Source organism: Rhododendron vialii, chromosome 3a (genome assembly GCF_030253575.1).
Source record: "Rhododendron vialii isolate Sample 1 chromosome 3a, ASM3025357v1".
NCBI lineage: Eukaryota > Viridiplantae > Streptophyta > Magnoliopsida > Ericales > Ericaceae > Rhododendron > Rhododendron vialii.
In genome coordinates, this window is record NC_080559.1 from 25,161,627 (window position 1) to 25,222,580 (window position 60,954).

Genomic DNA, 60,954 nt, shown 5'->3' on the forward strand with positions numbered 1-60,954 from the left:
AGATTTTTGTCCATGTCAATAAGTGATCGACTGAGCAGAATGGCGTCTCGGATCCCTATTTGCTTCCACAGATCACCCTTGGCCTCAAGCATTCGATCAAGCCATTCTACGTACTTGCGTTAGGTTTGTGCCAAAGGCGATTGGGAATATCAGAGTTGAAACGATTCGAGTCAAGGGACGGAGATTCTAAGGGAAGTACTTCCTCAGCCAATGGGTACATCGGTGCAAGCTGGGGAGGAAACCATAATTGAAACGCAGGCCCCAACCCAACTCGATTAGCGTTGGCAATGACCAGGACGTCGTTGGTAATCGCTATGTGTTCTTCGTCAACAATCTTGCGGATTTGGATGGCGAGGCTGTTGGGATTTGGAGGAGGAGCATTAGCTTTGTGGGTCGCCATCTCTGGTGCAGATCAGAAGACTTGAGTGAAAGAATGGCGGTTTAGGGCTTTTTTCTGGACTTCGTTTGTGCAAGAAGAGGGGAAACAGAGAAGATGTAGAAAGAGAATGAAAAGCAAGAATGGGGCTTTGTAGATGGCGGCACAATTGATGCCGTTGTTTTTTCTTTTCTCTCTCTATCTCTTTGATCGAGATTGAAGAAGCAATTCAAGGGTTGGACTCTTGAGTGACGCAAAGAGTTCTGATGGCTTGGAAAGCTGCATGGCAGCCAATGCAAGGCTTGGGATGATGACACGTGTCCCTTAGGCCTAAAATTGTGATAATTGTTGCCGCCAGTAGGACTCCTTAGGGGGGTTGTTTATCTCGGAAACTGTTGAGATTCAAAATGAAGAGTTCAAACCCAATTAAGAGAAGGGCTTTGGAACTTAAAAAGTAGTTAGGCCTAATTATGGCCTGATTATCTTTTTAAGTGTAAACATTTGAACTTTTGAAAAATTCTTAGGCTAAATAAGCCTGATTATTTTCAAATCTAGCGATAAGGACTCGTTTGGTTATGCCAAAAATTGTACTTTGTCCTAATTCACAAGCCTAGATTTTGAACAAGATTAAGGCATGGGGGGGCATTGTTTACACCCGTTTTTGGCACCCAGTCCTGAGCAAGCGTTGGAAGGCCATTTAATTATCTTTTAAATGAATTGGGCCAAAAAATAGAGATGTATTGGGTTAAAATTAATGGGCCAAGACAATATTTATTGGGCCCGATTAATTTTAATTTAATTCGGCCATGGGCTTAGTGTTTCTGGGCCTATTTGCAAGAAAGAATTACTTGGCCCATGACCCATGAAAGTTAATTAGGTGTTTTTGTGGGTTAAACACATAATAGGCCATTTAATTTAATTAAAATAGCTCATTACCCGTGAATTCCATGAAAAGTGGAAAGTGGGTAAGTATTTATTATCTTGCAAAGAGCCATTTGACCTAATGGCTTATGTCATCCCATGAAAAGAGGAAATGGAGGAGGCTCATGATCTTCCTTTTACTTCCTGTAACTTCCCATGGTAAAAGAAAACATGTGGGTTTTCTTTTAAACCTCCAATAACCACCCATGATCCCACTAAATATGTTAGTGGGTAGTTATTTCGGACACTTGGCAAAATCTGGAAGCTACGCGGGACACATGTCAGCTTGTGGCGAAGGCGGGAAACTCGGCCCAGATCTGGACCAGTGCACTATTTGCCCATGATCTTTTGTAACTTTCAATAACTACCCATTACCCCATAATCTCATGAAGGGAAAGTTACAAAAGACACATGGCGCCATGAGAAGAGGACAACAAGCCCTTTACATGCAAAAAATCAAAGACCCCTGGCCTATAAATACTAGAAGACAAGAAGAAAAAAGGGTTCCCACACCAATCAAGCTCAACGCTTAAAACCAAAGCCTTCCCAGCGAAGCAACTATCTCTATTTTCTCACCCTCACTCAATTACTTCACTAAGTAATTCGGGTTTCTATCTCTCTTGTACCCCAACTTTATTATTACGAAACATAATAAAGTTATTCATATCTCTCTTCACCCCTTACTTTATTATTACGATATAGTAAAGTAATTTTACGTTGTTACTTTCTTTCCTACACGGTTAGGAAATTATTAAGTCCTCGCACGAAGAGGCAAAACCACGGACCTTCACTGCAATCCAGCCCTTAGGTTGCAGCACTATCGCCCTCTCAGATCTAGAAGTCAGAACAGGGACGCTCAGCCCTTTACGTTAGACGCGACAAGTCTTGGCATGCCCGCTCAACCCTTGAGCCACCTCGCGCGCGAACAGGAACAAAATGGGAAAGCTTTTCACTCTGTTTGGTTGTCAATTACTTTTTTAGAAAATTAGTCTTAGGTCTATTATGTGAACTTCATAAGGCCACAAGTCTACCTATTAATTTTGTAAGGCCTCAAGTCCATTTTAGAGTACCCTAAAGTAGGGTAGGGTACTTTAGGGTTTAGACACTTTCATAAGATTTTATGGTGCATTTTTTTTATTATAGAATAAGGTATCCTAGGGTAGGGTAAATTATCTAGGGTAAGGTATCCTAGGTAAGGTACCCTAGGATTTAGGCACTTTTATAGGATTTTAGGGTGCACTTTCCTATATATTATAGGGTTTTAGTAGTTTAGGCACTTTCATAGAGCTTAGGGTTTTAGGCACTTTCATAGGGTACCCTAGAGTTTAGGTTGTGTGGACTTGTAACTTTACAAAATTATTAGGTGGACTTGTAGGCTTATAAAATATCTATAATGAACCTATCGCTAAATCTCCCTTAATTTTTCGCTTTGTCTCAAAATTGACAACCAAACAAAGTGAAAAGCTTTCCCATTTTTGTTTGTGGGCCTCAGCAATGTATTGCAATAAGCCCACTACTCTGCTGAGGCAATAAGCCGAGGAGTTTCGGGCTTCCCTAAAAAGGGCCAAAACTAGATAAAAATTAAGAGTGTCAAATGGGCGGATTTGGATCAAATTATGTAAGTTATTAGTAGGTTAGATCTTTAATAGGTCATTGACCCATTTAGACCCAATTAGTTATGAGCCTAATTACTCATACCCAACCCAACCCAACCCAACCCATTTATTTGAAATCAAACTCGACCCGCCCATTAACCCAATTACATATATATTATAATTTAAAATGACTAAAATACCCATATAAACTAAAATATCCATATTATCCTTATACTTTTAAATGACCAAATCACCCTTTATACTAAAATTACCATAATACCCCTATATACTAAAATGACCAAATTACCCATGTATACTAAAATTACTAAACCAAATGAAGATTCTGCTGAAATTTTAGCATCCAATAAAAAATTATTCGAATAGTTGACTATTGACTAAATAAAATAAAAATAGAAATGACTATTGCCAACTCCAAAAGTTTCCGTCAAAGACCAAAAAAAAAAAAAACTTTCCAAAAACGAACCGAATTGAGCAACTCATGGCTTGGCTCGACTCTTTAGTAACCGAGCCGAGCTTAAGCACGATTTTTTGGCTCGTTTACTAAACAAGTTGAGATCGACACTCCAAAACTCGGCTCAGCTCGCAAAAGTTCGGCTCTTTTTGTATAGGCTTGATTCGTTTGAGCTTAAGCTTAAGCACGATTTTTTGCAAGGTTTGATCTATCAAATAAGATCCATATTGCATTTTTTTATTTCAGTAAACCTATTATTGTTAAGCTTGAAAATTGTGAATACGTACTTATTTTTCGGAAAAAAAAAAAATCGGTGCCAGGTGGGTATATCCTACGTGGTACCCACCAAATTTTTGCCAAATTGAAGGGATAGAGAGAGATCGGAAGATCTGGAAAGTTGGTTTGTTCTGTACTATTGGAAGAGAGAGAACGCAAGAATTGGATGCTTGTGTAGTTTGATTTGTTCTACAGTATGAGATAGAGAATTGGAAAGTAGAGAGAGAGAGAGAGAGAGAGAGAGAGAGGAGCAGATGACAAGAGGAAAGTCCTCAACGCACATTAATACTCGATCAGGAGATCAACTAATCGACCAAGAAGGGTTCAAATTAGTTGGGTCATGTTCATGACTTATTGGGTCATTTAAGTTAACCTAATTAAGACCCAATTAATAAATGGGTTAGATGGGTTAGACCCATTCTAACCCAATTAATAAATGGGCTGTGTTGGGTTTATTTTCTAGTAGGTGGGTCTGAATTGATTAATGGGTTTGGGTTCAATTTGTCACCCCTACTAAAAATACTCCTTGCTATGATTTTGGGCTGGTTCAAAAAGATAGCCCGTTTTGCCTTAATAATTCTGCCGGATTATTTTTGGGAAAATGACGGTCAATGACATGTTTTGATAATTAATACATTTTCAGCATTAACAAATGTTCTCAGCATGTCCTTAGCGGGTATTAATTATCAAAACACGTCCTAGGCCGTCATTTTCCCAAAAAATTACATCTTTATTCAAACCTTTTTGGTTTTTTGCGTCAGAATTCGTAAATTATTGGTACGCCTCGACGAGAATAATCATATAAAGTTCATCAAATTCAAAACAAATCCAAAACAGGTTGTTTTATATTATTTTTGAAAAAATAGTTCGATTCATATGTTTTTATTTTTTTATTCCTTTTGTCGAGACGAGTCAATAATCCTCAGAATTTGACTCGAAACAAACAAACAAACACACAAAAAAGAACAGAGACAGAAAGATAATCCAACTTAATTATTAAGCAAAAACACCCTTAACTCGATAAGGATTTATATTAGTGCTTTTATTAGCAAACCGGCAGATTACAAAGGATAGAGAAAGAGACTGGGAACATTATGAGATGATTAAAAATTGTAATAGATTGCAATTTGAGAAAGAAATTTGAGTAATGAGGTAAAAGCAAGATATCAATCCAGATGAATCATCATGGCTTTTAATTGTAAATAAAAGCTGTAATCAGAGTGGCTGATATCGATTTGATCCGAGCTCTTTTTTTCATTGTCAACAAGTAAGATTATATTGATATAAGCTCAATAATACTTACATAATGGAATTCATAACAAAATATTTAGACAAAACCAAATTAATCATATACTAAGAAAGAAAAAAGACAAAAGTACAAGGCAATTAATGTCTTTCAATCAAACCCAAATATACTGACATGACACACATTCGCCAAAGATTCAAAAGAGAGAAAATATTGTAGTAGTCAAAGATAAGAGACAACAAGTACTCAGACGATCAAATGGTTGCTAACAAAGTAAGAACGCATCAATGAACTCCCAACTCCAGATTTAAAAAGCCACCACGAGTTTTCCCACCAAAGGCATAATATATACAATGTTACAACACTGTTGGCACAGATATCAGTGTGAAACATCACATGAAAGAACCTGATCTGTAGTCGAAATATTAATTCCAAAGATGAAACTAACTACTCTTGAGAATATATAAGAGACAAAAGTCTCACAAATCAGAAATCGTTGATCTGAAGAAACGAAAGCAAAACAAAACAATTACTAAACTAAAATATAGAAGATGTGTAGAATTAGTACCACTTGTCCGAGTAATTTGATCCGAGCTCAAAGGATAGAAAAATCAATACTTGGGTCAGTGCCTCATCTAGAGCAGGTTATTTATGTTTGTTAGCTATTTAGAATTGGTCGCCTCTAATATTTATCCGAGTGGTATATGATTTTTCATAAATTGTCTCTGTTGTGTAAAAACAGGAAGCCTAAGCACACACTTCTAAAATACAGTTCTGAACAAGTGACACTAGTGGAAGAAAAAAAAAACAAAGACACGTCCATTTATATCAACTGGTAGAATAATACAATTGTTCGCAAAAACTAACTAAAATGACTTGAGAAAGAGGGGAGAAAATAATAAAAACAGGAAACAAACGAATTTAGCATTTATAGCCTTTAAATCAGAAGATGAAATTTTTTAGCGGCCCGTTTGGAACTTGGGGGGGAAAGAAAGAAAGGAGTAGGAAACTTTGAAGAAAGCGTGGAGGAAAATTTATTGTGCATGAGGTTTTGTTATTTTCTTCCATATTTCTTCTCAAACCAAATAGGGAAAATAACTTTTCCTTTCTTTCTTTCTTTTTTCAATGTACTCTAATGCTGTGTTTGGAACTTAAGAAAAATAGGAGAAAAGAAAAGAAAAAAAGTTGGAGGAAAATGAGAAGGAAATGGAAGTGAAATGGTCTTATCAATTGTGCACAACTTTGTAGAGTAAAATTTTCTCTTTTCTCTTCTCATTCTCTCCAACCAATCAATAAACCAAACCAAACCAAGTCTTACGTTCCAATCACTTAAGGTCGATAATTGTACTATTGACAACCCACTAGATTATCAATTATCAATAAGATAAGAAAACACAAAAAAATAACTGTTTTCGATGTACTTTTAATACATTTCAAAGGACTTTTAACACATTATTTTTTATTTTTTATTTATATCTTTTTCCTGTATTACAATCCAGTGAATTGTTATTAGCATTTTACAATTTTTAAAAAATTTGTCTTTTCTTTCTCTTCTTTTTCACAAGTTACAAACAAACCTAAAAAGACATAACCATGCTTCCAAACGTGATCTTACTTTAGACCCCCCAATGAGGTTAATTTAGGGTGGGTTCTAGTATCTTCTTTTTTTTTCCCAGTGTTTTGTACGTTTTTTTAAATTTTTATTTCATTTGCGTTATATTTTTTAAATTAATCATCAATTCCGATGAGAGTAGTCTAAAATGTAAAAATGTGAGCAATATCATAAAAAAATTACAAAACTTTTTTTTTTTTTTTTGTGTCTGAAATGTTGTTTTATATAAATTTTTTGCAACACTTGTCAACATTTCATACTTTTTTGATTCATCGAGACAAGACGATTAAATCTAAAAATTACGACAAAAATTATAAGTAAAAATTAGGGAAAAAGTTCCAGATAAGTTTACAAGAGCCCTACTCTGTAAAAAATTCGTCAATCTGCAATTTGAAATCCGCAGACTTCTCCTTCGTTCCTTTTACAGCAGCACATGCAAAACATTCATCTCTCAGAGATGTCACTGAGAGAGCAGATTGAAAGCGGAGAGAGAGATTTTCGCGTGAAAGAGCTACAAAATTGAAGCTTTTTTTGAATATCTTGCGAATTTCGGGAAGGGGCTTAAACACAACCCCCCCTCCCTTTTTTGCGTGTTCGGAGATTTAGGGTTTATGCGGCAACAAATTGAAGCCAAGATCGTGTTTTTCTGGAGTTGTATTCCGTGCGAATCGACGCTGATACACACGTTTATGCAGATACGGTGAGTGTATTGGGGGGTTTAAGTCTTTCGGTGAAATATTGAGGTGTGAAATGGAGGGTCGGAGAATTAGCGCGAGTCCTCGGCCGTGCTGCGGCCGCCGGGTGGTGGCGAAGAAACGGCCTCGTAGCGGCGGCGTAGACGGGTTCGTAAACAGCGTCAGGAAGCTCCAGCGGAGGGAGATTTGCTCGAAGCGCGACCGGGCATTCAGTATGAGCGACGCCCAAGAGAGGTTTCGGAACATTCGATTGCAGGTATAAGCTTAGTTTCTGTTATAAGCTGCGTTACCAAGTTAGAAAAGTAAATTGTCAGGAATTTAGCTTTCTTTCATAATCTTTCCCAATGTTAAGCTAACACTTTATAAAACGTATATGGTTTATTGCAACTTATAGGCGATTGATACTGTGTTTTCGGTGCGTGACGCAAGGTTGTAAGTGGGAAATTAGGGTTTCGATGGTTAACAGTTGGAACCCTTTATAATGTTAGTCCTGATATACTCCAAAGCGACTTATGAATGACTGAATATGCACACATTGTGTTTTCTAGTCAGCTGGGTCGGTCTTACGGGATAAGTTCTTGTCGAATATTGGGACAAGGTTTCTTATCCCACCTGAAACTGAAAATATTTTGGTGTAACCTAGTGTACTGAATATCTAGTGGTGTAACCTAGGTTTAGAATCTGGAATATTATCAAGTATACTGAAGAATGAAAGTCTTGTGGTGTCTCCCACCAAAAAATAGCAACTAGGTTTATCGATTGGTATGACTTTGGTCCCACGGCCCTCTAGTGGGAAAACATTACTTTTGATCTTGAGCCGAATGAACATTTTTCTTCAGCTCACTAACTCAAGCTACAGGTTATGTTTTTTCTACTGATTCCGGTGAATCCGTTGAATAGAAGAAGCAAATCAGTCTGCATTGATGGACATTTAATATAGCAGTAATAGCGCCTTTTTTTTGTTTCAGTTTGAGTTGAGGGTTGAATGTATAGTAGCCTAGAGGCGAAGGTTATACCTCGGGAAGTCAGCGAAGATAATGCTGGGATTCGCCCCTATCATAGCTGTCTGAAAATTGAAAGGACTTTCTGTATCTCCTCCTTCAATAGAAATGATACACTTTGGTCTATAAAGCCATCAAAACTAACATCCATTACTCTCCTTCTGAAGTGCTTGGGCCACATGCTTCAGACACTCCACCTAAATACATTTGGACTCCACCATTCGTGGTGTATGAAAATCCTGTCACCTGTTCTTATTTTTTGGTTTTGCTGAGGTCTTTCTACCACGGAAAGTGGTGGATTGTTACGTAGGGCAAGTTCATGATTTCATCCTCTCGGTATTGTGGGAATCATTCTGCAATCTACAGAAAGGTGATATCACATCATCATATATGAGGTGATGGAAATGTGATAAAGCAGTGCATCTTACCTGCTGTCTGGTTGTGTGAGGAAAATTTAGGCCATGGTCAAATTATGCGACTGGCTATATCTATTCGGCACTCGGTAGTAATACTGTACCTTTGAGACTTTGCATACATCTTGCCTCAATTTTTCTCAGGTAATGGAGTTTGTACTCTATTAGTATTTGTCTAATTATTTGTTTGGTTATTATATAAGGTTTTGATCTTTCATTTCTGTATGTCTCTTCCTGTAATGACTTCTTTGAACGCTTGTATCAGGTGGAATATGATACCCATGATCCAAAAGGGCATTGCAGCATGGTATTGTCCTTTCTCAAAAAGAGGTCAAAAATTATTGAAATAGTCGCTGCCCATGACATTGTCTTTGCTCTTGCGCAGTCCGGTGTTTGCGCAGCATTTAGTCGAGGTAGAGCCATAATGAATAATCATTTATCTGTTTATGCGAAGCCCGTAGAATGTGTGGTCATACTCCATATCTGTTATCGAATATTGCAGAAAGGAGCCTTATAACTAGTCTATTGTTGGATGCAGAGACTAACCAGAGGATATGCTTTTTGAATGTCAGTCCCGATGAAGTTATTAGAAGCTTGTTTTACAATAAAAACAATGATTCTCTTATCACAGTCTCTGTTTATGCTTCAGACAACTTTAGTTCTTTGAAATGCAGAACCACGAGAATTGAGTATGTGAGCTATACTTTTTTAATTGCTGGTTCCTATGTTCGTGTGTTTCTCTTAGTGAAAGATCTCATTGCTAAATGTTCCCAGGTACATAAAGAGGGGTAAGCCAGATGCAGGTTTTCCTCTTTTTGAGTCTGAGTCACTGAAATGGCCTGGTTTTGTGGAGTTTGATGACGTAAATGGGAAAGTACTCACTCATTCTGCTCAAGATAGGTAAATTTTCGGCAATGTTGGCATGCATGCATGGTCATGAATGATTTTTGCACATTTTTTCGTTGTAGTTCTGATGTATGTACATGTTTCCATTATTTGTCAGTATATACAAGGTGTTTGATTTGAAAAACTATACGATGCTGTACTCCATATCAGACAAGAATGTTCAAGAGATCAAGATCAGGTAATCATTCTTTTATGCGCCTGCATAGACACCTCAATGCATGGTTGTATAAACGGTTTGAAGATTTATACATGCAGAAGAGGGTCTTCTTGTAGTCATTTACTTGTATTTTCACATTGCATGCTATCCCTATCTCATATGTGGTCGAACCTTCCTCTCTCTCTTTCTTCCTACTGAGATTTGTGAATAAATAGAGTCACTATGTATTCGTGGTATAGCCATTTGCATGTGTTGCTAAGTTGTTTACCTTATTCTTGGTCTCAAAAACAGTCCTGGCATCATGCTGTTGATCTTTACCAAAGCTTGTGGTCACGTTCCTCTTAAAATTCTCTCAATTGAGGATGGTACAGTGCTCAAAACTTTCAATCATCTCCTTCATCGGAATAAGAAGGTGGATTTCATTGAACAATTCAATGAGAAGCTTCTCGTCAAGCAAGAAAATGAGAATCTGCAGATTCTTGATGTAAGGATCTTTCTAGCGGTCTTTCAATATTAGTTTAATTCAAATCTAATGCCTGATTTTGTTTATCTGTAGGTCCGCAATTCTGAGCTAACAGAAGTTAGTAGAACTGAGTTTATGACTCCATCAGCATTTATATTTCTGTATGAGAACCAGTTGTTCCTAACGTTTAGGAACAGAACAGTGGCTGTTTGGAACTTTCGTGGGGAGCTGGTAACTTCTTTTGAGGATCACCTCTTGTGGCATCCCGACTGCAACACAAACAACATATATATAACAAGTGATCAAGATCTTATTATATCTTACTGCAAAGCCGATTCAGATGATTCATTGTCAGAAGGAAACGGTAAATCAAATTACAGAAGAATGAGTTCATCCTTTACTATGTTCCACTGCTATGAACTCCCCCTTTGAGAGTTCTATGGCTTAACCTAGCGTGCCCCACAGGAAATATCCTTCAGGAATTTTACCTGCTTATCATCTTTATCATGGGGAATTGGGGATTTCTAATAGTGTAAATCCCTTGTTTATGTGTACTGTTTGCCCTCTTGTGGCGCTAAGTGGTCTTGGATATGATGTGTTTGTTTATGCCCCCCAACGTGGTGGTGTTGGGAGTTTATGGGACCACCTAAATGTCAAATCACTGGGTTATGGACCAAGTAGTATTTGGTTTATCACCAAAGTGGTGTTTGGGTAGACTCATGGTGGTGTTGGTTATGAACCCTAGTGGTTTTCCTTTTTTATGACGAGAGTGGTCATTTCTTATGCAGCTTACACCCCAGGTGGTGTTGGTTGTGAACCCAAATGAACTGCTTAAATCAAACATTCAAATGTAACGGCCAAAAATGAGAGGTGCGAGTTATGCACTTTTTATAGGATGTGTATAGAAGGTGAAACCTTATTTTGTTTTCTGCTTTCTATATGAGCATGGACAGTGCCTTTTGAAGTTCATTGTTATGTTTTGTTACTGTTGCCGTCTAAAGTTCGGTTTTTTTTTCCTGCTCACTGGACCATTATCTGGTTAAGGTGTGTGTGCTGAATGTTGTCACTGTTGCATGCAATGCAGTCTGTTGTTTGTCTTTTGTTTGGTGTGAAACTGTGATAGATTTACCAAGGGGTTTTGGTTTTTGCAAGGGTCATTACATGTAAAATTCAAACTGCATTGCCTCTATCTTGCTTTCTTTCATTTATTTATACTGTTTTTTTTGGGGTCTCTAAGAGTATTTTTGTTGATCATGCAGCAGGGTCTATCAATATCAGCAATATATTAACCGGAAAATGCCTTGCTAAAATACGAGCAAGCAGTAGCTTACCCATAGACAAATGCTGTTGTAGTGGCTGTTTTAGTGGCAGAAGTTGCAGCTCAAAGAAGCGGATCCGAGCTTCTAGGCTTAGGAGCACAGTTGCGGAAGCCCTTGAAGACATCACAGCTCTCTTCTACGATGAAGAACGTAACGAGATCTATACTGGTAATAGGCATGGCCTGGTCCATGTATGGTCTAACTAAAGGTTGTGAGATTGGTCTTCCAAATGCTTGATTCCACTCCGCTTCCTGCTGCAAGAGCTACCCGGAAATTGTACTATAGAATGTTCTTCTTCAGTAGTGTATCTGTTTCTTGTTGCTTTGCATTCATTCCTTTTCTTTCTTTTATTCTTTTTCTCCAGTTTGGGATTATCTGGGTTTCGCGCCCTCCTATGATTGAGAAATGTTTTAATGTTCTGTTGTAGTGTGCTTTACAGCTCGGGGTTGTAAAACTCAGGGCTGTAGGCTGAATTTGGAGTAAGGAATGGCTGCTTTCGAGCATTTTAGATTTAAACGTTCCTTGTAATCTCCGATCCATCTCCATTTCCTCCAAAATAGAGTATGGATGTAACACATTGAGGGGAGATTTTGTAATTTATTCCATTTTTTCTTCACTTTTTGTATTTTTTGGGAGAATCTTTGAGGGACTCATCGTCCTTTTTAGAGTTTGGAGGAATTTTGTACTCCAAATTTACTTTTGATCCTCCATTTTTAGAGGACCAAATTTACTTTTGGAGGACCAAACTCTAAAAAGGACGGTGGGTTCCTCAAAAATTCTCCCAAAAATTACAAAAAGTGAAAAAAAAAGAGAATAAATTATAAAATCTCCTCTCAATGTGTCACATCCATCCTCTATTTTGGAGAAATAGAGGTGGATTGGAGATGCTCTTATGCATCTGCATCCGTCTAGTTGCCTCCTTTTTAAATACCTAAGTTTCACACTTGCTATTTTTATCTCGATTACTACTTTAGCTTAAGTTGCAGCCGTGCTCGTTGTTGATTGCTCCCATCCTATTTCCCTGTTGATTGCTCCCATCCTATTTCCCTGTTGAGCCATTCGACCGACGCTTTTGTCTTGGTCTTACTAGTGTGCAAGATGGTATCCAATGCTTGCAGATTTGGTTTGGGCAAATTCCACCATTTCCCCGGCTTGAATCTCGTTCCATCCATAAACACATGCCATCCTATTTCCAACTGAGACCAACTTGATCGATTCTCATCCACTTGACAATTTGTGTAGAAGTTGCTAATTTGTCTTTCCAATAGAGTCGTTAGGCTCCGTTCCATAAATGGGAATAAGTACTTTTTTTTTAAGAAGATAATTTTAAGTTTAAAAATCGTGTTTTTATACAAATAATTTTTCTAGCAATATAGATCTTGTTTGATAAATCTCATTGAAATCTTTTAAAATGTGCAAAAAAAAAAAAAATTTCATTTACATTATTTTTAAGTTTAAAAATGTGAAATAAGTTGCTTATTTTTTAAGAAGGTTCCGCAACTATTGGGGATGTTTCCATACCGACATGTCAGCATTCCATTGTTCTCTTTCCTGAAAGTACAGCTTAGGCCGCGTTAGAATACTGGGTTTTTTGAGGTTACGTGTAGATATTTTCTCAAGAGCTGTCGAGAGGGAAGGGAAACCAAATACTCCTACTAACTTGTACTATTCAGTTGCGTTCCATTTTGTCTAGTTTCTCTCTAGAATGTTACGGAAGCTGGGTAAATGAACAGGTCTATGCTTGTGACCGAAGATTTCTATTTGCGATGATTTACCCCCAAAAAAAAAAAAAAAATCAATTTGCAACAATCGAAAGGCATCATTTTGTGGGTGTTGCTTCACGATTTTGCCTTCCTTTTTCTGTGCCCGTGCAACCATGGGCCTTGCAAGCCAAGGCAAACCACTTTCTGGTCGGAAGGTGGGTACCAGGACCATGTGCCCTCTCTAAAGGTAAAAATTGCTGGTTGTTTTGAACCTAAACTATAGTAAGTGCAAACCTAACAGTACTGTCTCTCCATTAGTGTGAAGTTAGGTGGCGGTGGCTCTTGGGGTTGGTAAGCAGTGGAGGTATGATTTGCTATCCACTCATTAGAGGTGAAAGAGCCCACAAATAAAATTTGGGTTTAGGAGGTTGTGGTTGGAAGCATATGGCCTACGTCCCCAATGGGGCAACGCCAAACTTTTGGATGCTTGGTTCCTCGCAAAATCCGTCCGAAGTCTAGAGTTCATAATCACGTTTAGAAGAGATTCCATTTTCCAGTTTTGTTGATCCTACCATAACCACTAGCCTTTGATGGGCTGTCACCAAGTTACATGTAATTAGTTCCTCACGAGACCCGTGACAAGTCAGGAATTCTTATGAGATCACATCTAAAAGAAGTTGCTGTAGCCGGTCGTTTCCTCTTTTTTTTTTAATAACAAAAGATTGCTCTCCACTCACTTACAAAACACTCCTCTCTCTCTCTCTCTCTCTCTCTCTCTCTCTCTTGTATTTTCAAATTTCTTCTTATTCCTTTTAAAAACATAAAAATTTGAATCTGCCCATACTCTCTCCCTCTCTCTCACCTAATATCCTCAACAAATCTTACTCGAAAACAGTTTCCAGCTTTGTTTTCTACTAACTTTAGGCATCCTAGGTTTTTTCGCCTTATCTTAATGTCCGTTGATCAATCAAAAACCAGGACCGCATAATATTTAATGCAAATGAGAGTGACATAAAGCTGATCAAAAAAAAAAAAAAAGAGTGACATAAAGAGCAAAAATATTCGTATTCTAGTAAAAAACAAAACAAATCTCAAATATACATGAAGCGCTACTCTACTCCCGTATAAAAAAAATGAAAAATCAATCTCATCCTTTTGTCTTTGTCTTTTTATGAATAGAAGTCATTGGCCACGCCATCAACGCTCTACACTCTAGAAGAGGCCCGCCTAGGCGCCTACTGCTTCTCTTTTCTTCCTTCCGTCCTTTTACTACTACTATACTATATCTTCCTTCTCTCTCTCTCTCTCTCTCTCTCCCCCCGAAGCCCCCTTCTCTCTCTCTCTCTCTCTCTCTAGAAAAAAAAAAAAAGGGATCAAAGAAAAAGACATTTTGCATTTGAGATCTCAATCGAGGTAAAACATCAATCACTGCTCCATCTCTCTCTCTCTTGCTTATGTTAGAATGTCTCGATTTGCGTACATTTTGCTTGTGTTTTGAATGTCGGTTGGTTGTGGAAGAAGGTGGACGGTGGTGGTGTACTTGGAGCGGAATGCTTTCGAGTTCGAACTGATTAGTGGCTTCGGCTGCTGACTCAGCATCGGTGACTCCGCATTGCAGTTACTGTAATCAACGAGATAGGGCTTTGCTTTGGCTAGATCTGAGCTTGTACGGTTGGTTTTGCTGTTTCAAATTTTTAACCCACCGACACTGAATTAGACTCTGTTCATGAAAACGATGTTTGTTTGTGTTTTATTTATTTATGGTAATTACCAATTTGAACTGGTTCTTTTATCAATTTGACCTCTTCCAATAAACGACTTGGCATCTTTGGTATTTAGCGGTAGGGAATTGATTTTGGCACTCCACTTTGTATTTTAATCATGTGAGAAAACAAAACTAAAAGTTGAGTGCCATTGACTAAAAGTGAAGTGTCATAATCACATCCCTCAGTGGTATTGTTGGATTAGCATCAGTGAAGTGGCTGTCTCACTTTTTGATCCAAATTCACCTCTGCATTGTAAGTTTTTATTGTAAACAAGCATTATTTATTATTTAAATCAACTTCTTGTGCAATTCATGCCCCCAGCGCGTCACCATTCCACATATGTTTACATTGTATCTTCCATCGTAATCTATTAGCAGGAATATTTATTTATTCCTATTTGGCAGAAATTAGTTTTACATTTGGAAAAAAAATTTAAAAAACCCCCCCCCCCCCCCCCCCCCCCCCCCGCAAAAAAAAAAGGAGGTGGGAGAGAGTAGTGGGTGGTTGGATAAGATATGTGTCTTTATTTTTATTTTTAGAAAATTAGATATAAATCAATATTCTAGAAAAATAGAGATGACCTTTTGGATGTTTTTGAAGTCCACCATTTATATATACCATTGATATAGTCTTTGGTGGCATGGCATCCCCTCTATGCTTCTTTAATAAATTTTATTACTTATCAAAAAAAAAAAAACTGATATAGTAATATATATATTTCCGTATATATAAGGGGTTGATTTTTTCACTTCACAATCTCATATATTATACATACATACATATAATTTGCTTATACTTGCGTCATTTCATGTAGGCAGTGTTGTTTTTTGTTCAGGGGAAGGAAATTTTTAGTGTTCATAATTCAAAATTAGGTCATAAACGGCTCTGTATGGATACATTTTCACTGGCTTATGAAATCGGGACTAGACCACACAGTTGATCGTCCTTTATTTGAAGCACTGCCAACAGGAATACTCATTTTCATTGCATCCTCCATTTTCATTGGCTTGTGTATGTGGTTTTCAGTTCTTTTATTTTTTCTTCAGGTTTGTTTGCTATCGAGATAAGCTGGCTGAAATGGAGGATGCAATAGATGGCAATGCACCTCTTGATTATGCTGAATTTCAATTATTTCCAAGCCATGACAGGTTAAACTTCAGCCTGCAACCATTTTCCACTGACACAGAATAATGCATACGCACAGTTAATGTTGTTATTGGATGTGGACTAGGGGTTCAAGTGCTACAATCTTCTATGCGACTAGGCCCCAATGGGGGGAAATGCCTAGTTGTTTTTTAGCACATATCGTTCTTTGCCTAATGTTATACTGAATACCAGAAATGAATTTGATTCAGGCATAGCCAAAACAGGTTGGCCTTTCCTGTCCTCTTGTTTAGAAGAAACTAAAAAACTTGTGGGAGATTGATTCTAGAAGCATATTTATTCTCGGGTTCACTATGGCTTTTGAATTTTTGGGAAAATATTAAGCCCTTCTTAATTGCTAGCAATATGAATTTACGCACTTGCAAATACCCAATTACACCATTAACTAATGTGATCAAAAAGTACTTGAAAAATTAGGAATGAATGAATGCAACTTTTGGTAACATTAACTACATGAAATAAGATCGGTTATTTTAACACAACATCGACAAAATATGATCATTGACCACAAAAGTATCTTTGTGAAGATAATGGTGATGGTAATTGTTGTTAATGTTATTTGTATTCCCTCTGATTACTGTGTTACTTATACTGGATTAAATTAGAGAAGTATTTGTACTACTCTTGAAATAAATTTTAAAGGCATGCAAACTTTTGTTGTAGATATGAGGCATGTGTATGCAGTGGCAACAAAATAGAAACAGTAGCATCTGGTCTTTTGGGACAGCTGGTGCTGCACTCACCTGAAATAAAAGATCTTTCTTCAAGAGGATCCAATGCCAATTTCAAACTTCAACCACCCAAAAGTCTTGATAGTCGCCAATGGTTCACAAAATCAACATTAACCAGGTTGATATATGATATTATCAAACGGTTTCTTGTTTGTCTGTTTTCTCTTTTCTTGACGGAGGAGTGTCTGTTTAACTCTTCCAACCTCATTTCTCAGATTTTTACATCTTGTTGGTTCACCGGACATACTGAATACTGCCAAAGCTATTGACGATGAGATAACTCAACTCGAGGAAGCGAGGAAGTTTCACCTTACTTTGTATACAAAGGTAAAATGTATGACAAATGCCCAAAAAGGAGAGGAAATATTTATTCGTCTCTTGGCTAGTTGATCCTTGAAATATCTACTGATCTCAAATGCATATTTAATTCCTGTCACAGGATAATTGTGATCATTCTGGAGATGGAACAAGAGGTTAGTTCATTGATGTTGCTTTGTAACTTGGACAAGCTGATGGCACAGCTTGTGTTGGGATAATAGATTTGAAGAAGAAAAAGTAGAGAAGAAGAGAAGTGGAAACAAGGATTGATGCAAGAAAAAGGGGCGTGTTTGATTAATTCCAGTATTAATAAATAACAACAAAGTATTTGTGGACGCATATTACAGAGGAAATACTTGAGGGAAAAACTTAGCGTCAACTAAGTCTTGAAATAGGAATGGCCTAAGCTTAAATAATGATGTATGTCAAGGCCCTCAATAAGTGCTTAGGATCCCAGTGATCATAATCTTTATCATAAGCTGCTGTCCGTGTGTCCTTAGCCTCGACGTGTTTGATTTTTTCCCCATTTCCCCTGCTTTGAGTCCTTCATTTACAATATGGACAAGGTTCTTGTTTATCATTGTGCTTTTTTTTTTTTTTTCCCGGTCAAACAGAAATTCTTATCATTGTGCTTTTGTACCTTCTGTTTCTTGGCTAAATATTGAGCTATCTCTTTTTTAACAGATGGCTCCAACTCGACTGCTGTGGGACCAAAGCTGAAGGTAGTGCTTTTCCATTTTAGTGTAGCACACATTTGTAACTTGGAACTAATATGTTGGTGATGACAGGATGAAGTTAAGATTGCGTCTGATGCATCAAAGTACGTATGTAGTTTGTTTTGTTTTCTATGAACAAATTTTCCTTCTCCATGTGTTCCAATTTACATCTTAAAATCTGACAGGAATGAATTGCTGCGAGCAATGGAACTGAGGCTAAAAGCATTGAGAGGAGAATTAGCTGCTGCTTTCAACCGGGCCACGGTAGCCACATGCTCTTCAAAGCACATCTTTGATATGGAAAAGCTTTCTCAACATTTTGGAGCTATAGATTTGAGGTAACTTGGGAACAAAATAAGATTCTAGTGTTTACCCGTCTTCTAAGTTTTTGAGTGGTATGGAATCTTAAAACTGCTGTGTCATATTTCAATCCTGCTCCTTTTACTTTCCTTTTTTTCTCTACAACTTCCTGAGACTATTTTTTTAATTATAAAAAATGACTAATACTAATGGCAAGGACCTAAACTTATTCCTTGTTGTTTCCTACCACTGCTAGGAGTACTTTGAGGAAGTTCGTAGAGCATTGCCAAATGGACCAGAATGTTGATTTACCGAGTGATGAGAAGTCCCCTTCCACGGTTGATTCAAGAAATGACAGGTACAGTGCGACTAAGGCTAATGCTCAGATACTAAAACCATTACTGCCAGATACACCAGTAAAGTATGGTGTCTCCCCAGCCAAAGCTGCCCAGGTTGAGCGGCAGAGCTCCACAGAAAGTGAGGAATCTTCTGTCTCAAGCAACGACAATCAACCGACTGTGGAACGGAGTCGGACTCTGATCAGGTCTGCATCACCTAGAAGGTCAGCATCTCCAATGCGTAGGGTCCAGATAGGGCGATCTGGGTCCCGTAGGGCAACTGCACTAAACATTAAGAGCCTCAACTATTTTCCTGCTAGAGACAAGACGTTCTCTAATAGAGATGCAACTGCAAACAGTAGTGAAGACGAAGGATTGGAACACCGCCCCAAAAGATCAGACAGCAATGTTAGAATAAGCGTGCAAGATGCAATCAGTCTTTTTGAAAATAAACAGAAAGATCAAACTTCAGATGCCCAGAAGAGGAGGTCAACTTTAGATGCCTTTCCCGGTACAAAGAAATCTGTACTGAGAAGATGGAGTGCAGGAACGGGTGAAAGTTCCACCCAAGACAACCCACAAATTGCTTCTGAAAATTCTGTTCTAATCACTTCTGACCATTCAGAGGCTGGAGAAATTCCAAGGAGTTCATTAGAAGCGAAAGATGAGCCCGAGTTTTTAGCTGGAGATAACCACCCTGTTGAGGCTGCTAAAATGGATGCACGCTTAGATACTTTTGAAGAAAGAACGTCTAATCCTGTAGGGAGTCAAGCAGAAACCCTAGTTATCCAAAGAGAGGAGAAAACTGAAAAGTTAACGGCCTCAGCCGAATGGAATCGACAGAAAGAACTGGAGTTAAATCAGATGCTGAGGAAAATGATGGAATGTAAGCCTGTTAGGTATCAGAATACAGCACCTGATAGCAACAGAAGCCAAGATGTTCCACGTGGGCAGAGAGGGGGGGTTTCTGACCACTACAAAGAAAAGAGGGACGAAAAACTGAGGGGTGAAACTGCGGGGAGGCTAGCAGAGAAAGAGGCACAACCTAGAGCAATGCAGCAAATTCTTGGTCAAAGAAAAACTGAAATGACCTCGGCCAGCAAGAGTTCTCTGGCTAAGCCCCAAAAGTCACGTAAGACTGTGACTCAATCTGTGAATCCCAAGAAGGAAACCTCAAAACCTGCTGTTACAAAGAAAGCTTTAGCTAAGACATCACCCGCACCCGCTATGCGTAAGTCATGGTCAACAACACCATCACCGAGAGCCACTACCGGGACGTCACCAGCTAAAACTCCTTGTGGGACTCCATCTACTGGCACTACACCTACTCGTCGAAGACCCCAGCCAGCACCGTCAGTTCCTCGATCTAGCCCAAAGGAGGAAATATCCATACAGCGGCCCAAAAATGTGAAGGCTAGGCCAAATGACACTAAGAAAAGTATGAAAGATATGACTGAAAAGAAGCAACAACCTTCAACAAAGAATGGGAAAACTGCGAAAACAAAAGTTCAGACTCCTCCTGGAAAGGATGGTTCAGTGGTTGCCTCAAAGCCCAGTTTCTATAGCAAGGTGACAAAGAAGAGCAGTGTGGTGCCACTGGAGTCAAAGCCTTTCCTGCGTAAAGGCACCGGTATTGGCCCTGGTGTTGGTCCTGTTGTCATCAAAACAAAAGAGTTTCCTCAACCCGGGGAGACTTTGGAAAACCCTGAAAATCTAAGCGAAGCCCAGAAACACGAGGTGGTTACTGACTCTTCTGGTATTGTTAGTCAGCAGCAGCAGGAGGAGGAATTTGAAGCAGTGGATACTGATGCTGGTTTAGAAGCAGAAACTCATGAGTTATCTAGCCAGCAGAAATGTGAGGGAACTGTGAGCTCAGAGCAAGTTGCTGCAGATTTTGATGATAGTTTTATAATGGTGAGAGAGGCTGTACTCAAGACTGAGGTTGAAGAAGAAACAGTTATCTCCCCGACGGCTTGGGTAGAAATTGAAGAGCATCAAGACTTACCTATTCCACAAGGTGAGAATAGATGTGAAATTTCATACGCAGCCAATGTTGCACCAGTAGCAATTTCAAGTCCACGCGTCCGGCACTCTTTGTCACAAATGCTGCTAGAGGAGAGTGCTGAAACTGATATTTTGGAGTGGGGAAATGCTGAAAACCCTGCTGCAATGGTCTACCAAAAAGATGCACCCAAAGGACTGAAAAGGCTCTTGAAGTTTACTCGAAAGAGTAAGGCGGATCCTAACTTAACCGGTTGGTCTAGCCCACCTGTGTTTTCAGAAGGAGAGGATGATGTTGAGGATTCCAAAGCTGTTAGTAAGAAAAATGCCGATACCTTGCGGAGGATGGCTGCCCTTCATGGAAAGAACTATGGACAGCAAAAGGCTTCATTGGGTGAAAGCTATGAGAAAGATTTAGCTGGTCCTGAAATACATTCTGGTTCGACTACTTCATCCCCTTGCTTTACATCCGTATTGAGTTTAAATATTGATTTAATTGTCTTTGTTCTTAGCCTGAAATGTAGGACCTGTCTGTTTGTTTATACTAAAAGCAATGCGATATATGATCACATAAGATGTGTAAAGCACATCGGACTTCTAGTGATGAGATTCATAATGCCACATCTCTCAAGTTATCACACATACCGTGTTTTTGTGAGATTTCATATCTGACGGACAAAACTTTCAACCAAAGGTAGGATGTGTAGTCACTTGGATTTATAGTCCGATCTGACGCTTAAATCTGAGCAAACAGACAAGCCCTTAGTGATCACTGAATGGTTAAAAAAAGCCTGAAAAGAATAGACTCTCAGGGCATTCTATTTCTGTTGTAATCTTCGTTGTCCAGTTTGACATAAAATTAGCTATTTAGTGATATTGCATTTATCATGTGTGCTTTGTTATTGACACATTTTCCTAGTCTGGACTGTGATACTGATGATCGTAATGATTTATAATACATTCAGCTCATTCCAACGTAAGCAAGTTCAGTGCTCAGAGAGAATCCCACAAGTTGCAGGACCATATCTCGACTGCTGCCACTACGTCTAAAGGTTACTTTCTTTATCCTATCCCCTACTCATTTGTCTTTTCTCCTGCTCTCTGTTCCTGCTATAGAAATATCACATATCACTTCCTTGTGGTTCATAGATTCCAATATTCTCTACTATGTTTTGTGTTTCAGCAACAAGGTCATTCTTCTCTCTTTCAGCATTTAGGGGCAGCAAACCAAATGAGATGAAGCTTCGCTAATGCTATAAGAAAAACTAGATGAGAGTTAGTACCTTCCACCTCTCTCTGTGGCTCTATACTGGTGAACTTTGGCTTCTGGCAAATGCGTCTTTCTTCCCCTTCCCTTTTTTATTTTGCAAATGCTACAGAGGCCTGGGAGAGATTCCTCTGCTTCTGCATGTAGTGTAGGTTTGTTGTGTTAGTCATCCACGGGATATCTAAATTGTTCTATATAGTTCTAGCTCAGAGCTTAGCGACAATTAACAAACTTGTACTTCGTCTTGAGGCAGCTGACCAATTTGTTCATGTGGTAGAAAACCCACTACATAAAATAAGTTATATATTGGCTTTCAATTTATTCTTTGGGTACCTTTGTGGCTATCTGAAAGTTTGTTATGGTTCATTACTGTGGAAATCTTATTTGGCTTGACTCACCCGGCCGGTGGTTATCTGTTCTTAATTGATTCGAATGTGGTGGTGGTTGCCATTTTCATCGACTTGATTTGATAACTCTACAAACTGTTGCGGAAATGAAAACCTTAATTGATAGTATGAAAAGTATTACAAAATGCAAATTGTTGCCAACCATTTTCGCAACACTCCCATTTGCAGTCATTGCATGCAAAGTGTCGCGACATCTCAGTGCCAGTGGTGCAGAAAAATATCCCCAAGCCAGAAACCATGGGTAATTACCAGCTGTGTTACTAGGAGAAGTTATCATTTCACCTCGATTGTATAAATCCTGGAGCCCTCCGTGAAAGCGCCCTTTCCATTCCGAGTGGAAAATCCTTTCTACGAAATTTTCTTTTTCTGGTGCTCCTAACTTCACTCGTTGTGTGCTGTTCAAAAAGAAAAAAAAACTTCACTCGTTGTGCATGATTATGAATAGCCCTAACATTGAATACTGTAAACCATGTGTATCTAACAGGACCAAGCGGGTGAGAGTAAAGCAAGTATGCTGCGAAATTGCAAATTGCCACAGCCCTTGAGTCCTTCGGTCGAGGTGGTGCTCTTTGGCAACGATGGCAAGCCTGACTGATCACTTGCGAAATTCCTCTTCTTCTTAATCGTTTCTTGTGGGAGTTTCTCAATTGGTGCCGGTCCTATATACTTTGGGGCCTTACACCAACTTCCACTGGGGCCCTATTTCTTTTATTGAGGTATTATATAATCTAGTTAGAAACAATTTGATAGTGTAAGTATAGTTTTTTAAGCAGATCATGTATATGAACACATCTAACAAAATATAATAAGTCAAACAATTTTGGAAAGTTTTCTTTATCGGAAATTTGCTTTCGATTTTGTTGTGAAGGAACAAAATATCCTAGTGGTTAAAAAGCGTCCATATTCTTTTGAGTCATTCTACAACCGCATCTAACTACACATCCAAATACACACCCACACTCACAATAGGGGTGGAGCCCGCACACACTACACACCCAGTGTGTGTGGGCCCCACTTCAATTGTAAATATGGGTGTGTGATTGGGTGTGGTGTTAGAAAAATTGTATTCTTTTTGACAAACAATATCATCCCATTAATATCAAATAAGAAAGTACATCCTTACACATACCAACTAACATCAAAAACAAAGTAAGGGAGAAAAGAACAAAGACCCAACAAGACAACCTAACCAAGACTGAGCAAACCCTCTAATCCTAGACATTCAGCAACACCTGCAAGACAAAAAGGCAAGGACAAGAAAGCAAAGGTAAGTCAACGGAAAGCACGGCTTTTGGAGGTTACGATATATACGAGGATGACCACAGCTATCTTCTATAACCCATTCATATTTCCGCGTACGCCTGTTCCATCTTCTCTGTAAAGTAAGCATTCGAAACACCGTAGCATCAACTTTTCAACACGTACCCAAAAAACTTGTCGATCGGCAAAATTTGGGTCCAAACGCATTCCCGTAAACACTTCTCTCAAAATGGGGGCCCTATATTGAGGCGGTATCTTGGTTGGTTTATGCAGAGAGAGAGAGAGAGAGAGATTAAATTAGGGCTCTGAGCCGGTGATTAGAGGGAGCAAGTGCAGATACACGGGAGATTTTGGTTGGCGCTGATACCCATTAATGGAGCCACGCAAATTGACTAAAGAACGTACTTTGCCCTCATAGTCAGTCATAGACCATTACTCATCAACGCCGAGCAAAGGAACAGCCCCTAAGATTATATTTACATTCGTTCCAAGTTTTAGTCAACCAAACAAGGCCTACAAAGCCAGGAATAGACCTTACCCAAAAGACTAATCTAGTTAATACTACTCAGTTTCCACAACTAGACCTTACCCACCTGCTAAACCTTGGTCAAAAAACTGCCACTTCACTACAAGCAGGTACACCAGAAATACTCCATCTCTACCATAACATAGGTGGAGAGAAACAACTTCAGCTGAATGTTCGCGAGCTTCTATACATAAGTTTTTGGGCATTGATTTAAGGCAAAAAGACTAGTATACCACTGCCGCAAGAATATGGACCTTCACTGAACAAGTTCGCGAGCTTGTATCTTATGGCATTGTAGATGTGGGAAAATGGTATCCGCATGACATCCGTAATACAGCAAAAATATTGCCTCTGCCCGATCTAAGATTTCCACAGCACTTGGATCACCCATGGCTAGCTGAATTGATGCAAGTTTTAACAACTCATGTCCAATAGCAATGTGGTCAGGACCATAGAGCTTTTCAAGAATCTGAAAATTCAGCAGAGAAATGAATTCCAAATCCAATTTCTTTACTCGACATTGTATATATTAAAAAAGAAAGAAAGACACTCCCTCCGTCCCACAATGTTGGTTCTCTATTCCTTTCTGAAAAGTCAACTAAAAATGTGTGAATTTCCAAGATTTACCCTTTATAAATAACTACAAATACCTTTTTAGTGGGACTCAAGGGATAATAGTGGAAATCAAATGTCATTTTTCAAGGGGGACATGCATTTAATGCTTGTCCCCTTAAAAAGTTGGAATCCCCAAAAGTGAAAGTTGGAATCCCCAAAAGTGACCAACATTGTGGGACGGAGGGATTATATAGATATTTAATCTCCTTGAGTCCACGAAATATAAGTGAAGAAAATTTCTTAAAGCCGCTTCTAGGTTTGTAGTCATGATATAAACACAAAGGTTTTCATCTTGTACCAATACAGAAAATAAGGAACATTTTTCCACTGGATGACACGACAAAAATTAATTACCTCAATTGATGCCTTGCAATGTTCCAGTGCTAGATCAAATTCTCCAAACATAGAAAATGCATGTGCAATAGTGTCCTCCAACTGAAATAATCATCTACATGGTCATCCAAACTTTTTTTCTAGGCATTGATATCACCAAAAATGTGAAATCAAGAAAATTGCAGATGGAACATTAAACACAGATGGGCTCTGTTACCGAAACATGAAATACAAAAGTTTCCATCATATCCCGTTGTTAAAAAAACTGCCCCTCATGACCAAAAAGAGAGCAAATTGAAAGGACTCCACTCAACTCCTTGAAGTCTAAACCTTACCTGTGCTATTGCTTTGTTGTACGGATGCAATGTTGATCGCAGGACATCAAGAGCTCTCAAAGCATCTGAGAGAGTATCAGTTTCAAGTTCTTTATGGAATACCTCATACTCCAACCTATTCAACAAAACATTCAAATATGAGATGCAATAAAATGACAAGCATATATGCTAACACATAACGACTGCTAACACATAACGGCAAAATTTATTTATTTTATTAATCTTTGAAGATGATTACAAAGACCAACAGGAGCAAACGAGAAAGGCAACAAAGTGCCCATCCAAGACCCAATACCTAGATTGGCAAGATGCCAACCAAGGAGACACCCCAAGGGACAAAGCCCAGCACCTCATCTATGTTCATGCATACAGTGCGTACAAATATATTTTATGGTGTCGAGGCATGCACAGATGTGCATCTTCTTTTTCGGATGGGATCTCAATTTCCTCAAAACATCTGCTCTTACGGATGTCCCAATTAGATGTGGCACTTACTAAAATAAGAGAAAGACGTTTCAGTAGTTCCTCCACACAAAAAGTGGTCTATCAGGAAGTATGGAAAATTCTTTGATTCCATACTACACTAGCCTCTTCAAGCCATCTAGACTCAATTAAGCCATTAATCCAACAATATTGCGTTTTCAGAGAGCAGAAATAGCTGGAAATCAGATTTTACTATTCCTTGGTTTGCCACAAGGAACAAAATTCAGTTTCGGTCCCAGCAAAACAATCAAAACAATTCTATATCCTAGGAGATTGAACTAATATTCATAGGCCGATGTTTCCACAAATGCACACCGAAATGCACCAAAATGTTGGAATTCTAAGAACCCAACTTCATTGGACATTTCCATAATGTTCCAGCTACGCCTTCAACATATTTCTGAAATGCTTCCAAATTGTTCCCGAAATGTCTCCTGTTCCTAGCTAACTAGCAACATAACGAAACGAGATTTTGATCCTTGTGGAGGGAATTTTAGAAAGTAAATTCTTTTTTTAAGGGAATTGTAGAAAGTAATTTAGTGGGTGGTTTCTAGATATTGCAGCTGTTACTGTTTACAGTTGAGAGAAATTTTTGGCCTATCCAGCGCAGATTCATTTCCAATGACAATGAGAGGAGTAAAGACTTGAACATTCCCAGAAGTAACTCTAACCTTACGAGTGTTTGGGGTTTCTATAAGCACTACTGTGGAATGGCTGTAACAGATTGTTCTTTGTAAGCCATGAGTAGTATATCTCATGTACATCTTTATCCTATACTTTCCCAAAAAATAAAGAGGAAAAAAATATAAAAGGATCTCCAAAGAAATAATTCAAATGTACCTTTTCGAACAGGGCCCAGTTTCCTCGATTGTTGCATATGAAGCGTCCAAATCACGGCCAGAACCACATCTCAAACAAGATCCAGGTTTAATTTGATCACTGCATCCGGTCAGTTCAAAAACATGGCCAGCCACTTTATGTATCTCTTCATCTTTTGGCTTGTCAACCTTCAAAGATTGTAAACCTCAGAGTTATGAAAGAGGGTAACATATAGTCCACATTCTAGAAGTGACTTTATTTATTCTCAACAGAATGAAATTCACTACTACTATGTTTCATGTTTTAGCTTGTCAAGCTTCAAAAAGTTTTTTTGGGTAAGGGAGCTTCAAAAAGTTACACATATCTCTTGCTCGAAACTGAATTCTGTCACTCTTCTATGGCTTACAAATCCACATTCTAGAAGTTGCATATTTTTTTTAATTATGATAAACAGCATGAAAGTTACAAGTGTGTTTTAATTATTTTTTTTCCTATGGCTTACAATTGTGTATCATGTTTTAGCTTTGTCAAGCTTCAAAAAGTATCTCTTGCTCAAAACTGAAATCTTTCACTCCTTTATGGCTTCTAATTGGATCGCTCACTGCAACTGCAACACACACACATACACACACAGAGGAGGGGGTGGTTTGAATACCTGCATATCAGGTTCTGAACCGAACATTGGAGGGTTCTCAATTATGTACTTCGTATAAAAGGCTGTGCCTTTAGCTAAGACTACACCGAAGCAATTCGGTTTGATACACCGAAAAGCACTCAGCACAAGGTCAGGCAAGTTTATCTCTGCACAACCTCTGCACCGACATACAAACGCGTATTTGTCTTTCAGAAATTCGATGCGGCTTACCCATAGCGACTCCCCAACCTGTCAAACAAAGACTCTCATTATAAGTTGAACAAGAAAGTTAAGCTGTCTGTCACTTCCAGTGATTTCTGTTATGCTACCTTATGTAAAATGGACTGAGGTACGGGTCCAAGTATCAATTCTCTAATTTTCATCTCAAGGACACGCCAAATATTCCAATTCTTCAAAATATTTCTTTCATTTTCCAGGATAAATGAAGTTTACGAGGTGCCTCATGAGTCTATACCAATGTTCTAGAAGTCGCTAGGCGCTAGTCAAGCGGTTAATCGGTGCATATTAATTAGTAATCGGCAATTAATCGTTAGTCAGACCTAATCGGATGGGCCCTGCCAGCGATCAATCGCCGATTAATTCCTTGTTTTAGAACACCGGTCTATACTCTATAGTCTATACATAGTTAATGGTACACTAGAATAACACGTTGGACTCGGATACCGTACACTTATCCCTTATCAGGTATGGAGTGTCCGGCAAGGGTACGTCAATGTGACACAACAATCTAAGCCAATGACTAGGAAATGTGACACAACAATCTAGGCCAATGACTAGGAATTTATCTTTCTTTCGATTGGCAGCCAATGACTACAAAATGGAAAAGAAGGTCCCAACTGGAATGCCTTATTCCAAATTAGGTCATACAAATATATCTTCAACAGCTCCATCTATAGAAAAGTCTTCGTAAAGCCCCTTAAAACAAAATACAACAGCTCTATCTAAAGACAAGTCTTCTTGAAAGACTTGAAACACAACTCTTCTAAGAAAACCCTTGTACTCGATTCTAGAGACAGGCAAGTTACCAAGGGTAAGAATTACCTGTGGACCATAGGACATCTCCAGTGGGCACCCTGCTGCAACGAATTCTGTGGATCGCACATATAGAGTACGAGACAGGAAATATGCATGGATGTTTGGCTGGCAAGAATGGTTAAACAAACTACCAGCTGAATAAATAGCTTGACCTACCTTTACCTACAGAATATCAACAAGGTAAAAGTAACATCAGGGAAGAAAGCCTTTTGATTCAAATGCAATCTGCAGAAATAGAAAAAAAAAAAGGCAAACACTGAAACCAATCACATTCTAGTTCTCAGCTGTCAAGGAGTGTGATTGGAGAAGTTCTTTGCTTTAATGTGGCATGACCGACCTTTCCTGCACACCACACCCCACCCACCCACACCCCACCCCCCCCGCCCCCCGAAGAGCGTCACTTGTACTCTGTGTCCTTGGGTCCCACAGTGATATGATTTCCTCATTGTGTGTCTTCGTCAAAGGGTTTGGCAAATGGATGCATTCTCAACATGTGAAGGATTTGGCAAAAATCAGCTTTATGCATTTCTCAGAAACCAAAATTGAGCCCAAAAGCGCCCTGGCCTTCATAGAATTGAACAGACGCAATATAATTAGCTGAGGTAGTGGGGAGGAAGCATAACCCTTAATTCTGGGGCAAGAAGACAAGAGGTTTTGTTTGTTTCTAGAACACGATTTTCCTTCTGATGATTTGAGATTGGTGAGAAAGATATCATAAGGGCCTCTCAAAGGCTTTCTCAATCTCTGCCCATTATTTAACTAACAGCATTTATTGACAGACAGTCAACATGACTCGTACAAAAATATGCCAACTAGGATCGCAGAGCAAAGCTCTTTGCATGACAGTCAAAAATCTCTCTCCCTCCCTCCTTGGGAGTACCCTTAAGAAGTGGAAGCTTCCTTTGTTCCAGCTGTTTTGCAATACAATGTGAAAGCACAACCATGGCCATGAAACATGATACACTCCAAGCTGTGAAACGGGGGAGATAGGTGTATACATAACTACATAAGCAACATGAATATAAGAAAACGACAAAGTGAGATTTAATACCAATGAAAGAAGAGACAGAATAACAAGTAACCAATGATACCAGAATTGTTTCGCATAATAGTTAAATGAACATGCCAAACAAGATAGTTTCCAACTCACCCCTTCCCTATTTCCCCACACAAGCAATTATGCGATATAGATGAATACAGCTCAATATATGCATCACAACAAGGCTTAAAAAGAGGGAATTGTTCAACAAGATACTCGACAAGAATGGCAAAGAAGAAAATTCAAGTAGCCCCAACAAACCTGTTCCACAGAATCTGGAGATGTCATACGAACAATTGCCATAGAATTCGTGCTAATCATGGACAGTAGAGTGACAAACTGCATCCAGGAACGGGAAAGAAACTTAACTGATGATGACAATAAAACATCCGCACATTATACAGAAGATAAAAAAGTCCCGTTATACAGGTTATATCTTAACATCTAATAAATTTATTCTTCTACAAGAGAAAAAAGCACAGATGAACACATAGACAGAAAACAAATACAACTCTAATGCCAAGAAGCGCATTCCCGGATGCTCTCTCTCTCTCTCTCTCTCTCTCTCTCTCTCTCTCTCTCTCTCTCTCTCTCTCTCTCTCTCCCCCTCCCTCTCTCTCTTCTCCCCCTCCCTCCCTCCCTCTCTCTCTTTCTCCCCCTCCCTCCCACCCTCTCTCTCTTTCTCCCCCTCCCTCCCTCCCTCCCTCTCTCTCTTCTCCCCCTCCCTCCCTCCCTCTCTCAGAGAGAGAGAGAGAGAGAGAGAGCTCATTCAGAGTTCCTTTGCAACCATCAAAGAGTTAAAAATGGGCACTCTGTGGAAGTTGTTAACAATAAAAAAGGGATTGGAAAAAAGAGTAATTAAAGCATAAAAGCCTCCTAGAACATTTTCATTTGCCCCGGGTCCATTTAATCTTTGTGTAACGTTATCCAAAGATCAATAAATTCCCTTTTCTGAAGAAAAAAAAAAACAGAGAACATTTTCATTTGCTCTTAGTTTCTTTATGGCAATCAGCTGTCAATAGAGCAAATATGATCTGGATAATTTACTGAAGGCTAAAAGCAAACTAGTAAAAACCAAAAATAGTTGGGAGTCTTGGAACAAACCTCATGCCTGACAGGAAAGCCAACGAACTATAAGAACCAACATAGTAACAGAGCATGGAAAAGAACCAACGAAGCATTGTGGCTAAAAAAGAAGGCCAAGGGTGGGCTTGGCAATGGAAACTTCAAGTTGTTTATTATTTGACAAATCCAAAATTGAAACTAAAAATCATGGAAACGCATTTCTACAACATTGAGTGATTATCTCCACCAAAAATTCATAGAATTAGAATTACACCGACAAAGTTAATCAATAAAGTCATTATCCGAATTATTGTGAATTACTCCCGAGTCCCGAAGTTGAAATTTTTTTCTATCTTCTGCCACAGTTTATTTACTTTCCTTTCTCGAATGTAGAGATTTGATCTTTCCACATACAATATTTTATCCATATGCGACCTTTCATCACCCTATAATATTGCATGCATTAGGCTACAGAATATTTTTGCTAAGCATATTTCCAATGGTAATTCTGTTAAGTCTTCACGAATGACGTTATGTTGGACATGAAGCTTCTATGAGGAAGACTGAGTCTTCCAGGAAGAGTATGGAAAAGTAGCAGTACAACAATCACCTTTGCAACAATCTCCCCATTGTTCGGAAATTCAGACCAATAAGAGTTCTGAAGACAGTATATCATCGCGACAGAATAAATATGAAACTCCAGTTTTCTTTCTAGAGACAACTCCTCATAATTGTGAGAAAGACCCTGGAAGAAAAGGAAGACCACGTAATGCAAAGTTAGAACCTTTAGTGAACCAATAAGACAAACAGATTAACTAGAGACAAGGTCAATAGAAAAAAGTAGTCAGATAAAATACCACAGTTCCAATAAGCTTAGAAACATTGCTATGATGTCCTTTTTTCTCTGTGGACTTCACTAAAATTCTACCAGCTAGAACTACGTCAGGTGGGAATACTGCAGGCCAATGTACACCATGACACTCGTGTCTATGTTCAAAAAAATGATGGATGTCTGAAGCAGAAGCATTGGGTAAGGTTATATCCGCAATGTGCTTTTTAAGCTCATCTGACAAAGTCTCATCAATAGCGTAACTGTTTGAGTTAATCCCTGTTGCCTGTCCTCCAGCTTGTATTTGACATTGCTGAGAGCAATATAATGGTCCCCCACAATATGAACATGGAACCATATCTGCTGGTAGTTCATTGAAGCAGAAATGACAATGTGTTTCCCGATATTCCTTTAATATGATCTGGCAAATCACTATGCAAAGTAAGAATCACTCCAGCAAAAAATAAGTTGATTTGCTGGATCTAATCAGCAAAAATTAGAATGCCGAAATAATATATGAATTCAGGCACAATCTTATAAACAAGCATGCAATTAATGCCAAAAAGTAAGTATCACACGCCTTCTATCAGAATAGTAATGCGTCCTCTTATCTCTAAGCTTATTTGGTTTGAGCAATAAAAAAAGAGCTGACGCAAGTTCATATCAATTCATCGGATTTGCCTGTATTTTTAATGGTCTCGAACAACACAACGTTAAAAGCTATATTCGTATTGTGAACCTCTTTTCTGATTTTGAAATGAAAATTGAACAAGACTCAGCAGATAGTTCGCGAGGGCAGAATATTTCTGATACTACAATATTATTAGAAAAGTCGCTCACAAAACTAGATTCCTTACAAATTGTGCTAAAAGTCTGAAATAAGCTTCTGAAAGAACTCAAAAGACAAGTCAATATCCAGGAAAGGTACAGTATCTTATGTAACTGATCAGAATGGTTATAACTCCTACCGCAGCATAGGGTTCTTCGGTATGAATTAAAGAAGCTTTTGGAATCTCAGACACAGCAGCCATGCCTTTTCCCTTATTTGGTGTGACTGAGACACACTCAATTTTTATTTGGTGTGGCTCATCTGTCCCAGAAGACCTACATTATAAGAACCAAGAAAAGTGAAACCCAAAGACAAATATATAACAGCCAGGTCCACCGCAAAAATTCTAACTTAGTAAGATAGATATTGTCTGCAAAGTTACAAATCATCTATACTCATTTGCTAAGGGCTTTAGACTGATGCCTGCTAAGGCAACAATCAAAAAATAACTGCAATGGTGTTTCAACTATATATACATAGATCCGTAAATAAGATTTTGCAGTAGAGCGAACAAGCAAACAGTTTTCTATATATGCTCAACCTTTTAGAGTTCAGACTCCATAAGCCACATATCTTTTCCTAGCCTCACCACTGGACCTTAAAGAAGTTGCTTCATCTTGTGGAAACAATAAAATAAAATAAAACAAACCAAAGCTAAGTATCATCATATCTGCATGCTTAATGACCTGCATCCCAAGAGACCTTTGTTTAAAGTTTAAAACAAAAAGAACTTTACACTATCCTAGAGAAGAGAGCCAGATTACACTTTCCAATTTGTTTCTCATTTTCATTTGTTGTAGTAGAATTGAGCCTTCGTATTTTCTTTATTCATTAGATATATATAATGTGCAGTAGCTAATCAATCCCAAGGGTTGGGAGAGCATTTTCATGAGCTATGTAGCAAGCATCAGTGGGGACGCCATGCTCCTTGACTAACATATACAATCAAAGAGTAGGCTCTAATTTGCTAGAGTGTGTATCAAAGTCCAAGCTAAAAAGCACATTCCTAAGACTTTCACGCTAAACTTAGGGATTAAGGTTTTTGTCTCCTTATGAGATTTAAAGGGGGAAGTGGTACAGAAGCCCCCAGAAATATATGAAGTGAAAGTCTTTTGGTCAAGCTCATCACCCAACCAAGAATGAGGGTTACAGAAGGTGGAAGTAATGGTAGTGTACACAACAAAGAATGTGGTGAGGTGAAACCTAATGATTGGAAGGAGGTGAAGACAAAGAGCGTGAAGGGAACAGACTCGATTCTGGGGCATCCCCTCTTTGTCGTATATCTTCAAATGCTTTTGATGTCCTTACATCATGGGATCCTAAGGAAGGTTTGGCTTGTCAGTTGAATGCATTGTTTGTTAACCATAGAGTGGCTGTGGTGCTCCCTAAGCAGGGGAAGTAACTCTTCCCCCCTAATCTAGGAAATGTCATAAATGAGTTTGAGGATAATCATTGAGATGACCCTCCAAGGCCTCCACTAGTTTGGGCAGCGGCTGAGCCCCCCACCCCCTCTTCCTCTCCCAAGGATAAAAGCAGATGCAGTGATCTCTACCTTATCAGTGGATGATCCTGAGCTTATTTTCTGCTAATGTACACTTCCCAGAGGGCCTCCAAAGGTTCTTTCCGAAGGAGATTTCGTTGGTCCATGGAACACACTATCTTTAAGTAGCCAGAACAATAAGAAACTCCAAGACGGAATTGAAATCCTTAAGCTTGCTAGAGAAAAAGGAAACAACAAACCCCTCCAAGAGCCTAGGAGATTAAAGCCTTTCAAGAAGTAGAAGGCAGCGCTTTTCAGGTTGTGAGTTTTTCCTGCACTGTAAGAGTTTCTAGGCTTGTTTTTGGCGTTTCATTGTTTCTTAACGGTTTGTGCTACCATCATCTTGTTTGCCACTTGGTGTTGTCTCTCGAGCCTCATTGTACATCCATTTTTACTTGCTGTGTTTATATATGCTTAAGAACTCCCGAAAAAGAGGAAAACACCTAATCCAAGTTTCAAACTGTTGGTCAATACCAAATATCGTCTTGGCTGAGAGGCTATCTGTTTGGCATGACATGGGTTCTGCCTCATGAGATGAGTTGATCTTGCATGGCCATGCCGCAAGATGTCCCAACCACACATTAATATCTGCATCTGCATGACCTAACACGGGTCTGTGATTTATCACTCCTAATAACAATATTCGCATTTGTTTTTCACAGTAAAGCACAAGAGAATACAACTTAATTGGCTTATAACCATCTTACACCACATTATACATCCTCTTTGTTTATTTAATAGATCCTCCATGTTGTTCTCATAATGCTATATTTTTGTAGCAACTAATCAATTTTCTTCCAGCCTTTGTGCACCTTTCTCCAGTTCATTAAATGGTAACGAGTATGACAAGGAAATGGGTAGACTGAACCCTGATCAACATATGTGAAGTCGGATTTGGCAATAGTTTAGTAAAACCAATGGTGTAAAATACAGATGTCACGAAGGAGCAACAACATTGCATGATCAAAAGAAACATAACAGGTCCATACGAATAGTAGACGAAGATATGAAACTTAAAAAAACCAAACTTGTTCTCATCAGGTCTATCCAGTGAACTTCTTGTATCCTTTTGCTGCCGTGAGAGAGACTTTAGCTCATTTTCTATCTTCCTCTTTTCATCCAAAGACTGTTCCATGATCATAGCGACATGCAGGTCACGTACTGCAGCTCCATAGTTTTCCAAGGAAGCATTTGCTTTAGCTCTCCTATACCACGCCTGCAGTGAAAATAGTGTAGTGTAAAACACCAATTACAAGATGTTGACGAGCAGAATGCACAAATTCAAGAAAAGGACAATTCCCCGAAACACAAAAGTTAGTAAGAGCAGCATCAGTCATATCATAGAATTACAAAAGATGAATAAGATATACTCCCTCCGTCCCAAATTGCTCGTCCCTTTGTGGGGAATCCAACTTATTAAGTGATGTGAAAACTTTGTATTGTCTTTTCCATTTTGCCCCTAAGTCCCAGTCAATATTACTGAGGTCAATTTTGTGGGTCTAACTTTTTATATGAAACTCAAAATATATGTAATATGGATCTTGTTTGATAGATATCAATTAGTTTTATCATACAAAATTTTCAAAATCATGAAAACCGATATAAAATAAAAGATAATGGACATGCCAATTGAGATGGAAAAGTACTTTTTAATGGTAAAACTGGAAAGTGACCCTGTTTTGATAGATGTTTTTAGAAATGGGACATTCATTTTGGGACATCCTAAAATGGAAAGAGAGACCAGCAATTTGGGACAGAGAGAGTATAAATGAAGATATGGTCAGAATAAAACCAAGTACGTCTCAATACTTTAGGCCTGACTAATTCTATATTGAAACTGTACAAAAGATGAATAAGAAAAGAAGAAAAATCATCTCTTCTACTATTTGCTTACTGCGTTACTCTTCGTTTCTTTTGGTCTTTACTCTTCTTTTCTTTTGTTCTTCTTTGGTCCATTATATTAATTTCTTTTCCCTTGTCCTCTTTTCGTTTCTCCCTATCCTTCCATCGCACCCTTTTTCCCTTTCCAAATCACGATACATAGAGGTTTCCAAAATATTTAGCATAAAACTAATCAGAAAGGTTTGCTTCATAAGTCGGGAATGGCCTCATCTTTGTGTAACATAAAAGCAGAATAGACAAAAGCATCGTGGACTGATGGAAGCATTCTTACCTTCACATAACTTGGAGAAATGGCAAGAGCCCGATTGCAATCTCGTACACACTCCACCAGAAGACCCATATTCTTAAGGAAAGAGCAAACACATGTTTAGCCAATGTAACCAGAAACCAAAACTTGATGCTTGTAACGACATGTATTAGCAATCTCAAGGTTTCAATTCCTACACTGATACATGATTCCGTGATGAGCTATATTTTGATTTTCATAGCGTCCAAATAAAAGAATATTAGATTCCATCAACATATGAAGACTTCTTGTACTGGACTGAAATAATTGTAACCAATGGACAAAACTTTCACATACAACAGGGTTTAAGCGTTTAAGGGATGTGGTCTTTTTACACCACTATAATGCTGGGGTGGATAGCGCTGTTAGCGTCATGCCAGATTCAGACAACCACTCCCACTAGATTGAGAGTTTCCTAGTTCCTACTAGCAAAGGATGTCCAAAACTTATCTATGCTAAATCATATTCGAAAGGAGAAAATGGATAAAGAATTCTCCAAACCAAAGTTCTATCACCTCTAGATCTGAAACTAGAGAAATACCAACCATCAAAGAAATTACCAAAACCATCACAGATTTCTTCCCTCTTTATTCTTCTTGCAAAAATTTCTAGGGGTTGATCACCAATAGCTTCATCAAACGTAGAATTGAATTTTGAGCATCCGTCATTCTAGGAAAAACAACATGATTTTGTCAATATATCCTATTAGTAAATAAAATTTGACGCTCAAAAGCTTATAACTCTTGTCAACTTAGGCAACGGATGCAACAAGCTCACACTGCTACAAGTGGAAACCACGAAAAGGAACAGATGAAGACGATGGGCCCTTGCCCAAGTGGTTGTGAAGGGGAGCCTTAGTGCTCATGAGAGACGTCTCAAGTTCCAGTTTTATGGAGCACCCCAGCCTGTTGTTATATCTTACTAACTACTGACGTGCTAATGCTATCGTAGTGTGGGAAAAAACTACTGATTTTCCTTTTGATTGAAAAACTGAGTCTCCAAAACCCAAGGAAGCTAATGCAAAATAGGCAAAACCCGCATTCCACCAAATATAGTCCATTGATTCTCTCTTTTCATGCATAGTCAACAAGATTAACCATGCCAATGAATGAGAGACACGTAGTTGAGTGGTTTCATCATGAACAATTACAGAAACTACTTGTGTTCAGCTGAAATCATGGGTACACACAAAGTCACAAACAAGAAAATTAATATCGCACAATATGGACAACCAACTTAATCACTAGGAAAGCAAATATATCTCTAAGTGGTAATGAGAATACGTTGAACACAAAGGAATGCATGAGCACAACTTACATACAGTACAACTGCACGATTTAGATACAGCATGGCAACCACATTTTTCCCCCCGTCCTCAGCACTACTTGGTGCAACGCGCAATGCCTGTTCAATGTATATGAGAGAGGTAAGAAAAGGACGACTAAGCTAAAATTCCCACTACATGTTACTGGGAAGAGAAAAAATATGGATGCATTTCTTGTCACAGTCAACGTACCAAACTAATGTGCTAATAAAGAAGGATGGAGGCGTAGCTATGTAGCTCAAAGTGTTCCATTATGCATAATGCACAAAAGGATATCGGTGAAAGGGTGAGAATGTATTTTCAGATGTCCATAACATAGCTACAGATGTCCACTTTTTTTGCTTTATTACCAACAACTTTTTTTGCTTTATTACCAACAAGTTTGTAGGGGACGTCGTGATACATTTTTATTTTGAATATCTTTCTGGACATGGTTTTTACATTAGCTTCCGGTTATGTAACTAAAAACTTGTTGGTAATAAAGCAAATAAAGTGGTAATCCGTCTGACCTAATTTGTTTGTCTACTTTTTGAAATTAACGTGTCCCAAAATGTTTGTCCGATTTTAAGTTGACTAACAAATATTCCCTAATGCCCTCTCTCTTTTGAAAAACTATCATTGACTAATGCTCTCTCATTTAATGTCAAAAAAGTGAGGGGTATTTTTGAACACTCAAAACTTTTTAGTAGTAATCATTTTCTCCCCTTAAAAAGTTTGAATCCCAAAATTGAACAAACAAATTGGGACAGGGGGGAGTACAACTCAGATGACTTCAATTTCAAGTAAGTTATGATCTGTCTATTATGAGATGAGTTCAAATAAGTTATGGTCTGTCTATTATCAAGTGTCTAGCGACTCTAGCCTGATATTACTTTTCACCTTGCCATACTGCCGCAGTATATACTAAAATGCAACTATATATTTTAGCGTAGGCCGTAGAGCAACTTCAGGATATCTCTTGCATTCATCTTCGTCATAGAGAACAGTTGCAACGACGATGGACCTGGCCCGCATAGATTCAACCACGTCAACCCAGCATTCTGTTTGTTTGTGCTGTTTGTTTGTTACATAATTAATCGTCTGCCTAGGTTTCCCTAGATACTCTGTTAGAGTTCTGCAAATTCTTAACACTCTCAATCTTTATTAACATAATCAAAACTTATTTATACACTCAATATCTCTCTTTCACAGCAGTAACTCTCTATATAACAACATGAAAAAATACATATGCTCCACCACTACCCACATTATATTGTTTTCAACATATCAATATCACAGTAAGTATCCATCATTTTGCTGACTACCCACACAAAATGAATCCAGATTATTGGAAATAGGGCAGAAAAACCCAAAACCAAGTCTTACCTGGGAATATAAACTCAAAGCTTTAGGGTAAGCTCCTCTGGAGAAGCAATCGTTGCCACTTTTCTTCAAATCCAGAGCAGACTTCTTGTTCTTCTTATAGAAAGCCCTCTCTGGGTCTGTAAAGTTCTTAATCGACTGTCACATAGAAAATCACCCATCATTTTAAACTGGGTTTGGCATCCAACAACTCAAGCCGTCATATTTCTCCCAAAGACAAGAAACTACAATGTTCAAACGCATACACAGAAAAATAACGCGTACGGCGTAATACCCATTACTGGAAATTGGGTACTGTGCCGAAAATCAAGAAAACGATGTTTCAACGCACAAAGAGAGACAAATACTAATGTGCAGATAGACAAAGAGTATGCCTGGCGTAATACTCATCGTAGAGCTGTTACTTTTACTCCCAAAAACAAGAACCCAAAATCTTAAAACACCAACGCCTAAACCTCGGTACCATATACACTACGCATGGTGTGAGCATTTACGTGTTTAAACTCGGGCAGTCGGCGCAAGAACGCGAGCATGGCAGAACCGGTAGAAACAAGATCATCTTCCGTGCTGTCTTTGATCTGGCCCTGAAGGGCTGGGGGAACCATGAACAGGAGCATATCCAGTGACGTTTTATGGGCAACCTTGTACGGGAGCTTATCAAATGCTTTCTCCATTGCGGTTGAGTATATAGTAAATATACTCCCGAATGGTACTGGATAGTGCAATACCCAACGTTTCTCTGTTGGCTTATGTAAACGCGTAAGTTGAAGGGACGAGGGAGAAGTAGATGGTGTGGAGAGTGACTGGTTTCGACCGGGGGGGGGGGGGGGGGGGGGGGCAGAGTATAAATAAAAAAAAGGTGTGCGGGAGAATGAAGGGTTGTTTTTACTATGCTGTGGGCGGGAGTGAAACCCTAGAGTAATACGAGAAATTACCTTTTTTTTTGTTTTTTGGAAAATGACGGTGAAATACGTGTTTTGATAATTAGATTGCGTTCTTTTGGCCTTAACTTAACTTAAATTTAAAAATTCTGTTATTTTTTTGAATTTTTTTTCGTATTTTTTAATTTTACACCATACTTTTGTAAGTTATTGATTAGAAAAGTAAAAATTTTGGCATTCTTACCCAAGTATTTTGAAAAATAATCACTTCAATATCCGCCAAAGATATTTTCAATATTAACAAATATTGTCAGCATGTTTTTGGCAGGTATTAATTGTCAAAACATGTCATGGGCCGTTATTTTCCCCTTTTCTCTTTTTTTAAGAACTCATCAGGTGTCCAATCTAGCTTTTGCGCATTTCAACTAATCTTGAGGGGTTAATTTAGGCTAGCATCCGACAGCTTGTGGGGGTCTCAATTGAAATTAAAATTAGAGTAAAACTTTGGATGGATTAAACCCATAGAAGTTAAAAAGTTCCAAACAAACCCTAGTTCAAAGCCTTAACCACTGGCCAAACCTTAGGGTTAAATTACCTCACTTTTCATCCTTCTTGTTTGGATTTGGATGAGATGAGAACACGGCGGGGAATAATGTTGGTGAGTGGGTCTCGTTTCCCTTAATTCACGCCCTGTCTCAATTTTTTTGGGGCAACTCCCCCATTTCTATTTGCACTTGATGCATGAGACCGAAAAAAATATTGAAATATTTTTTTATCATCTTAAGTTTGTACTAGTTCGATGTGCGGGACAACAGAATAATTTGTGCGAACTCGACACTTTATAGTGAAAACCACACAAATGTGTATTAAAAAGATAAATTGAGTCACCACATAAAAATGTTACTGGGGCATTAGATTATTTTTCCTCAATTCTTCTAAAATCTCTCCCCCTCCCCACGTTCTCTCCCTCCACCCACACCTCCCACCTCCCCCCCCCCCCCCCCCCCCCCCCTCTCAATTTAAACAAAATAAAAAATCTAAAAAATTAGGGATGAATGTTTGGAGGCTTATGAGACTTCAACTAGATCTCTATAATAGATAGATAGAAGATAGATAGATAGATATATGCATTTCCTAAACATTCAATCGGCTAAATCGTCGGTCTATTGTTCATTTAATTTAGATAGAGTTATTTTTTGTCACTCATGTGCAATAAGTTATTTTTCAATTGTATCACATGCAGAAGTTGTGTAGTAATGTTTATTATTAACGAAGCTCTTACTCTCCTAGAAAAAAAAATTATTTGTGTATATGCTTTCCCAAAATAATTGTCTAATTATCTATTGAGACTATCAAAAGTTCATTTTATGCCCTTTATCTTTTAAAGTAACAAAAAAATAAAATCCAGAGGTACAAAAAATTGCATTTGGTAACATGCACTATAATTTAAATACCAGAAAAGCTAAAATTTATTCTTAAAAACCTCAAAACTTGCTAGCACTAACTATTTTTTTCCTCTGATAAATTAGGCCTCGTTCCGTTAAGGAAAAAAGTTTTTTTTTTTAAACAAGTGCTTATTTTTTGAATTAAGGATGATGTATTATAAGAGAATGACCTATCTTATAAAACGAAAAATAAGTACTTAAAAAATAAGAACTTTAACGGAACGGAAAGTATTTTGAGATTAGTTTAATATCTGGAAATTAGAGGAACAAATAGGGACGGAAAAAATAAATTTTAAAAAATATCACGTTGCGCAGTGAACTGAGTGTTAAAGCTACTTGATTGTTAAGGTCGTTCCACTTACTGATTCTTAGAACAAGTCCAACGGTGGTAAATTTACTAAATTTGCAAAAATCCTACCCCAATGGTAACCCATCTCCATCTATTTTCACCAAAAAAAATTGACACCAGATCCAAACATCAATTCCCTCCCTCCCTTTTTTTTTACAAGTCGAAAATGAGATAAAAATGAACTTATTTGGAAAAAAAAAAATTAGCATTGAATGTCATGAATGTTATTCATGGCCATTTTTGAAGAATGGATCAAGCCATTTTGGCAAAACCAATAAACTTGATCATAAGGGCTTTTGTTTACGCTTTACACATAGTATTTTTTTATTTTTCTTTACAATTTTGGAAAGAGCCAATGGTTGAGTGCCACATGGCAATTGGATCCCATCTCATGGTCTACAAAAAGTCAAAATAAAATGGGCCTGTTTTGTTGGTCAACAAAAAATCCAAGTGCAAAAAAGATCAATAGTTAATGAATCAATCCCAATATAACAAGGTACAGTATACTAGATTTTCCTTATCTTAAATATTCAGCAACAAACTTATCCTTTTCAGGGTAGATTTTTCAAGATCTAATTATATTCACAGACATATTCCTTACATTTTCTTGGATTTTAAGCATTAAGAAAACAAAATACACGAGGATCATTCATGAATGTCACGTGACACTTATTGAAGCACATTTCTATTGAATATGGTTAGTGAGACGAGCGAACTCAAGGAATAGTCCCTGAAAATAAAATTTTTGCTAGTTCTTAGGGAAATGATTTCAATCTACATGCTTTATGGGGCTCGCTGACCAAATCACAGTTTCCTTACAGAAAAACTTAAAGTGAGTTTATCAATAGTTATAGATAAAAAGAAATAAATATTTAACAATATTTATGCAGCAATTCCCTCTTTAACACTAAAACAAAGGGTAAGTACGTACGTGCGTGACAACGGAAGTACGTATGCAGGTAGTAATATTTACTCCGTAGTATATTCCGATGGATATACAAAATGCATACCATACCGGCATCAACAAAAACTAGTTGCACGATAAAATACGGCTATGATCAAGAGCAACACTGGAGTAGAACTGTAGAAGTTTGTTTCGAAAGCCAGGAATATATATATATATATATATAAATATATATATAAATACGGGACGGTTCAGGGGACACCCAAAAAAATACCCAAAATCTCAATCTCATAGTTCCTGGTCGAATTTTTATGATCCAAACCGTTCAATGTGTGCATAATGTGATTTTAAGGGTGCCAATAAGAAATTAGCAAAAAAAATGACCGGAAAATGCTTGATTTGAGTAGTTTTTATTTAAACCATTCAATAAAAAACTGTTCGGATCAGGCCATTTCAGGTCATTTTTTTTCTGATTTCTCGCGGGTACCCTTAAAATCACGTTCTGATCACATTTAGCGGCTTGGATCATCAAATTTTGATCGAGAACTATGAGGTGTTTTTTTAGATATTTTTTTAGGTGTCCCCGGAACCGCCCCGAATATCGGGCTGTGTGTGTATGTATATATATATATATATATATATATATATATATATATATTTCCCAGAACACCCAAAAAAACACCTCAAATCTCAATTTCATAGTTTTCGATCAAATTTTTATGATCTGAACTGTTCAATGTGTGCAAAATGTGATTTTAAGGGTGTCAATCAAAAATTAGCAAAAAAAATAATCGGGAAAGGCTTAATTTGAGCAGTTTTTATTTAAATCGTTCAATAAAAAATTGTTTGAAACTATTCGGATCAAGCCCTTTCCAGTCATTTTTTTTGCTGATTTCTCGCAAGTACCCTTAAAATCACGTTCTAATCACATTGAGCGGCTCGGATCATCAAAATTTGATCGGAAACTATGAGGTATTTTTTTAGGTGTTTTTTTGGATTGCATGGTTCCGGATGATCATTTCTTTTTTATCGGCAAATAGTTCTGGTTAGTCATTAGTCAAGCTCAAGTAAGGTATCGTCGAACAAAGGTAGCCAAAGTTATGACGTGCTCACTTTGCTAGGAAAAAGGTTCTGGTTTCGAGTTTTATCGTAGAGTTTCATTCCCTACCTACACCTATAGATAAAAAAAAGGGGGTAGATTTATTGCATGTATACACGCAAAAGGTATGCAACATATTTCAAGATTTGTTATTCAGAGTTATTGAGACAAGTTTAAAAAAGAGTTTAATCAACAGTTTTTCATACTTTGTTCGAAATAAGTAAAATAAAAAGGAGAGTTTTTTTTTACCGTGTGCAATTATGTTCATCCTCTTTTAAAATATTACCCTCTTTTTTATTAATCCAACTAGGCTCCTCGACCCTAACTTTGGTGCTCCCTCTCACCCTCAATAATTTTTCCCACAATACTGTCTCCTCCCTCACAACGCACCTCACTGCTACCACCACCATCATCTCCGGCAGCCACCTCTCGACAGCAGATGGAATCCGTTGCGGCGGCGGCGGCGCTGCAATCAGGGGATGTCGCCAAATTCCTTCTTGCTCAGTGCGTTGTACAATTTCCCGTGCTTTGCTGGCCACGACTCGTACATGGCCCTCACCTTTGTTTCGGCTCTCCGATCTGATTTTCCGGTCGAGGTTGTGGTGATGATCGACATGTCCAACGCCAATGATAGGACAAAGGTGTTAGGAGTAAGAGGACGAGGATTGGGATGCAGGATTTGGGTGAACCCATGTCTCTCTCTCTGCAGCAGCGCTGCGACTAGGGGACAATGACGAGGAGGAGAAGGAATGCCGCGATGGATCCGATTACTCGCCCGAGGAGTGGAGCAGACGCTGTAAAGGACGACGGCGGGCACTCTCAATAATGGATCCGAGTTGAAGTTCCGCTTGAGCCCTAGCCGGCAGTGGAACCGGTTGAGAGATTCGTGAGGGAGGAGGAGAGAGTGATGTGAAGAGAATTTATCGAGAGTGAGAGGGAGTACCAAAGTTAGGGTGGGGAAGTCTAGTTGGACTAATAAGATAGAGGGCAGTGAACAAAATTGCTCTCCTTTTTATCTCCTGCACAGAAATAGAACATTATTTTTTTTGAGATTGATTTTAGCACTCCAACTTTATCCAATGGCACTCCAACTTTTGTCCTCATTGTGTAAAATTACAAAAATATCATTTCTTTAAACTTTCAATGGCCAAATACTTAACTACCCTCACAATAAATTATGAAAGAAAGCCATTCCTTCTTTCTTTAATCTTTCCTGTACATGTCTGGCTTTCATTGGCCTGCCCTTTTCTCGTGATACCAGAATTTCACTACAAAACCATACCCAGAATTTCACTTCAAAAAAAACTACATGATTCCAGTTCAAAAAAATATATATATATATACCCAGAATTTAAACAACCTTAAAATCCTGCAAATCTTAAAACAACCTTGGCCAAATTAGATGCTTGAATTTTTCTGAAATTCAAGGCCATTCCCAGATTAAGTCCAAAAAACACAAGTTCACACAATGTTACTCCAAAAACCCATACAAAAATATTCATCATCTATCCTAGTAGAGATCTCCAATCATTCAATCTTCATAAAGTCCAACAAAAAAACTATAGATGACATTACAATAGGAAACTGGTTTTCATGCTCCAATTTTTATTAATGGCGCTCTACTTTTAGCGTGAAGCTACTAGAATACTAGTAACTTTATGAACAAAGTGGAGCGCCATCAATAAAAAGTAGAGCGCGAAAATCAAAATCCTTACAATATACTATATGTTCTACCAGTTTCCTAACTAGTTCCTACCAAAAAGTGGAGATCTTCTTTGCACAATTGGTTCTCCACAAACAAATAGCAGCACATCCACCAAACGAACTCCACCACTGCTATAGTTCCAGTGAGGTATTGATCTAACATTCAACTGCAAGAAGTAGTTGGAAGCACATATCAATAAAAAAGAATAGTTCAAAGCATCGATTAATCAAGGAAAAAATCTCATGGAATATACTGCAAAAATAATAATAATCTTACATTGTGTTTCCAGCATATTTATGTTGACATGTTGATTAGCCAAGACAAAATGAGGACTCCTGCTAGTGTTTTCGTCCTTATGTGGGCAAGTCCGACTATTATGTCTAATGTGGTGGCAAACACTATATTTTCGGGTCTTTTTCGCAGTCTTGAAAGTTGAAGGATCACGGATGGTACAGCTATCTCCCTTTCTTTTCTTGGAACCCGATGGTCGTCCTTTGTGGGGTTGAATGCTCAGTTCAAGAGTCAATAGAATTGGAGCATCAATAAGTTGAGCAATTTGCTTAAGGCTATCTTCCTTTTCAACAAGAGGCATGCATTTGTATTTATCTTGAAAATTCTTGAGAAGACATTCAATTTCGCTTCCATTTCCATTTACTCCACCATCCACATTGGTGAATGATCTTATATCAATTCTCCATTGCGGATGTATATTGCCAAGTAGCAAGCTTTCACCTTTCTTGTTAGTCATCATATGTGCACAAGGTAGACCCATGGTCTTTGAAAAATGACCTCTACAAGGACCCAATATAGAAGATGTTGCCAACTCATGTTTGAAAAGCTCTCCAAGAGCAAAGTTGGAAACATGACTAACAAGTTCCTTCAAAATGGGAATTCGAAATTTATGTGTAACTCGAAGCTTTTCACTAGCAATCTTCGCCTTGATCTCATTGTATTGGTTCTCAATTGCAAGACAAATCTTTTCCCTCACTTCATTGAAATTTCCCGTGGAAATGGTGAGATATTTCTTGAGCATTCCTTGTGCACCTTCAGTCCTAGAAGTGACACAATTCCCAAAGTGTAAATGTTTTCCCGTCCATGCATGTACAAAGCTCTCTTTGAAAGGGAGCCAATTATTCTTGATGTAATTAAGAACATATTCTTTCTCTTTGTATTCAACTTCAAGAAGATGCCAAGCTTCATCAAAGGAATTTTCATTCGAAGATTCAATTAAATTAGTCCAAGCCAATAAAAAAGTCTCCCAATCTTCTCCTCCTTCAAATTGAGACTTACACTTTGAGAGAATGTTTTTCTCAATGTGTCACATACATAGAATATTTGCAGTTCCTAGAAAAACAACTTTAATGACATTCATCAATGCTAATTCCCTATCAGATAAAATCACAGAAGGTTGCTGGTCATGGCCCAAAATTTTACTGAATCTTTTCAATGTCCACACATAGTCTCCTTCTTCCTCTTTGCATGAAAGCAAAACAATAATAAAATGATCCATTGAAACTTGAAACTCCCACTATATCAAGTAATGACATCTTATATTTGTTTCTCATAATTACAATCCATCACAAAGACATAGGGGGTAACTCTTGGTTAACGCAATTGAAGAAGGATGTGCAAAGAACAAATGAGTCGAATGGCTATTTCCAACACGTTTTATATCAAAAGTGAAGTCCCCTTGATCCAATTTATCAAATAATGCTTGAATCATTATACGACCTGCTAATACAACTTTTGTGATGTTAGCCTTTGCATTATAAACTGTCCTTACTATTGCTTTGCAATTGGGATTACTTTGCCGCAATGATGTAAGAATTTGTCGAGGAGGTATACTAGCCGTGGTCATTCGTTTTATACTTAGTACCTCTTCATTTGAAAAACGACAGCAATACGAATGTCCGGACATATCACTTGACGGTTCATGATTATGAGAGGCATTTTTTATCTCCACTTTTCAACACTCACCGCCTTTCTTTTTTCTCCACAACTCAAAAGGACAGTTGATAAGGCGAGAGCCCGATATCTTTTTCCTTTCATTCAATGGAACACTAGTGCCTCGATATTTTCCACCTCTGTCGTAACCAATAATAACATAACAACCCAATTTTGATTTTTTAATTGCTGTAACATAACCTTCTTTTAATGCCACGTTGCGAACTCTATCTAGGAGCTCTTCTCGAGTTAAAAAATTCTTCACTAACAATGATGATAGTTCTCTAGACTCACCATTCTCCACAACTGACATTTTTTCTTCTACACTCCCTGTTACCAAGCCACAAATGACTACCACATGTTACATTTTCTATTTTACAATCCATAGTATACAAACAAACCCTAGATTTAGAATCTCAAGCATATTAGGAAAGAAAATTACCAGAATCATTTGTAGAAAATAAACCCTAGATTTAGTATCTCGGGCATATTAGAGCATCAGCAGTGGAATAAGTAAATGTAAATAATCAAAATATGCCACATCAGATTTTGATTATCTATTGAGAGGTTGCTAAAGTTAGCAACGACAAATCCCACATTGGTTATTTTTTGTCCATAATCAAAACCAATGGGCTCTCCAAACTTTTTTCCTTCATTTCACGCATATTTTTTTAAAATGCGGTTTTTGAAGGAAAAAAAACAGTTTATGTTAGAAAACAGTTAAAAAAAAGTTTTTCGAAACAAAAAACAGTTTTTCAAAAAACACAATTTGTTCACTTAAAAACTGTAAATACAATTTTGAGAAATTTGAAAGAATTATATTTACACAAATAGTTTCGAAATTTTAAAAACTATAAATACAGTTTTTGTGTAAAAACCAGTTTTCTATAAAAGAGTTTTAAAATTTCAATAACAGATTTTTGAAAAACACACTTTATTTACTTATAGTTTTTAAAATTTTTGAAAAAATTGTTTTTTGTAAAAAAAAAAAAGCTTATGAAAAAAACAGAAAAAAATCTGAAAGTTACAATTTTTTAAAATTATTTTTTGAAAATATTGTTGAGAGAGAGAGAGAGAGAGAGAGAGAGAGAGAGAGAGAATGGAAGAGAGAAGGTTTTTGTGTAATGTTAGTGTACTTGATTGAGAGATAAAAAATGGTTATTGACAAAATATTGCTAGTTTTGATTATTGAAGAGTCAAAATTTGATGAGTTGTAAAGAGGTTGCTAGACTTGGTTATTCCAATGTGAGTACTTTTTTTATCTAACATTGCTAACTTTAACAATTTTTTATTTTGCTTATTCCACTGTGGATGCTCTTAGGAAAGGAAATTACCAGAATCATTTGTAGAGTTGAATGATTTGTAGAACTCCGACATTTCTTCAATGTTGTTTGTGGCTGTGAGATTTATGATGTCATTTAGCTCTGAAAAATCTTCATCCGTAAATCCCATAGTTGCTTGAAAGCCACCAATATCTTGATTCTCACCCTCCATTGTTGAAAAATCTTCATCTGTAAATCCCATAGTTGCTTGAAACGACCGAACCCCGCCCTCATTGAAGTGGACGGGAGTGTGTAGACGAAGAAGATGGGTATCAGTGAAAAGGGTTTTCACTTTTCACCCGAAAAGTCACTCCTAGGAAGATAATGTTCTGGGACTGAGAGTAAATAAATAAAAAAGGGTAATTTGGACATTATGAAAAGAACCCAGAAGAAAGTACAAGGATAGTTTAGGAATTTTACCTAATAAGGCCAAAAAGAGGAGTACCATTGTTGAAAATGGGAGTGCCGAAATCAATAGCCTTATTTTTTTGCTGAAAAGTTAAAAATTTCATGAAAATGGGAGCGCCGAAATCAGTAGCCTTATTTTTTTGCTGAAAAGTTAAAAATTTCATTGATATCAGAGAGAGTACATCGAAGGGTACATCATTCATTGACAAATGAGAGAATAGTCAAACAAGCGAATAAGCTTCAAAAAGAGAAAACTTATACCCCAAAGCCCTCCAGATCGAGAGCAGTAGTACAACACCACATCAACCACTACATCTCATAGAACTAAACTCACACACATCAAAAAAAAAAACGCTAAAACAAGACACCCACAAAAGGTGAAGAAGACACCCGAAGGGAAGAGATAACCAAAACAACATAAAATTAAATCGGAAAAACTCCCTAAAAACCTAACCCTAGTGGAACCAAAACACCACCAACGTCACACCACAGTAATCCCCGTCCAAAGCCACCACCACCAGTTGCTGCAGATCAGACCACCACCACCACAAGTCATAAATCCGACATCGGACAGCAAATATCACCACCATTAGACGTCGGCAATACCACCAAACCAACTATTGTGGCAAACCACCACCACCAACCCTTCGAACGGCAACACCACCACTACCAGCAAACGACAGCAAACCTCGGACGACGTAGAGATGGATGGGGAGAACTGGTCGCCAACAGAACCGTGGATGGATTCGACAAGAAACGGGGAAGGACCAGCTAGGGAGAGGGAGGGGAGGAAGAAAGAGAAGAGAAGGCGGCATGAGGGAGGGGGTTGCCTTTGGTTGCTCGTTCTGTTTCCTCCTCCTCCTCCCCTCTCTCTCTTCTTCGAACTACATCTATTTTTGGGGAAATTGATTTTCAAGTTTTTTTTAATTATATTTTATCGTAGTTGACGTGGGCCCACTGCCATGTCAGTGTCGGATTTGGATTCGGATACTGTAAACTTTTTGATGTTTCAAACAAATCATTAAGAGTGGATTAAAAAAAAAACAAATCATTAAGATTTTTTTGGCTAAATAATCTATTTAGATTATTATTTTTGTTTTTATTGATTTTTTGTATTTTTTGTATTTTTTTTATAGATTATTACTTTGTCATGAAAAAAGAATTTAAAAAGTAAAAAATTAATATCGAGACTCAAATTTTTTTATAATAAAAATAAAAATAAATCGTTATTGACTTAGTTTTATCTTTATTCAATAAAAATTAAGTTTAGATTATTATAATTTGGATTCGGGTACCGTAAACTTTTTGCTGTCTCTCTCCAGTTTCCACCGAGAATTAGAGGAGTAAAAGGGTGGGGGTTTTTTACAGTACATCCGCGGGGAACCTACAACTACAACAGCTCAAGGCGATAAGGCCAATCTCGTCTCCTTCTGCAGCTGTAGCTCTAGCCCTAGCCCAGGGCTGATTCTAGGTCAGAGTCACCAAAACCCCTTTCCCTCCTCGTAATCTAAGCCAATCTCCTCGAATTGCGGATAGGCGAAGAGAAAACGCTGGTAAATTCTTCCTCTCAAAACTAATAACCCATTTAGGGTTTAGGGTTTATCTCAATGTTTGACCCTCTTTTTTTTTTTTTTTTTAATTTATAAACCTAATTGCTAGCCGAATCGTGTTATTCTTGCGTTTCTTGATTTTGGGTTTTTTCTTATCTGGGTGAGAGCAGTTGATGATGGCGTCTCAGATAATCCGAGAATGGACTGGGATTCAGCAGTTCCCTCCTGCCACTCAGACCAAAATGCTTGAATTGCTTGGAAAACTCAAGCAAGAGGTGCGCTTTTCTATATCCCTTTTTAACCTAAATATACTTCTTGAAGTTGAAGGCCATTTTAATATATATGATATGAATAGAAAGACACTGTTGATAAAAATACAAAAAAAAAGAAAAGAAGAGGAGGACACTTAAATTTTGTTTTCGGGGTTAGAGCCTGTTTTGAAGTGCTTTTTAGACCTTTCCTCTGAACCGGAAAGTGAAAATACTATGAGGAATAAGGAGCATGCAATTGGCTGATGTTTTTGTCGGTAAACTTCTCTAATTGTGAGTATAAAGATGAAGTTCACGTCTTTAACCTCTCAAAAAACAGTTATTTCCATGAAAAAGATTTGCTTTTCACCCCATAGAGTTCCTAAACAGTTGACATTCAGATAAAATATGGCATTGATAGGATAACAATCTAGGTTTTGTAGTCTGGATCATTTCTATTTTGTTGTCCTGAAGTGGAACATGAAAACAACCATGAAAATAATGAAAATGATGGTATTTGACTGGCCAATGTATCCATCTTTTATACTCCTTCGACATCTATGAGCAAGTCCACTTGTTGAAGCCAATATGACTTTTCCAGAGCCATTTATTGGCTTCCTATTGTGTGAATAGCAATGTTGTTGCACGGGGTTGGTGCCACTTTGGCACAATCTCACATCAAGATGCAAATCAAATGGCTTGGTTGATGTGGGAGAAATGGCCATCTTTTGGCATCAGCAAATGGCAATGGTGGACTTGAATTTTGCCAAAAACGTTGCCTAAGTATGGCCTTGGCACCCTAAATGGTGACGGGTGAACTTGCTCTAAGTGTCTTTGTAACTTGTCCCCACTAATCAAATAGATTAGTTGTTTTACACTTTTACTAATTAGTTTGTTCAATATTACTTGGCACATCTACTATGTAGAATGTAAACAGCCTGACAATTCTTGTGATGGGGAAAGGAGGTGTTGGAAAATCTTCGACGGTGAACTCCATCATTGGGGAAAGGGTGATGGCTGTCAGTGCATTCCAGGTATATGTATTTTTTTGTTTATTACATTGCAACAGTCAGTTGACATGTTTTTGAACATATAAATTGTATGATTTTGCAGTCAGAAGGGCCAAGACCTATGATAGTTTCACGGTCACGAGCAGGATTTACGTTGAACATAATCGACACTCCAGGAATCGTCGAAGGAGGATATGTCAATGATCAAGCACTTGAGCTCATAAAAAGGTTTGTATCATCTATGCATGTACTTAAGGTTATAAACTTTCAGTTGTTTGATGATATTTGTGATACATTTTGATTGCACTCTAAGTCCCTGTTTGTTTAACTGGACTAATAGTCAGGGAGATATAATGCCGTCAGCTATGCAATTCCATCAGTATCTTAGTTATGGGACTTGTAATAACACATGTCCCAAGGTCTTATATATGCACCCTGTGATGGATTCATATCTGATAGATATTGAATCCTGAATCCTGGCCGCAAAAAATATCAACCAGATGTAAGATATGTGGTCCCTGGGATTTATAATCCAACCTATGCTCAACTCTTCAAAACAAGGCCCTAAATATTCTTGTGCTTTAATTGTGTTAAATTGTTTTTGGATGGTCCTGACAGGTTCCTTTTGAACAAAACCATTGATGTTTTGCTTTATGTCGACCGACTAGATGCGTATAGAGTGGATAACTTGGATAGACAGGTTGTCAGAGCTATAACTGATAGTTTTGGCAAAGAAATATGGCAAAGAGGAATGGTCGTCCTGACACATGCTCAGCTCTCTCCTCCAGATGGTTTGAGTTACGAGGATTTCTTCTCTAGAAGATCGGAAGCTCTTCTAAAAGTTGTTCGCGGGGGAGCTCGCATAGCGAACAGAGAATTGGAGGTACCCATCTGAGATATACATCTTATTCTGCCTAGATATTGCCTCCACTTGTCTACCCTAGATTTTCCCCCTTTCTGGAAGCTTCATAGATATTTCTCTATGTTTCGTATTATCCAGCAATGAACTCAATGTGTGTTGTGTGACTTGCTGTCTCTTTGAAGGTGTGTGCGCCTCTCACTTGTGGAATTTGCAGGGGTTAGATTGAAAGAAATTCATGTTTGTTGCACACTTGAAACCAACTTGTCCTTTTTTTTTTTTGGTAAATACCCACTTGTCCTTTATCATATGGATAATCTTATTTGGTTTCTTGTTGAGTTCTCATCTGCATAAGTCCAACGACGTTTTTTGGGGCTTCCCTGATTTGTTAGGGTGGTTTGGATTCCACCACTAGTATACTCCTGAAGTTGGTTAAAACTCCCCTCATGGCCAGGTCCAACTGCATAAGTCCAAACAACTTGGTGTTATGCTTCATGCTCTGATGAGATTTGCAAAGTTGAGATTTCATATTTAAGCTTTTCCACGGGAAAAAGACATTATAAAAATAGCTGTTTGACTACATAATTTAGTCTCTGTTCCCCTTCACTTTGAGGACACTTATACGGCATATATGCAGATGCCTAGAGAGTAGAGAGGGTCCTTGAATCGAAAATATTCCAAGAACTTGAATTACTTGCAATACGGTGGGAAATGAATTATTTGCAGCTGCAGTGCAGCTTCTCTCCTTCAGCATGATAAGATTCCAAATTGAGCTCGTGTTTCGTTCAGTCATGGTGTCCTTTTTCTTACGGAAGTTGGATTGCTTTATAATGATATTTTTCTTAGCAATCTTTTTCAGTTTTTTGCCCTAATTATTTAATTGTTTTGAGAGATTTTCTTTTTATCTGATTTTCTTTGTTTCTGTTGCTGCTCCCAGGATTATTCTCTTCCAGTTGTTTTGGTTGAGAACAGTGGGAGATGTAATAAAAATGATTGTGACGAAAAGGTTGGTAACTTGCACTCTGCCGTCCAACTGTTATTATTTTGTTTTCATAAATCTTTACCGCAATACTTGTTTTTCTTTGGATCACAGATTGTTCCAAACGGGACCGCTTGGATTCCCAATCTAGTCAAAACAGTAGCAGATGTTGTTGCAAATGGAAGCAAGGGTATTTTGGTTGACAAAAAGCTAATTGAAGGGCCAAACCCAAACCAAAGGGGGAAGTTGCTTATTCCTATCATTTTGGCAATCCAAGTAAGCTTCTAAACTTGTGTGGCTGCTGTGTATCACTTTAACATATGAGGTGGATCTTTTATTAAGTTTGTTCTTCCTGTCCTTATTCCAAACAGTACTTTCTTATTATCAAACCGATTAAAGCGTGGATCAATCATGATGTCAAGAACGAAAGGAAACCTGCATGGGAGTTGTGGGACGTGGATTCCGCTGGACAGGATGGAAATTTGTCTGATTAGCCTGTAGCTTTGATCACAATTGATTTTTTAGAGTTTTGGCAAAATTTCTCTCATGTGCGTATTTTTTTGTTGTAGTAGTATTTATTTTCTCGTCTTTTGAAGTTGACACGATTGGTGGCAGCGGCTGTTGGATCTGTGTTTTCGTGTTTTGAGGAGACTACTTGTGTTCTTTGTACGGTTTATGCACTTCGCATTGAATCACCTGGGTCATTTTGTATCTTTGAAAGATATCGTCTCTCTTATGTGTTTTTCCCTGCTGCTTTTGTTTAAAGGAAATCAAGCTAAATAACCTCCTCAAACTATTTAGATCGATGAATGATGAAATGATCTTAATTGCTGTTTTTTCATTTGATTTTATTCCTTCTTCCAATGGAGGCCTTTTTTTTTTTTTCCCCAGATAGATTGTTTTCTCAATGCAGGGTGGGCTAAGGCCGTTTTCGTACTTTCCTAACTCTAGTTGTGGTTTCACAAGGGCATGTAAAATTTATTGATTCCGTTCGTTTTGTGATTTTGGATTTAGGTTTGTAGGTAATAAGTGTAGAGAGAAATATAATAATGATTGAAATAAGGATAATAATTAGAGAGAGAGATAAATGAAATTAATGATTGAAAAAAAATAGAATGATGATTAGAATCTAAAATTCAAAATCATTAAACGAACGGGGTCAATTGTGTTTGTATTTAGTACTAGCATTTTAATGAAGTCTTGCTCGAAGACTAATTGTAGCCCAAGTGACCACAACTGTTGGTTAGTATTTTTAATGATCTAGATTTATTTTGAATCTTTTACAGGTAAAGGATTCAACAGATCAAAACTATTAATTGAGTAATATAAACGGTCCAATCTGAACCGTACAATCTTCTATGTAGCAGGATCCTAAAATAATGACAAGCCGTGATGGAGGTTTTGAACAGCAGATGGGGAATTCATTTATTCATTTTTCCCATCAGGTCATCAGGAAAATTGAAAACCACCGTCATTCTCGTACTTTATGGAGTAATTTTTTTTTCTTGCAGAAACAGATTTTCGAAAATCAAAACCATATTGACAGTGTTTTCTACTTCCCCTAAAGTTATTGATCTCAAAAGTATTCACGTAACTTTTTCGGAATGAAAATGAAAGTGCATGTACGGTAATTCATCGTCTTTGTCAGGGAGTATTGTTTTGTCATGCCGCACCACTATCTGTAGTGGGCTCCAACGCAGCATTGAAACATTTATCAATTGAAGAGAAAACTTTCAGGTACAGGGGCAAAAGGGGAATTCCAAGTTCCAATTTGCGAACCCGGGTATGGTATTGTGTGCATGGTGTTGTGCACATTCGGACCGTTGATCTCGGCAATCAACGGTCTGGATTGCACGATGCTGTGCATAACAAATGGCAATCTAGACCGTTGATCGCCAACCAATGGCAATCTAGACCGTTGATCGCCAACCAATGGCAATCTAGACCGTTGATCTCGGTGATCAACTGTCCAATGGTGGGCTGCACCGTGCATAGCACCCTCTCCCAATTCGCTAGTAATTCCCTCCAAAACTACTACTCCTACAAACAAACAAACGGTAAAACGACAGACGATTCGCCAAGAGCCAAAGGGAATAAACAGGCACTCGACCGTTACAGAAACCAAATCCCATATTTTCCCCGCCAAACAATAAAAATTACAATTTCCCCATTGTTATTAATCCCTGTCCTTTAGACTCAAAGCAGAAACAGCAGGGATCGATTCGATTACGTTCGGATTTCTCAATCTTTAGTGACCTGACTAACAATGGATCCGAACCCCGAAAGGAGGCTACAATCCGATTGGTACTCTCCGACTCGCCTCAGCAGCAGTCCCGTCCAATTCGACTTCCCGGTAATTGAGGCCCCTTCTCTTCAATCATTCTCTCTATTTTCTATTTTTCTATTTTAGTCCTTTTCAACCTGTGGTAATAGTTGTTTTTGTTTTGGAACAAATAAGGGAGATAGGTTTATACCCAATAGGAGTTTGATGGATCTTGATCAAGCCCACACTTTGTTGACAAGAAGGACTCAAGAACGAAGCAGACCTCGTATCGATGTTAGTCTCTCTCTCTCTCTCTCTCTCTCTCTCTCTCTCTCTCTCTCTCACGATGAAGATTCCTCGAGTAATTGATTAATGGGTATTGGTTTTGTCAATTTTTTTTTAAATTTGAGTCTGTGACGTGAAGGATATTTCATGGGCATCGAGTGTCTGACATATTCTTTTGATTCTTGGGCTTTCTGGGTATTGTGGCATGTACTTACTGGGATTTTCTTTGATGGGTTTTTTTTTTTGATTCTTGAATAATGCTAACCGTGGGATGAAAAACCTGCTAAAATCTTTAAAATGTATTCCAGATTGTATGTTTCTTCTGTGGGGTTATGGGGAGATGAAGAATGCAATTCTTTCTTCTTCTTTTTTTCTGAAAATGACGAAGGACGTTATTTGAAACCTCCAATTGGGACTCTCACTTACTGGGTCTTTTTCTTTCCGCCAGGACAAATACCGGCTGAAGTTGGATGAGAATCTGAATTTGGATTCGGAAGGAAGACCATTCAAGATGCTGGTTTTCAGAGGAAGCCCCAAATCAAGCAGAAAATCGATACGCCATATCGATGAGATGCGGCGTAGTGAAGATGAAGCTCTTTACTATGCAAAAAAGGCCACGCAATACCGATACTTCCCCAAGGTACATGGTCCCTTCACTTATTTCCACATTCTCAAAATGCCTGCAATTTTAAGTTTTTTCAAACTGTATACATTTGTAAATTTTAGCCATGTTCTTCATGAATGCATTCATACCATTGCAGTTTGACATTTTTGAATGTGAATTGGTGCTTCGTGAATCTTGCTTATTACTCCTTCAACTTCCCTTTTGACATAGTCATATGAGAATCTGTACACTCTTTCCGTTAGTGAAGTTTTTTTGGTCCTTCTGAATCGAAGGGCTAATTTGTATGCAGAGTGAAGCTAGCGTATTGGATGCACCGAATATCAGAGATGACTACTATTCGACCATCATGGACTGGGGGAAAAACAATCTTCTGGCTGTTGCTTTGGGATCAGAAATACATTTGTGGAATGCCAAGAACAGAAGTGTTCAGAAGTTGTTGAAAGTAGATCGCGCGAATGATTACCCTTCAAGCGTAGCCTGGTCCAATGATGCCAAAAGAGTAGCAGTTGGACACCAATGCTCAGAGATTCAGCTTTGGGATGCCGAGGCTTTCAAATACGTATAATCCTCTTCCTTTCTCTTTCCACCATTTAAGATGAACCAATTTGTCGCGCCTTTTTAACTGAAATTTGGTTTGATTTTTGCACAGGTTAGAAGCTTAGAAGGCCATCAGAAAAGGGTGGGCGCCCTTGCATGGAATGGACATATTCTAACATCAGGAAGCCAAGACAAATCCATTATCAATCATGATGGTAAGAATCAGTATCAGTTTTATGTTCTGTTTACAAAAAGCATAAACCAAGTTGGTTTTTACTTTCTGTGGAAAACAAGAACAGTTGTTTCTAGTTTTCAGATTTTGTGAAAACCTGAAAATAAAAACTTCATCAAACACCACCTAATCTATTTCAACACTATGACTCACGCTAATACGCGATATAAGGAGATTACATAATGTTGATTTCTTGCTTGCTGCTTTGACAGTGAGAGTGGGAAACAGTTTGATTTCTCGAGTACGAACACATGCTAGCGAAGTTTGTGGTTTGAAATGGTCGAGCAAAGGCAATCTGTTGGCGAGTGGTGGCAATGACAATCTTGTTTATATTTGGGAAGCCTTCAAGATTGGTTCATCCCATTTCCTGCATCGGTTGAATGACCATCGTGGAGCAGTGAAGGCACTCGCTTGGTGCCCCTATGACTCTGATATTCTAGCTTCTGGAGGAGGTACAAAGGATGGGTGTATTAAGCTATGGAACGTACAAAGGGGATTATGCATTAACAGCATTGGTACCAATGCCCAGGCAAGTTTGACACAATCCTCTCCCAGTCTCCCTTTTAGAGCTAAACCATACAATGGGAGTCATAATTTTCTCTTGATTTGGTTCTAACTATCCTCTGCGAGCTTTTGTGTTATATAACTATCCTTTTTCTATTCTATGCTTCCGTTTTCTGTAAAACATATCTGGCGAACTGTTTCTGAAAACAATTATGGTGTAAAATTTGTGAAACTTCCCACTTTTCATGAAGCACCAAAAAGACGCTTCGGTTTTTTTGTGAACTTTTTTGGCAGGAAATGGAAACCATGAATGTTTTCGAACATTCTATTGTTTTTCTTTCTGAAAACAGGAAACACGAAAACAGTACTAAACAGACAACACAATTCTCTCCACTTCAGTACACAGTTCTCTATGAACCATTATTTGGCAGCAACTACTGCATTATTTGGTAGTTCACCATGACCTGATGCAGTTTTACCTTTACAGTAGCAACAAAACTAAGTCAAGGTTCTGAAAATGTGTTTTGATACATTGAGAATTGCATTGATTGTAGTAGTTCCTTTCATATATGATCAGGTATGTGGCTTGGAATGGAATAGGCATCATAAGGAGATACTGAGCGGTCATGGTTTCAGTACTGACACGCTAAATCACCAGCTATGCTTGTGGCAGTACCCTTCAATGTCTAAAATGGGAGGGCTAAAGCGCCACTCGTCCAGAGTCCTCCAACTTGCACAGGTACACATAATAGTCCTTCAACAAATCAAGCTAGAGTTTCGATTGTTAGACATCAAACTTTGTAATCCTCAAACCTCATCTCCCCTTGAAATGATTGATATATTGCAGAGCCCAGATGGACTAACTGTGATGTCAGCCGGGGCAGACCAGACCCTTCGCGTGTGGGAGATTTTTGGACCACCAAAGCGTGACAACTCTAGGGTTTCGGAACTTGATGGCCTGTTGTCCCTCAAGACATCACCCATAAGATGACAGAAAGAGTAATATGTTTAGTGTACTTTGTTTTGATCAATGTAGTTTCAGTGTCGTACATAAAATGGTGAGACATTTGGCAAAGATGGAATATGGGGGTCTCCAATATACTGCCGTTGTAGTTTAGATCATCCCAAATCAGTTTCAGCATACGAGCTTATTCCACCAATTTCCATCCAACAATTGATGGATCTTGATTTGTTGTCCTTGTTGCCTAATGTCGTTGAATTCAACTAAGGATTAGTTGCGTTCTATTATATATCTTCGGGTAGAACACGACTCAAGCTACGCACAGACTATATATTGTGTTTGTACCACAAGAAATGGAAAGTCTCAGATTCGTCAAAAAGACCCTCAAATCAAAAACTCAATGATGATATCCTCCTTATTTGCTTTGTAGTTGTTTCGGTCAACTTCAAGTCAGGCAGTTGGTCTGTTGTTCATAGATAACTGATTTTAAGATACTACTAACGCAAGCGGGTGAAGGAGCTACATCTCTATCCTTTTGGAAGATCTATCTATCTTGTCATCCAGAGCTGCCGTAACTTGGGCTCATCATGCTATACTCACGGGGAAAGACAAACGAGTGGTTCACAAAAGGGAAGGAGTTACAGACTCTTAACAGTCAAAGTGAGCTCTTTCATTCTCAATCAAAGAATTCACAATGAATCAAATCTCCCCGGGTAGGATCCCTCGGGAGGAGCTAATACTCACTAGTTACTACCCCTCTTCTTTTCCTTGGAACATCACTCTTCTTCCCCTTCTTGTTCCTATGATCTTCTTTATCCACTTCTCTATTCTGGCATGACACCCTTTTACCTCCTCTACTAAAGCGAGGTATATTGAACTATGCTCGGTTCTCTTTCATGCCGTTAAAAGCTAGTATCAATGATTGAATCAACATCCACACCTCTACCAATGATTTTCTCGATGCATGTGATCAAAAAATCAAATGTAGTTTCTTGAAACATCCCTACTACTCTTCTTCCTCTTCTTCTTCCTGTGATCTTCTTCTTCTTTATCCACATTCCTATTTTGGTGGCATGACACCCTTTTCCCTCCTCTACAAACCCCACTCCTCAAATCCACACCCACCAATCCCTCTCCCACTTCTCCCCCTCCCTCAACCTTACCCCTAGCCCTACCCACACCCAAACCCATCTTGAATCTCACTCTACCCCTCTTTTCTAACAACCCCATCTTCATTTTCTCATCAACCAAAAAACCCCCATCAACTTTCCCAAATGACCCAACAATCCCACTTCTCTCCTCCCCACCAATCTCTCTCTCACCCATCTCCGGAAACGCCGGCAACCACCTCGGTACGTGCAAAACCCCGGTCCTTTTCGCCGTAAAAACGGCCCTCTCGGGCGAAGGAGGACGGGGAAGCGGCTTCGCGAACGGGATTTCGTCGGTGCGCTCGACAAAGCTCGAGAGGTCGGCGAGGGTGGCGGAAGCGAGCGGCTGCCGGCTCGGGTCCCAGGCGCCGCGGAACCCGTGGACGGAGGTGAGGTCCTCGACGGAGCGGACGACGTCGAGGAGGTTGGACTGGGTCCGGCCGGAGGAGGCGGAGGCGGCGGCGGCGGACCGCGCCAGGGCGCAGAGGTACCTGGCGGCGACGTCCGTGAGGGTGTCGAGGGCGGAGAGCCGGGCCGATGTGAACCCAACCGACTGACAGATCTGTGCCGACGCGATTCTCGTGACGGCGAACGCGAACGTGGACGGATCGGTTTCCGATGGTTCTTGTTCCGTTGTTGACGGTTGGGATTTCATGGTGTGGAGAGAGAGAGAGAGAGAGAGAGAGAGAGAGAGAGAGAAACCCTAGACTATAGACGACGTATTTGTGATTGGCCCGATTGGGTGAAAGGCGAGGCTGCCCTCGTGAGTGTACATGGAACTCTGCTATGTGGTGGAACCAAGATTTGAAATCGGCAATGACACCCTTCGATGGGATTCTATTTTTGTTCGATGTGAAACATAACTTAAGAAGAAAAAAAAATGATATTCGCGCACATTTTTTTGGTGCATGTGTTTCACTTTCAATGTGAAATTAAAAATTAAACTTTGTCCTTAAGGGAAGGGAGTACTTTCTTTTTTGATAATTACACTTCCTTTTTTAATTTTTAGTGTTGAAATATGTATGTATTTTTTTATTAAAAGATAATAAAAAGAGTTGGATATCAAAAAATGAAAGGTAGAAATCAATTCCCCATATAATAGAGGATTGTTCAACTCTCTTGTGGTAATTAAAGGAAAGCCAATTGAGAAATGATTTTTTATCTGGGTCATTTTTTAATATTGCAATTTGTACACTTCCTTTTTTGAGGCCGTGTTTTTATGAATTTAACTTAAACTTAATTTAAATTTGAGAATTTTGTCCTTATTTGAATTTTTTCCGTATTTGTTAGTTTTGC

At 38.4% G+C, this 60,954-nt stretch overlaps 5 protein-coding genes across 12 annotated transcripts; 4 read left to right on the plus strand and 1 right to left on the minus strand.

Moving 5' to 3' along the window:
* The first annotated feature begins 6,847 nt into the window (after positions 1–6,847).
* Positions 6,848–11,968, plus strand: LOC131320673 (uncharacterized). 2 transcript variants are annotated; one of them, XM_058351450.1, is made up of 8 exons: positions 6,848–7,449; positions 8,873–9,020; positions 9,146–9,296; positions 9,382–9,507; positions 9,611–9,691; positions 9,962–10,154; positions 10,227–10,497; positions 11,396–11,968. In XM_058351450.1, exons 1-8 carry the CDS (start codon positions 7,249–7,251, stop codon positions 11,656–11,658), a joined length of 1,434 nt encoding a protein of 477 aa, XP_058207433.1. In that variant the 5' UTR covers positions 6,848–7,248; the 3' UTR covers positions 11,659–11,968. The 2 variants fall into 2 exon arrangements, with proteins under 2 accessions (XP_058207433.1, XP_058207432.1); XM_058351449.1 differs by having other exon boundaries at positions 6,854–7,449; positions 11,393–11,968.
* A 2,386-nt stretch (positions 11,969–14,354) lies between these two features.
* Positions 14,355–22,077, plus strand: LOC131320675 (flocculation protein FLO11-like). Of its 5 annotated transcripts, none has more exons than XM_058351451.1 (12): positions 14,355–14,568; positions 14,677–14,821; positions 15,968–16,069; positions 16,749–16,934; positions 17,032–17,143; positions 17,256–17,289; positions 17,819–17,856; positions 17,923–17,954; positions 18,036–18,188; positions 18,407–20,928; positions 21,455–21,541; positions 21,673–22,077. In XM_058351451.1, exons 3-12 carry the CDS (start codon positions 15,999–16,001, stop codon positions 21,738–21,740), a joined length of 3,303 nt encoding a protein of 1,100 aa, XP_058207434.1. In that variant the 5' UTR covers positions 14,355–14,568; positions 14,677–14,821; positions 15,968–15,998; the 3' UTR covers positions 21,741–22,077. The 5 variants fall into 5 exon arrangements, with proteins under 5 accessions (XP_058207434.1, XP_058207435.1, XP_058207437.1 ...); XM_058351452.1 differs by having other exon boundaries at positions 14,358–14,568; positions 14,674–14,821; XM_058351454.1 differs by having other exon boundaries at positions 14,403–14,568; positions 14,677–14,826.
* Positions 22,078–23,859: 1,782 nt separating this feature from the next.
* LOC131320676 (uncharacterized) lies at positions 23,860–39,209 on the minus strand. The gene is made up of 15 exons (XM_058351457.1): positions 38,895–39,209; positions 38,404–38,538; positions 37,032–37,118; positions 35,700–35,771; positions 34,555–34,742; positions 32,126–32,261; positions 31,186–31,578; positions 30,939–31,073; positions 29,525–29,602; positions 28,231–28,386; positions 27,190–27,417; positions 26,556–26,722; positions 25,233–25,347; positions 24,919–24,999; positions 23,860–24,418 (listed from the first exon to the last, which is right to left on the minus strand). Exons 1-15 carry the CDS (start codon positions 39,072–39,074, stop codon positions 24,206–24,208), a joined length of 2,364 nt encoding a protein of 787 aa, XP_058207440.1. The 5' UTR covers positions 39,075–39,209; the 3' UTR covers positions 23,860–24,205.
* A 10,555-nt stretch (positions 39,210–49,764) lies between these two features.
* LOC131320677 (translocase of chloroplast 34-like) lies at positions 49,765–53,823 on the plus strand. The gene is made up of 8 exons (XM_058351458.1): positions 49,765–50,010; positions 50,178–50,282; positions 51,182–51,289; positions 51,369–51,493; positions 51,884–52,148; positions 53,062–53,130; positions 53,218–53,379; positions 53,475–53,823. Exons 2-8 carry the CDS (start codon positions 50,181–50,183, stop codon positions 53,595–53,597), a joined length of 954 nt encoding a protein of 317 aa, XP_058207441.1. The 5' UTR covers positions 49,765–50,010; positions 50,178–50,180; the 3' UTR covers positions 53,598–53,823.
* Positions 53,824–55,119: 1,296 nt separating this feature from the next.
* Positions 55,120–58,870, plus strand: LOC131320678 (cell division cycle 20.5, cofactor of APC complex-like). 3 transcript variants are annotated; one of them, XM_058351460.1, is made up of 8 exons: positions 55,123–55,456; positions 55,562–55,660; positions 56,100–56,291; positions 56,566–56,835; positions 56,926–57,028; positions 57,258–57,574; positions 58,127–58,288; positions 58,397–58,870. In XM_058351460.1, exons 1-8 carry the CDS (start codon positions 55,370–55,372, stop codon positions 58,538–58,540), a joined length of 1,374 nt encoding a protein of 457 aa, XP_058207443.1. In that variant the 5' UTR covers positions 55,123–55,369; the 3' UTR covers positions 58,541–58,870. The 3 variants fall into 3 exon arrangements, with proteins under 3 accessions (XP_058207442.1, XP_058207443.1, XP_058207444.1); XM_058351459.1 differs by having other exon boundaries at positions 55,120–55,456; positions 58,127–58,870; XM_058351461.1 differs by lacking the exons at positions 55,123–55,456; positions 55,562–55,660 and having other exon boundaries at positions 56,169–56,291; positions 56,549–56,835; positions 58,127–58,870.
* Positions 58,871–60,954: the final 2,084 nt, after the last annotated feature.

What these genes read in the sequence shown, in the direction of transcription:
- LOC131320673 (XM_058351449.1), top strand. Translation starts at nt 7,249, where the DNA reads ATGGAGGGTCGGAGAATTAGCGCGAGTCCTCGGCCGTGCTGCGGCCGC. An exon ending in TTCGGAACATTCGATTGCAG is followed by an intron (nt 7,450 to 8,872) that starts GTATAAGCTTAG and finishes CGCTTGTATCAG; the next exon opens with GTGGAATATGATACCCATGA. An exon ending in ACTCATTCTGCTCAAGATAG is followed by an intron (nt 9,508 to 9,610) that starts GTAAATTTTCGG and finishes ATTATTTGTCAG; the next exon opens with TATATACAAGGTGTTTGATT.
- LOC131320675 (XM_058351451.1), top strand. Translation starts at nt 15,999, where the DNA reads ATGGAGGATGCAATAGATGGCAATGCACCTCTTGATTATGCTGAATTT. An exon ending in ATTGCGTCTGATGCATCAAA is followed by an intron (nt 17,955 to 18,035) that starts GTACGTATGTAG and finishes AAAATCTGACAG; the next exon opens with GAATGAATTGCTGCGAGCAA. An exon ending in TGGTCCTGAAATACATTCTG is followed by an intron (nt 20,929 to 21,454) that starts GTTCGACTACTT and finishes TAATACATTCAG; the next exon opens with CTCATTCCAACGTAAGCAAG.
- LOC131320676 (XM_058351457.1), bottom strand. Translation starts at nt 39,074, where the DNA reads ATGGAGAAAGCATTTGATAAGCTCCCGTACAAGGTTGCCCATAAAACG. An exon ending in TTTCTCCAAGTTATGTGAAG is followed by an intron (nt 34,743 to 35,699) that starts GTAAGAATGCTT and finishes TTTTCACTGCAG; the next exon opens with GCGTGGTATAGGAGAGCTAA. An exon ending in ACAACAAAGCAATAGCACAG is followed by an intron (nt 25,000 to 25,232) that starts GTAAGGTTTAGA and finishes TGATTATTTCAG; the next exon opens with TTGGAGGACACTATTGCACA.
- LOC131320677 (XM_058351458.1), top strand. Translation starts at nt 50,181, where the DNA reads ATGATGGCGTCTCAGATAATCCGAGAATGGACTGGGATTCAGCAGTTC. An exon ending in AAAATGATTGTGACGAAAAG is followed by an intron (nt 53,131 to 53,217) that starts GTTGGTAACTTG and finishes TTTGGATCACAG; the next exon opens with ATTGTTCCAAACGGGACCGC. An exon ending in CTATCATTTTGGCAATCCAA is followed by an intron (nt 53,380 to 53,474) that starts GTAAGCTTCTAA and finishes TATTCCAAACAG; the next exon opens with TACTTTCTTATTATCAAACC.
- LOC131320678 (XM_058351459.1), top strand. Translation starts at nt 55,370, where the DNA reads ATGGATCCGAACCCCGAAAGGAGGCTACAATCCGATTGGTACTCTCCG. An exon ending in GAAGCAGACCTCGTATCGAT is followed by an intron (nt 55,661 to 56,099) that starts GTTAGTCTCTCT and finishes TCTTTCCGCCAG; the next exon opens with GACAAATACCGGCTGAAGTT. An exon ending in ATGCCGAGGCTTTCAAATAC is followed by an intron (nt 56,836 to 56,925) that starts GTATAATCCTCT and finishes ATTTTTGCACAG; the next exon opens with GTTAGAAGCTTAGAAGGCCA.